The sequence below is a fragment of the Python bivittatus genome, unplaced genomic scaffold, assembly GCF_059951505.1.
Source record: "Python bivittatus isolate LINGU-HERP-01145 unplaced genomic scaffold, Pbiv_v1 ctg000590_np1212, whole genome shotgun sequence".
NCBI lineage: Eukaryota > Metazoa > Chordata > Lepidosauria > Squamata > Pythonidae > Python > Python bivittatus.
In genome coordinates, this window is record NW_028277086.1 from 18,548,434 (window position 1) to 18,620,522 (window position 72,089).

The 72,089-nt window shown below is 37.7% G+C and overlaps 1 protein-coding gene across 1 annotated transcript; it reads left to right on the plus strand.

Moving 5' to 3' along the window:
• The first annotated feature begins 1,042 nt into the window (after positions 1-1,042).
• Positions 1,043-57,028, plus strand: RSPO2 (R-spondin 2). The gene is made up of 4 exons (XM_088148693.1): positions 1,043-1,222; positions 13,841-13,984; positions 16,422-16,610; positions 56,356-57,028. Exons 1-4 carry the CDS (start codon positions 1,141-1,143, stop codon positions 56,469-56,471), a joined length of 531 nt encoding a protein of 176 aa, XP_088004819.1. The 5' UTR covers positions 1,043-1,140; the 3' UTR covers positions 56,472-57,028.
• The last annotated feature ends 15,061 nt before the right edge of the window (positions 57,029-72,089 follow it).

Consider the following 72,089-nt stretch of genomic DNA (forward strand, 5'->3'; position numbering starts at 1 on the left):
ATATCTAATCCCTGCAGTATGGTTTAAATGTTCTGATAGCATTTAGCTTTTATATTTGTATTATATTTAATGGGCTCATTTAAAGATTTTTGCATTTGGACTTATCCTCCCTCTATTTGTACTATTATTTTAATACTTAATCAACTGCAGAATAACCTTATCTCATTTTTTCATTGAAAAACTTTGGTAGTAAATTGTAAAAATGCTTTGTGTGTTTTTCACATACACTCTTGATTGCAGCAAAGGATTTGACAAATATTACATGATATGCTGATTGATAAGCTAGTTAAAAATGGGCTCACTTGCATGTGAAATGTCATAGTGAAGGGTTTTGAACCCTGTACTTTTGAATATTTTTATTAAGGGCTTGAATGAAAAGTGGTGGGAATGGTTATGCAGTCTTTAGATGACACAGTAATAGATATGATAGCTTATAGTCTCGAAATAAAAATAAAATTGAAAAGAAAAATGTGCCGAGGTTTAAGAGAAAGAAATATAACAGTGGGAAGGGCAAAGATCCATACACAGGAACCAGAAATCAAATGCACAGATATAGAATTGGAGCTACCGTACCCAATTTCTGTGCTTGGAAAAAAGACCTTGGAGCAATAGTTGAATACAAACTAAATATAAGACGGAGTGTGGTGTGGCTGCAGAAAAGGCTAATGAAATTTGCGGCTTAACAAATATATCATGGGAAGTAATATTTCTACTGTATTCTGCATGAAGGCTTCAACACAAGAATTCCATCAATCCAATTAGTTGAACAGGGGGTGGGATCTGATGGCCTAAATACCCATTTCCGATTCATTGATTCTACAATATATTACAACAGTGGGAAAAATTTAGATGGGAGAAATTTATAAAATATTTAATCATAAGTATATCCTGTTTGCTCAATGCCTCTTTAGTTGTTTGTTGTAAAAGAAAAATAAATGATGCTGCATGATTATTATTTACATGGTTAATCTTGGATTTTAATATTATCGTTTCTCTTCCCCTCCCCTTCTCTCCCTGAAAAAAAAAATCACAGCAAACTATGGGCCAAATCCAATTTGCAAAGGTTGCTTGTCTTGCTCAAAGGATAATGGATGCATCAGATGTCAACATAAGTTGTTCTTCTTTCTACGAAGAGAAGGAATGAGACAATATGGGGAATGCTTGAATTCCTGCCCGTTGGGGTACTACGGTCTCCGAGCTCCAGACATGAACAGATGTTCAAGTGAGTTTTCTCTACTTAATATTTTGAAGTCTATAATTCACTCCCTTATGACTTCATTTTGAAAATGATTGAGTGGAGTGCATAAAAATAAAACTTCCATAAAATTAGGAATCTTCAGTTATCTCATATGATACAGTGTATGAATTTATTGTATTTATTTATGTATCCCTTCTGGCAGAACCAATCCATTTATTGTTTTTTGTTTTGTTTTGCTCTGTTATTGCATATTTTTTCTTTCTTTCGTTTAGAAACTTTTGCTATTCTGTTTTAGATACTGTTTTGTGTGGATTTTGGTTCTGATTCTGTGTATGTATTCATTTTTGAAATGCCCCTGATCCTCCAGCAGGTGTGCTGCTCCACTCCTTACTTTTGCTCATTTCCCTGGGAAAGTGAGAAATGGGGAAAAGAGGTAAAATCAGAGAGGGGACAACTGAAATACCCAGGATGTGTATTAATACAACTAGTTATATCCTTTCTGTTTCAAGTAAATACCCAAGGCAACTTAACAGCATAAAATAATAAAATAAAAAAGGCAAAGGATATAAAATGCAGATAATAAAACTGTTAGCATTTAAAGCCAGTCTTGTAAAGATTGGGAGCCAAACATTAAGAGAATGATTTCCATTACGTTTGAGCAACATGGGAGAAAGTCCTTTTCTGTGTGCCTGATAAACAGATCTTTGAAAACGGGACTCTTACAAACACTTTACAAGAGTTTCTCCTGCAGTTCTTCCATATATAAACAGCATAATGAGAGAGACGGTCTCTCAGTCCACTGACATAAAAAATTTCTCTTTCTGAAATCTCTTGCTTTAACTTGGAAATCAAAACAAACACTCTTGTTGACTGACAATTGTATTTTCAATTCTGCACAGTTGTATGCATATGAATGTGACTTAAACTTTGTTAACCTTGTTCACTAGGCTAACTTGCAGTCTTGTGCAGTCTTAAAAGTAAATCTCACCATCTCCCAGAGGGTTTAGTCCTTAATTAATAGTTTTAGAATCAATTACTAGGCTTAGCAGTTATTTTTTTTAAAAAAAATACAAGACTTCCACCTGAAATTCCATCTACTACAGTTGTTCTGTAAAATGATGTGAAAACCAACATCTGATAATTGACAATTGGAAATGCTTAAATCTGTGTTATTTTAGAATACAAAGTATTTAACTCTTCTATTCTGTCTCATTAAACAATCATAAAAGTCCTTTTCTGCTAACATATTATAGGCAAATATTTTAGTCATCTTGAGCATAATGCTTCTCAGAAAAGGAAATTGTTATGATTCAATGTTCAGTGACCAGATGATAATTCCACTTTATTTTTATTAGTCACTCCTTCCCTCTCATCTTGAGTATAATCTTCAGTTCTGGGCCCCTCACTATAAAAAGGACTCAGACAAACTGGAAGAGATTCAGAGAAGAGCAACAGGGATGAGCAGAGGACTAGAAACTAGCCCTGTGAAGAGGGACTGAAGGAAACAGAAATGTTTTACCTTGAGAAAATCAACAGCAGTCTTCTAGTACTTGAAAATAAGCCATACAGAAGGAAGTCAACAACAGAGGATCGAAAAATGGATTTCAGTTATAGGAAGACAGAATTGATTAAAAGTTAGGAATTTTTTCCTAGCAGTAAAACTAGTTTAACAGTGGAACCAGGGTTATCGTAGCCCCTTTACCTGGATGTATTAAGTGGGAAAGATGCGTCTCTCAGGATGCTTTACTTGGATTCCTGCAAAGAACAGGGGATAGGGCTTGGTGGCCTAGATGGATCCTTCCAATTCTGTTCAAAGACTAAATAATTGTTTTGATGGTTTGAGACAAATCTAAACTCTCAAGGTTTCTGCCCTTTCCCCACACTCACAACCAAAGTAACTGTGACAGAAGAGGTTAAAAGTTTTGATTTGTTAACTGTAGGGTGCCATTTGAAAGCTTCTACCCACAATAAAAGAATAATTCTAACCCACTTGAAACCTAACAAGCTGTTCTTCTTTTATTACGGGCAATGGCAATAAATCAGTTTCAAAGCACAGTTTTTGAAACTTCATCAAGCATTAGTAAGGTTAAGTGTAGTTTAGGGCACAACTGAAACAATGAGTCTGAAGGCCATCTGACTTATTCTTACAATGTTGACCATTGATTCAGCGTTGCATCCAAGGGCAGACACTATGTCTTGGAATGTGCTCTTCAGCAAATGTAAAAAAAAAAAAAAAAAAGATGTCTTTGTGTAGAGTTGAACTTGTGGTGAATTCAGGGACACCATTCAGTTTTCTTGGCAACCGTACCAAAGTGATGTGCATTGCCTGCTCTTGGAATGGTTTTCAATTTCTCAAGGTAGCCTACAGACCAGAGATTTCCTGATAGTCTCTCAGCTACCCTTGACTCTCTTTAGCTTCTGAGCCAAGTCAGGTGTTAGGTGAGTGCACTGGAACACAACCTGTCCTGAATCTGTGAGCCTAGTTTGACTTTTGTGTTCGGAAGCTGATTGAAAACAAGGGACTGAACTGTTTGTGCTTAGGTTGTCTCTCCAGCACATTCTAATATTTCTGTCTTTTAAATTGTATATTAATTATCTTAACCACTATTATAACAATAGATCCCTTTAATTTACAGTAATTTAATATTAAGCAACAAAGCACTCTGTATTGTTAATGTTGAATAAATGCATTAAAAGCTTTCATTGTGTCCGTGTGAGTTTTCCTGTTTCCTGGCAGATTAATATTGTCAATAAAATGTTTGTTAAATTCTATGAATTCTAACTGATAGAATGTTATTTAATCCTCCTTTTCCTTTTCAAATATTCCATATTTTATTTAGCTTTACCCCATTCTGAACTATCACAGTTCTCAATAGAGGATTATCTTGTATTGCTTGTTAAGAACAAATAATATCTCTATAAATAAAGTTTAGCATATACTTTAAGAACTTAAGAAGAGCTTGACTGTATCTATCCAGTGTCCATTCTAGTCCAGTGGCCAACCAGTTTGATAAAAGGAAGGGAAATACCTCTTCATATCATGCATAGTTGCACAGTGGAATTTGCTGTCAACAGATGTGTGGTGGTCCCCAATGTATACAATTAAAAGAGAACTGTACAAATTTATGGAAGATTGGGCTATCAGTGGCTACTAGACTTTCATTTACTACCTCAGAAATCATGAGTGCCATGTCCTAAAAGCCAGCCATAAATGAGCAATGATGGGAGAGGTCTTTTGCTCTTCTGTCCTTGTTTGCTAACTTCCTGAAGACAACCATCTGTATTTATAGTTACATGGACTGAAAACACCCCACAGGATATACACTGTAAAAGAGAAATATACCCTCCTCCAAGAGGGAGGTGGAAGTCATGCAGATCTCAAAAAAAGGAGTAGAAAAATATGGTTGGAGGTGGGAGAAGCCCAAAATAAAATTAATGCTGATATTGGGTGGAAGAAGAAAGGAACCTTATGGTACTGTTGGAATTTAGGTACATCTGGGAATGTAGGGCTGCAGGATAAGCAGACCAAAAAAAAAAAAAAAGTTGAACACCCTTGTCCTGAATGAGGGTGGGGCAGAATCCCATTCCAAGAGTTTCCTATCCTGAAAGACCCAGGTTAGTCATAGGCATCTGAAGCTTGCAAAAATCAAACTCTGAGTAAGCAATAGGAGTAGGAAGATTCCTCTAAGGTGGGTAAGTCAACTCCATTTTAGTTTTGGTTTTTCTCTTCCTCCTCTGATATAGATCTGGACTGGAGATCAAGGAATTATACAGCAAGCTATTGACTAGTATAGTGAGATGCACAAATATTGATTTGTGTGTGTGTGTGTGTGTGTGTGTGTCTTAGGAACTGCTGACTGCATTTTCCCTTCCAAAAGTTCAGTTCAGTTCACAAGTTCAGTTCTTTTTTTTTTCTTTCATTTCTTCTTTTGATTTCTTGATGGTCTTAGTATTTTACCTTAGTATAACCTCGATATACACAAGGAAGAGTTGCATTCCTAATGGATCAGGGACATGCACTCTGAGTGTTTGGCACATTCTTTCTCACTTGATTAGCAATTGAAGAAAAGGCAGTAAGTTTACCACTTGCCTCCTCCCAGGTAAATTGGGGCAGAGAAGAATTTATTTGGAGTAACATGCTTAGTGGCAGCACCAGTTAATTGTGCTATTATAGAAGCTATAGATGGATGCAGTAGGGTTTTGAGTGGAGGGCTTAGAGACCCCTCATAGGAGCCAAAGGCTCAGTCCATCACATCCTGTGCATGCATGCTCTGTTATACCCTACCTTTGAAAATACAAAATTTAACTGTATTAGAATCTTTATCCATTCTTAGATAAAAGTCACAGATTCCTTGGGAGTTCACAAATGGAAATGGAGAAGAACTAAAAAGTGTTATGCAAAGAAATCCATAGATAATTTTAGTATACTAGGTTATACTAATTTAGTATACAAGGCTGGCCTAGTCCCTAAATTGGATAGTCTAGTGGCAGGTGGAGTGAACCCTCAGGAAGTAATTTCCATGCTTTGATTAAACTAGATCGTGCACTCTTTTATTCTTTGCAGGATTTTAAGAACAAACCTCTGAATGTAATATCAGCATAACTCCCATTGATTTCAGTATGGCTTAACTTCATGTAATGTATTTAGATCTGATGGTTAGTTAGCTTATTTTAGGTTTAGCCTTTTCCTGGGTTCTTGGCCTCCCAACTTCAGTTCACTATTAGGGAAAGTGAAGGTTTAAATGTTAAAGGTCAGTTCATAGGGTTTTTGTTTTTTGTTTTGGTAAGTATCTTAAACCAAGTAATGAGGAACAACTTTTCTAAAGATCTGGGAAGTCCGTATCAATCAAGGTAAGCAGTAAAGGGACCTAAAGGCAGCCTCTTCTGTTCAAGTTGAGAACTGAAAATTCTCTTCATTGATTTCCAGGAATACATGTGAATCCATGAATGACAGATTGCTTTCATGTCTTCTTGATTATATGAGCCCCATCACCATCCCTCCTCTTATACAGGTAGATGTAGGTTGTAGATATGTCTTCCTTGTTGCATCTAAATATTAAATCAGCTACCTATGCTTGTAACTCTCTTACCTTTTCTTGTGGGTTATAGGGTTGTTGGCTAAACTTCTGTTGGTAGGTATATTTCCCTTCCTTCCTTTTTGCTTTTCTTCCCCTCTGGGACATTAAAGCTGATGAATGGCATTGGAGTACACTTGGGCCTCCAACTATAAAAGGAAGATTCCTTCAGCCCTTGAATGTGAGTGCGTATGTGGAGAGGAGTTTGCTATCATGTTGAAGAACCAGAGAAGTAATACTTATAGGTGAGAGAAGATGTTAAGACAAAGTGCACTGTGGAGCAGCAGCCTCAGAAAAGTGGGTGTGAATTCCAACTAGCCGACAGCTGAAAATGTACTTTAATACAATGATCAAAGTATCTGTGCACAAGGCATTGTTAGCATTTTCTGTTCCTGGATGTTTTCTCATTTGCACTAGAAATTGGCTAAAACCTGACAGTGATTTTAAAATATTAGGCCAAAACAACACTGTAAATGATATAAGAGCAGCAGAGAATCAGCAAGGTTCTCTGATTTTCAGCAGTAATGAGGACAACGATAATTATGTACCTATGTCCTTATCTCAGCAGATCAGAGTAGCTAGTGAGAATTAAAACAAAGTTTTAAAAAATCAACACCCCAAAGCTGTAAAATAAATACAACTAGAAAAGTAAAAAAAAAAAAGGTTAACAAAGTTTACGCTTGTCTACTCAGAAGACTTTATCCAGCTGAGACTTCCATCAATGGAGTCATTTCCACTATGATAACAAGGCCTAAGTGTGCATGTACACATGTAATGGCTCCCAACTGTAATCATCAGGATCCTGGTGGTTTTGCTGGATAATAAAAACAAACTTTTAAAATAAAATATCCACAGGACACTCCCTCCCTCCCTCTCTCTCTCTCTCCCTCCCTCCCTCTCTCAATAAACAAAATGATAAACCTATAAACTCATAAAGTCAATTAAATGAATCAGATCTAGGTATCTTACCACTCAGTTCTGAAATAGCTCAGTTTCTGGAAGGCAAAAGGAGTGAGGGTCAACCTAAATTTTAAATTTAAAAAATGTCGTTTAAATAATAATAGAAAAAAAAGATACGTATACATGAATGAACCAGACCAACAATTCAATTGTGAATGACTTTTGAGGGAGAGGAATGATAAATCTTAACTATCTACCTGTTCTTTGCAGTCATTAACTTAGAAATGCCTTCTCTGAAACTCAAGAGATTAGAAAATGCATTCGGTCCAACAAATATTTGCAAATTTGAAACTGAAATAATTTGCTAATAGTACAATTTTTATCATTCAGTTAAAGTGTATTTAATTCAAATTCACAGAAAATGTGCATAGGATTTCAGCCAAAAAACCCCAGTGACCTTATGGCATTTCTCTAACTATATATATTTAAAGACCTAGTTGTAACCATCAATAGTTGAAGGTTTCTTTTTGCTGGATTATGTCAGTAAAATATCCATGAAATCTCTCTGACTTTAATCTCTCTGGATTCAATTTAGATTTAATATAGGACTTTAGGACAATTTTATATTTGTGAAAATGCAAGGTGATACCTACATGCCAAAGGAAGCTTAGGGAATATGTAATATATTGCAGTTTCATTTCCCCTCTACTAATTGCAGAATGTTCCATTTTTAAAAAACCCTTCTTCATAAAGTTGTTCCAGATCTTTGTGTCTTTGTTGCCAACATTCTTGGCTGTATTTTTTTCCCCCTTTTCCTTACATTATGCTTTTGTTTGCTTTTAATCAGTTTCTTTGCTCCTTCAAGCTTCTGTTGTGGCTTGGAACTTATCAAGGAGAAAAGAAAAATCAACAAAGCTTATCCCAATTTTGTTTTCCTTAAAAATCTAAATCCATCTTGTGTTTCTTCTGTTGATATGCCTTTACAGCATAGAGCATAGAGCCATATTTGTGATATTTGTATTTATGAGAATTTGCCTGTAATTAAGGGATTTTCCTTCAGTTTTGATTCAGATATTTGATATATGTGGCTCAATGATGTGGAGTGGAAAAGTTTCCACTGCTTAATTTTTCCATTTTTTGTAAGTCTATTAGTAATAATGAAAAAAATGCAAATCCAGTGTTAGGTAAATTTGGCATTTTTAGAGTTTATCCTTTTTCAGTTTTTACTCTGGCAAGTATATGAATGGAATCATTAATTTCTAAGTGAGATAAGGGAATAAACATGTCAAACATTTAAATTTTGAAATTGTTCACCATAAATGATTAGGGGTTTTGTTTATTTGTTTAGTGCTTATAGATGTCTAAATGTTTATCAATATATTTATTTATAGAACATAGCTTGAGGGGATTGAATGTTTTCCAATGTTAACTCCAAATTTTCCAGTGCAGGTTAGGCAGTGTAAAGTACCCTAATTTACATAGAAAAACATCCGATTCGAGATGTTCTGGAAAGCCCACATGTGAATCTGAATATAGTAACATTGTATGGTGGAAGTGGGCTTCTTATTCTCTATCTTGAATTTACTTCTGCAATTATTGGACTCCTTTAGAAAAGAAAGCTACAGGATAATGCTACGGTTTGAATGACCCATAAAATATTATTATAATTTTAATGTAATAAAATAACATTGCCAAGAGTGGAATATCAGAGCAGTTTACCTCTATGAACTTTTATGAAGCGGCCCCTTATTTGTGAATATGAATACATATGGCTTGCCCTAGTCAACACTCTGCGTACTATATAGAAGTTGTTCAGAGATCTGTCTATGTCAAAAACTTTTACAGTCCTACTTTTTTTTTAAAAAAAAGATCGTCCAACTATGATATGGCAGATTCTAGATTATGTAAGGTTTATGCTCATCCCTAAATTCCTGTGTGTGTCTTTATGAAGCTTGATGGTTTCCTTCTAAGCATATTAGCCTGGTTAGAGATAGCCTGAAGCATGAGGAGCAATGTCTGTCTGTCTGTCTATATAAATATGATGTTAATTGCATAAATGCAACTACATGGTATTTATAGGGGAACCAGGGAGGAAACGCCAAGACAGACACACATTCCACATCCATAGATTGATATGATAGGTTAAGAATCCAGATCACTTTCAAATCAAGCTCAACTCCTGGAGACTTACAGTAAATGGGCACATCCATTTAGTTTTACATGATATTGAAGTACTTTGCCATTGCTTTCTGGCATAGCTTTTGACTTCTCAGTCTAGACTATAGCCTGGACTTCCCAGATGGCCCCCATCCAAGTATTAACCAGAGCCAACCCTGTTTAACTTTCTAGTTCAGGTTAACAAGATGCTGCCTAGGACTCAACAACTGCTACTTAGCTTAGGTTTTCCTTTTTTTTTTTTATTTCCTTCCAACTGGAATGATTAACTGACAGTTCATGCCAGAAGCTAAAAAATTAAATACCTCTTCCTAACCTCAATGCCAAAGCTGCTTACATATACCCCTGCAGGTGCTATTAGATAATAATGGTATTAGGTCACTCACTCTTTCTCACATGAACCTACTTCACAAGGCTTTTGTTATATGAAAGAAAATTGGAGGTGGCAGTGCTATACACACCATCTTTAGCTGTTCCATGAAAAAGTAAGATATAAATAATAAGATCAATTGCTTCCAGTGAGGAATGGTGAACTGACGCTCCTCAAACAGTGGGAGACATTATGGCTGAAAGACAGCTGGATGTTGGATCTGGACTGCTGAAAATTCTCTCCAGAATAAGGAGGGATATTGAGATTACCCATATGTACTCTGGACAGCTGGTTTTTGTTTTTGTTTTTGTGAGTAGACGGTAGGAACTGACTTTTTGTGGTCTCTTGCAAGCAGCCAAGAGTTGCGGGATTCCATTGAGCTGAGAGCCATTAACATAGCCTTTTACAGACTCAGTTCAACCAAACCTCATATTTTTAATCACTTTGGAGTTTATTTTTTTCCTGCCTGTTAAAGATTGAAAACCTTCAGAACCACAAATCTGGTTTTATTCACTGGGTGAGTTCTCCTTCAATCCATTCAGAAAGAAAATTACGAGTTTAAAGTTTGTAAGAATTTTCTTTTTGGAATATATAGCAAAACTGTGATTACGGATAATTACTGTTGGCTTTAGAAAGTTTTAAATGGATTAAGGGCTCAGATGGACTTGATTTAAGACTTTGAAATTAACTGAAAGGATCCTTTCTCATGGGAAAATTCCTTTGTTTATATTTGGAAATTGATAAGATGACTTTGAGGGTTGGACACTAGAGGGTTACTAGAGGGTTACTACCACTAGAAGGTTCAGTTTTTTAGCTATATAGTGGAATCAGAAGATGTTATTGAAGAGGAACAAGCTTCACTGAATAAAACTGAAGCTGACTTACAGGTGGATTTAAAAATCATAGCCTACAAGAACGAGATGGAAATAATGGAATTATAAATGTAACTGGATGAAGATTTAAAAAATAAAGAAGATATACAAATAATAAACCAGAAGAGTGATGTGGATAATTTTCTCATACTGGATTTACAAAAGGGATTTGCTGGAGTTGCCACACTGAAATTACAAAAGGGGCTTGACAAAGATGACAAGAACTGTGAGAGAAGAGACAGAGTATGAGAAAGCAGATGTTAGAACTTTCTTTGAGGAATTTAAAGATCATTGGGAGAAAGAAAAAAGATTACAAAATTGGTTTATTTGATCAAGGTTAAAATAATGAGTTGCTATCTCTGGTGATGTTTAATGTTTTTTCCTAAGTGGGACTGGATGATGATGGTTATTTCTGGTAATTTTTAATTTTTTTTTTCACTGGGTCTGGAATTTGACTATTTGAAGGAAGAAATAGGAGGATCTGTTTAAATAGAAATGGAGATATAAATATAAAAGGTTTTAACTGGATGTAATAGATAACGTTTGTAATACTTACGTTGTTATTTCTGATAACCCTTACTGAACTTTCGCTGATTAATATGGAGAGATGAGGCTTCAGAGGTGGGCTTATAGAGAATGGGGTAAGGTATGGAATGAAGAGGTGTTTGGTTGTATTTTAAGAGATAGTGATAAGTTGTTAATGTTAACTATACTTCCTGGGGATGAAAGGGGAGGCTTATTTATTCTTTCCCTTATTTTTTCTTATTTCTTTTTCTCCACTTTTAAAAATTGTAATTTTTAAATGTATTTCTATATTACATAGTTGTATTAGTTTTATTTGTATAATAAAATTATTGAAAAAAAAAGAATAAATAAGATCATGGCAGTTGCACAGGGCATATCATGTCTAGTTTGAATGTAAATTTCTTTTGTGTAAATTCTGCAAAAATTAGGATCTCTGATCATGTACACTTGAACACACATTCTTTAAAAGTGTAGAGATCAGGACCTAAATCAATCAATGTCTCCCAAATATAGATGTGCTTACATTCATTCCTTGAATGTACATGCAAAGTACAAGATTAGAAACTGATAAATATTTTATTTGATATATGTAGTATCATAATGTCAAAGTTTTTGGATTATTTTGAATGAAATTCCTTAAATACTGAAACAGGTCTTGTGAAAGTTAGCCATTTATGTATTTATATAGATATGTTTTGTAGTCCTCTATCTGTCTACATGGAAATAAGTCCCACTAAACTCAACAAGATTGGACTTTTAGTAGAACTATATAGGATTGTACCAATAAACCATGGTCAATGCAATAGTCTCCTATCAATAAATCATGTTTTTCCCCAAACCAAATAATTACTTGTATGTCTTCCAATGTGTCCCATCAAAATGGAATCTTTTTCTGTTTAAGTCTATCAGTCAAAAAGAAGTACTTTCTTCTGTTATGCAATAGTCTAATTGGAATTTTCTTAAGCACAATTACATCTGTATTATCAATCTTCAGTCTTGTATTAAAACATTGCTGCAAAACTTGCTCTCTTGTCCTGTTTCCTCCTTTTTTAATCCAGAAAGAATGTTGACTCACCAAGTGGATTTCTCTTATCCTGCCACTCAGAAAGTCTCTTTAGCTGTAAATTGATTACATACAAATGTGATTGAGAAAATGAGGCTCTTGAGAACCTTGTGTCCGTATAGGCTGCATCACGGCTGTGAGCTTGATTGAACTCCTTTGACCCCCAGCTGGTCAACTCATGAGTCGACCACAAAAACCTCAGTTCCTGTAGTCTCCTCATGAGGAGTGGCTGTCTGGGGTGCATGTGGGTGATCTCACAATCTCTCCTTGTCCATAGAGTCTGCAGAGAGAATTCACTGTCTGGCTGCTGATCTCTGCCGCAGTGCTATCCCCACTCCTTCAGGGACATCTACTCCCCATAGATCCTTACCCAGAAATTAGATTTTTGTTAAAGGCCAAAATCTTTTATCATTTCCAGTTCTTTCTCTTTTTCCCTTTTAGAATTTATTGTTTTTCAACCACTCACTTTAAAACCATCTTTCCCTCCAATGTTGGTAATGATGCCTAAAATATGACCTCTCTGCCTCTTTCTCAACTTTAAGGCTTAATTATTGACTAATTGACTAATTATACAACTTGACTTAACAATAAATATTAAAATGTCTTTTTAATTAAAAACAAGGTTAACAGAAACAATACCTTTATTTTCTAATAATTGGTTCCAAAATGAAATTAAAGATAAAATAATTTTATATTAAGAGACCAAGGGCTAGATTACAAAATTTTTACAATGGACACTACAGAACAACACTTTCAGATTTACAGTTAGCAATATGCTTCACTTTAAAAGTAAATTCAAAGTGGGATATAGCAACACAGAGCAATAAAACGCTTTCAGATTATAAAAGTTAAAACCACAAAACAGCTTAGGAAAAGGAACAACCTAAATTCACCTATATTTAAGAACTAGTTGCCTGATGCATATTGTGACAACTGCATGCAGGAAAAGGTTAACCCTTCCTCTCAACCCCTTTGTTTATAAATTTCTACACTCTACACATACCCTGCATATGGATGGTTTAAAAAAAAATCTATTGATGTTAATAGATTTTAAAAAACATGGATCCATGAGGGGTGTGCATGACATGTTTATAAAAGACCATTTATGAGAAAGAAATCAAATATTTGCTCCACACATGTGATCCCAAATGTGTGAACCATCTGTGCATTTATTCTAGGGTAAAGTAAATCTGGAAGAGCTGCCACACATATTTAAAAATGATGTAAGCACATATGAGTTGGGCAAACTCCAGTGTTATTCAAGACATTTGGGCAAATTGGGAATTCTGATTGAAGTGTTCAGTCCACCAGTCTTCTCCAATCTGATGTTCTAGATGTGTTAAACTGGGCAACTTTAAGATGTGTGGACTTCAACTCCCAGAATTTGCCAGCCAGCAACTTCCAGAATTCTCTAGTGTGCTGGCTAGGGGATTCTGGGAGTTGAAGTCCACACATCTTAAAGTTACCAAGTTTGAAAAACACTGTTCTAGATGTTTGAGGACTCTTAAGTCCCAGAATTCCCTTTTGCCTTGCTGGCTAGAGATCCTGAGAATTCTACTCTTAGAATTTGAGGGACTACAACTAAGTATCCATGTCTTGCTCCCTTCTGTATTATATTGCTTCCTAAGTACCAAAGTCAAATAAATGTGTTTTTCTTCACAGGATGCAGAATAGAGAACTGTGATTCTTGTTTTAGTCGAGACTTTTGCACCAAGTGCAAACCTGGTTTTTATCTCTACCGAGGCCGTTGCTTTGGAGAATGCCCTGACGGTTTTGCCCGTTTAGAGGAGACTATGGAATGTGTGGGTGAGTGCTTAGATGTTGTTTCCTGTCTATTATCTTTCCTTTCCTTGTTTTGTCTAACCCGGCATCCTACCTTATATTGCAATACCTTTTGAATCTATTATATTTTCTGTATCTGATGAGATTATAGAGTCTGTTTATACGTAACCTGCTTCTATTTACAGATAGTCCTTGTTTAGTGACTGCAATTGGTTCTGGTGAAATGGTCATTAAGTAACACAGTGACTACTAAGCAAACCATATGGCTGAGAGAGAGAAGCACTGCAAAGATCACTCGTTGCTGCTGTTTCATTCAGATAAAGTTCTCTTGTACGGTGTTCTGTGCTGGACCTTTCTTTTTTCCTTTTTTCCTCTTAAGCTGCTTTTCTCCAGAGTACATTGTGTCCCTAAAAAGTGCTAACTGCAGGTTAACAAGTTCAGCTCTGTGATCTTGATTAGTTGATTAGAACCGTGCTGCCTGAAGCTGACCAGACCTTAGTCAGTTTCACACTGAAGGCTTTTGTTGATGTAAACTGGGGCATTGATCCCAAAGTTACTTTTTCATCACCATGGTAATTGTAAATGGTTGCTATCCAAGGCAGTCACTAAATGAGGATTACCTGTACCTGCAAAATGCCAGCGTGTTGTTTTGACCCCAGCTGATATGACCCATTCTTTATAAATCTATTCCACTATATAGCGTGAGAGTGAAGCAGTCTAAAAACAGCCTTCTCTATTGCCAACAAGGCATCTCCACATATGCGCTAGTTCCTGGCTTCCTCTGTAAATGTATTTACATATAATCCCATTCTAGAGGAGTCTTATACCACGTTGTGTGTTTCCTACACAGACCAGGTCATCAGCCATTGATAGGATGCTAGATCATCTTCAGGCAATGGTGGGAAGGATGTCAGAGTAACAAATCCTCTTTCTTTTGCATTCTTTGAATTATTGACAAATACGTTGGCGTGTGTGTGTTTAAGTAAAATTATTATCTTGTTAATAGCCCAAAATCTAACTGGAAGTTGACCTAGGTTTACAAGTTCACACATTACATCACTGCATTAAAATGTTGGCTATTGCTTGGTGTATAAGCAAAATGGAAATGGCTGATGTGCTATAATAAAGTTAAAGCAATGTAATTCATCTGACTGTTAATAAATCTAGAATAATGGGTCCCAGGGAAATATCTGTTTCTGAAACCTGATGGCGTTTCTCCCAATAAATCATAAGGATGCTCTGAAGCACTCCTGTGTTTAGCTACTTTGCAACTGAAGAAATCTTTTGTTCTTTCAAATCAGTTTTGACTCCTGGCAACTGTTTTCTGCAGTTTTCTTGCCAGCATTTTTCAGAAGGGCTTTGCCATTGCCGCCTTCTTGAGACTGCGAAAGGTGACTGGCCAAGGTCACCCAGCTGGATTTGTCACTAAGGTGAAATGACGACTCATCATCTCCTCGTTTCTAGCCTGGAGTCTTTCACCACTACACCAAATTGGCTCACAATTTAAGATAGGTTGCTATAAAAGTGTTTCTCAACCTCAGGAATTTTAAGATGTGTGGACTTCAACTCCCAGAATTCCACAACCAAATTCTGCTATAAAATAATCTTCCTTATTGTTATTAAGACATTATTGTTTGGGGTAAGAATAAACTATATTAAATCTTTATCCGCAGGTCGTCAAGAGATGGCTATAAAAATATTTCATACGTGTTAACACATTCCATATGAATGTTCATTATACTAATTAAATTCTGTCTAGATTTTGTTGGTGATATTGGTTATTAAGTGCCTGTTTTGACTGCAAGTTTTTTTAGAAAATTGGAAAATTATATCTTTATATAATTTAGTACCTTTAGTACCTAACGTTAGCTAGCAAGCCAGGGTGAAATGTAATATTTGCCAAAAGGATATGAACATCTTTAGTATCCAACTTTATTTTTCATTTTCTAAGATTTAAAGTACAAGAATTGTGGAAGATAAATTAGCTTTGCATCACACTATATCCTTCTGCATGTAAGATTCCCTTAAGTTGCATCTAAATTTTCCTGTGATTTCAAGTAAAGGCTTGAAATCAGTTAAACAAAGGATTTCTAGAACTTTCTGCTGTATTTTGAATAGGTGCTTTAAAATATTTCCATAAAGTTTGATGGATAACCAGATGAATTATTTCAGTTAATCTGAATAATTTCAATTATATTTTGGCTATACTGCATGTTTTTTTTAAATAAATAAATGGAAGATTTAGAAGATAGTTGTGTTAGGGCAATGTATTTTAGACCTATCCAGATATTACTAAATATTATATAGGCTTCCAGATTCTCTTGGACTCTTCATCAGGCTAGGGAGTAAACCTAATAAAAAGTTTGCATGTTTTCGTTTTCCTCCTAGGGGCCATATATTCTGAAAGGTGCAAACATTAGAAGACAACAGGCACTAACTAGTGTGTGTTTGGTTTCCTCAGAAGGTTGTGAAGTGGGCCCATGGAGTGAGTGGGCAATTTGCAGCACAAAGAACAAGACCTGCGGATTTAAGTGGGGTTTGGAAACAAGAACGAGGCAAATTGTAAAAAAGCCGGCAAAAGACACGATACCATGTCCAACCATTGCGGAGTCCAGAAGATGCAAAATGGCCTTGAGGCACTGTCCAGGAGGTAACTGCGCTAAATGTCTAAACAAACATCATGAGCACTTATTTCTGACCAAAGCTGGCCTTGTTTAACTATGAGGTACTGAGTATTTTCCTTTGTTTTTGAAAATCAAGTACAGAGGCCCTTTTCTCTTAAAATACATATGCTGAAGTACAGACTGTATCTGAGGGGGTAGAGCAAATGACTGACATTTTGAAACAGCCTACACAGAACTTTGTTCTGCAGTAACGTAAGGCAGGGTTTTGTTAATAAACTGCAAGGAGTTCAAGGAAGAGACAGCCCAATTCTATGCCTGTGTGGTCAGAAGTACCATGAATTCGATGGCACTTGCTTCCATGTACTTGCGTACAGCAACTTTCCCCAAGATGGTGCCCACCAGATGGATTAGATTATAATTCCTAATAGCTTTGTTGGTTTGGAACTGGGGGATCTGTAGGCCAACACATCCGGAGAAATAGGAAAACGTACGGACTGTATTGCAGATCTAATTGGAAAGCTTTTTAATGCAACGGGATATAATAATCAAATAACATACTTGTGCTTTGTAGCCCATTTGTGGTTAGGAGTAGATTGTTCCTATATTTTGCTGCCTTCTATAATGAATTATGATTTAACTCTATGTTGGTTTTTTTAACTTTATCAAATTAACCACCTCCTTCACTCTCTGCTCATTCTTGTTAATTACAGAGGAAATGCTAAGGGAGAGAAAATGGGGTGACTCTAAGAAGGGAAAGTATCTGTTAAAGATGAGTTTTGTTTTGTTTTTTTACTTCCTAACATTTTCAATTCTATAAACTCATAGCAACATGCAGCATAAGTATTAGCTTATGTAACCAAAGGCACTAATAAAGTGGGATGGATTAAACCAAAACCAGGAAATAAAGATATTTTTAGTGGGACGGGGTCAAGCGTGTGTGCTTTCTGACATATGCTTTCTATTTCTGTTTGTTTTGTTTACATTTCATTGGTACACTTTATGTGGTCTGCTTTAACACACTAGGACCCAATTTTTGAGCTCCACACAGGAGGAGTGAGTTTACTTTGATGCTGTAAACTGAGCAATCAGACATTCTTGACTGTGGATTCACATAGTTTATAGTACCTCTTTTGTTTTTATGCATGGTATTATAGTTGCAAGTGCTTTTTTTTTTTCATCTTATTATTCTCTGGAGCATCTTGAAAAATCTGATTTTCTGATTAGCTCGCAGTAAAGACCTCTGCCTTCTTTCCTATTCTTAACCTGGTTTGTCTTTCCTTTGACATTCAAACTGCTTGATAGCTGGGTACAGTCCAATCAGGGAGGAAGGAAATGAGGGTGATATGTGGGACCAACTGTCAAAAACAGGTTGATGGAAATAAAAATAGAAGTGAACAGGCCCTAGAGAAAAAGTGGGGAAGAGAGACAGTTGTCTGGATTTGACTGCTTAGTGGCTTCCACTACATGAGGTTCAGATCTCTTAACTGAGATTCACACATGTCATTTTGAAATATTTGGGGCTTTCTGGAATGATCCTAGTAGTGACACTTTGTCTGATATCTTTTTTTGTGCCAATAAAACTAGACACAAATGGCTCTCTCAGTCTGGGTTTCTCTCAGTTTTAGTTGCAGTTTTGCTTCATATGCTTATTTTTATATCATTTTTTAAAAAAGAAAACCCAGTTTGTATGAAAATTCATACTGATTTTGGGGCCTATTTCTCCTTGTGCTTGGATTTTTATATGGAATTTTGCCTAATGACACTTTTTGGCAGTGGTTTTCTAAAGTAATACTCATTAGCCTTGTTAACTAGTCACCTTAGAATGAATTACTTGGATCAGTAATGAACACAGAGTGCCTACTGGCTAGAATATCTATTGAGGCTGATAAGACAAGGATATGCTGATTAACAGTAAAGTGATCTTACCATAAATGTTGAAATATTTCCCTTGTCTTACATATAATTTGAATTTTCAGTGCTGATAGAATGTAACATTCTCTTTCTCCTCTCTTATTGAATGTGTACTATTTTTCAACATAATTTTTCATAATTTTACTTAACGACTTATGACAGATCTTTTCTCTTCTCTTGGTGGAAGAAATGTTCATGAACATCCCATAACAACATCAAATCACAGTAGAAAAAGTAGTATGCGGCCCATTTTCTACCCAGAACAATATTCCTGATCAATGCCAGAAGACACCTGAATGAGTTGACTCTGGATTACATAAAGAGCTTTTCCCAACTTGGTTGCTTCTGGATGTGTTCAGATTTTAACTTCTAGAGGACATAAGTTGGAGAACACTGCCATAGTCTCCACACTGCCAGTGTTCTCCAAAAAAATGTTATTTTTTCAACTGCTTTTTCAATTAGACGAATTTTAAATATGTCCAGCCTTACATATTTTGGAATGGTACCTAAAAAAATAGACGAAAATATTGTAATTGTAATTAATAAAATTAAATACTACTTGGGGGACAAGTCGTATTTCAAATTGTTACTACAGTCATCAAATACCTCAGGGAACTATTAAAAGTGGTTGATAAAATGAAAAGTGGGTATTACCTAAATGCATTTCAAATTGCTCCAAACTTTTCCACACTGATGATTTTTGGATATCATCCAGAATTGGATTTTTTTGGGAAGGAAAACAGTTTAATGAGATTAATAGTTTAACTTTGTTAATATTTCAGCTTTTACTGTTTTGAAAAATTTCAGCTTCTTTGGTTTAGAGCTAGCGCAAAATTCTGTTTGCTTTTCCAATAGATGATTCTTTATGACTTGGATTGGAGTTCTCTATTTTGCAAGTGTGAAGTATCAAATTGAACATGTTAATAAAACAGCTGAAGAATAATCATCTGTTTTTGGGTAGCCTCTGTAGCAGTGGCCAGTGTATGTAATGCTTCTGCCATCCAAGGATTTTAAACTCTGAATTTTAAGAAGACCCTGAATAGCAATTAGTCTGTTGATTAGAGAAGGTGGTGAGATGGTGAGAGGTGACAAGGAGAAAGCTGAATTGCTTAATTTCCATTTTGCATCTTGCTTTTCACATTTAAAAATATGGCCCAACCTGGCAAAAGTGACACCATGGAGGGTAGAACAGAAGTGCTGGTCAAAATAGGTAAAGAATTGATGAGAGAACATCTGGATGCTTAGGGTACTAAAGAAACTGGTAGATACAATCTAAAAACCACTGACTTTAGTCTTTGAGAACCTCTGGAATACAAGGGAAGTACCAGAACATTAGAGAAAAGCTAATATTGTTTCCATCTTCAAAAAAGGAAAAAAATCTGGGCCCAAGAAATTACAGACTGGTCAGTTTAACGTTGGTACCTGAGAAAATCCTAGAAAAGGTAATTCAGCAGGGAGGTTGCAAGCACTTTGAAAGGAACAAGGTGATTGCTAGAACCCAGCATGGTTTTGTTATAAACAGGTCATTACATCTTTGTGTGTGTGTGTGTGTGTGTGTGTGTGTGTGTGTATAGATAGATAGATAGATAGATAGATAGATAGATAGATAGATAGATAGAAGATCAAAGGAGTTTACTTAGATTTCAAGAACACCTTCTTGAAATCTCCTTGAAAAAGTTGACTATAGTCTTCTCCTTGATAAAGTGGAACAAATTGGGAATGGATGGTCCCACTATTAGATGGATTCACAGCTGATGGAACAACTGTATCCAGCACTTGTTCTTAATAGTTCTGTGTCCACGTGGAGGAAGATATCCTCAGATTGTGTCCTGGATCTAGTGCTCTTCAACATTTTCACAAATGACTTGGATGAGGGGATAGAATAGATGTTCATCAAATTTGCAGATGACACAAAGCTGGGTGGAGGGTGCTAGCACTTAAGAAGACTGGCTCAAGGTTCAAAAAGATTTTGATGGACTTGAATATTGGGCCTTATCCAACAAAATGCAGTTCAGTTGGAGAAATGTAGGCTTCTGTGTTTGGATAGGAAAAATCAGATGCACAGAGACAACGTAGGTGGTACCTGTGATGGAGGTTCAAAGACAGAAGCATTTCCTCAGCCCACAGCCTGAGCCTGGGAAAGCGAAGAGGATGAGACTGGGACCATCCTAAGGAATTCGTAGTGTTTAGTTGCAGACTTTGGGAGTTTAGAGTTAGTCTGGCAAGTTTCTGTCTAGGAGGTGCGAGCTAATAAAGTAACTGAGCTGTTCCAGTACTGTCTCGTGGAGTTACTTGGGCTGAACCTGACAGTACCTGCCATATGAATTAGGCAAAAGACTATTATTTGTTTGTTTGAATTTATTGGCTGCCCAACTCCAGTGGACCTAGTCTTCCCCATATAGTTTGGCCAAAAGAAGCAATCATTTCGTTTATACCCTTAATCTCATACATATTATAAACTTCTCAGGCTTGTACAGATGTAGTTATTTAAAATGTAGATCTGAAATTAGGAATGATTGCATCTGACATTTAGGGTTCCTTTCTGTTTTTCATTTTTGCTCTTAATTGGGTTCAATTTCCACATAAAACCGAAAGATCATTGTTTTAGAAATAACAGTGTGCATGAAAATGTATGCATTTTTTACCACAATTTTGTGTAAAATACACATTGTTACAAGCATTTCCCCAAATGTAAACTTCCTTGCATGTTATTTTCACTACATACTGTATCTGTATATATCTTACACATCTTTATACATTGTTTAAATTGCTTCATGAAACTGGAAGTAATGCAAATTCTAAGCATAACTGTTTGATTTCGCACATTACGTCAAAGCATGAAATTTGAAAGTTTGCATTAAAATGTGAACTAGATGAAATTCTCCCCATCCCCAGAATGAAACCAAGTTATCAGAGTTATCTATGCCGATGAGGGCGTGGGGCTCCATCTTGTTAGGATGGTTTCAATTTATCTGCTCAAGCTGGAAATCAAATCAAATCTCAGTTCTGGTATGCAAATGGTACTGTATAACTGTATCCTAATATAACATTTTCCTGTCAGCAGAGTCAGGTTTCTCTTAGGTTTTGCTTGAGCGTACTCTTACTCAAAAGAAAAAAAATAGTGAATAGTTTGATCTTATCTGCTCTAACAAGAAAATGACAATGGGGGGAATGTGAACTTAAGGCCTCATAATCCTTCACTATCTCTCCATGCTTGCAATCTTCTGTTAACTGGACTATCTGATTTAAGACTATGCAACCACAGATCAAGTATCAACTGCTGCAGGAGTAAGTTCTCAATTATTTATCTACGTTAATTAATAATTTCATGGCATATCATATAGAAGGAGAAAGGCTCTAAGGTATTTTAATAATATGCATGACATTTTCAAGCAAGTACTTGTAATTATTTCATCTTTTTCTGTTTACAAGCTGAAAGAATTTGGTTTAGGCCTCTTGAATTTCAGTAATTTATCTAGAAGATGGAGTATATATTTTTTCTAACTAGGTATTTGCCTGTGAGGAACCACTTGTTTATGAAAAGTTCCACTGAATATTCTTTCCTTTGGAATAGTTGGGTTGAAAGACAGTATGTAAAATATCACAACCAAATAAATAAGTCCTTTCAGTTATGGCTAAACATGGATGAATCTATTTTGGCTTTGTTCAGTTTCTCATTTCACCATTTTGAAGTGTGCTTTAGTCTGTCTCCTCAGCTCAGCTCATCAATGCGGAGGGGAAAAGGCTGAAAAAAAATTCCATATGTGTAATTATGTGATTTTCGTCCTCTTAATAGTTGTATTTTGTTATACATGTTTCCTCATGTACATACTTTGTCCAAGTAATGTTTGTTCAATATACTGCATTTTTGTGCTTGCTTTTCTTTGGTGAACACATTTCCTTAATATGTTCATTTTGGTTCACCAATATTTGAACAGGGACAATTTCAACACATGGATTCCCAAATAGCCTCAGGACATATGAATTGGAAAGTTTTGTATAGAGCATCTAATTGAATGCATTTCTCCTCCACTCCTAATTATGAGGAGATGAGAAATGTGTAAGATTCTTGTATGTTTGCATATAACTTGTTTCAGATAGTCAGGAACTGCTGTCCTGTCCCAATACCCTTGCTGTTCCTCATTATTTCCCCCACAAAACCCTAATTTCTCAGGTTTGACTTTGTTAAGTCACCTCTGCCCAGAAACCAGACAATGAACCAATGAGCAGAAATGTAGGTGAGAATTAGCAGCCAAACCAGGAGGCAAGTTTAAGATATAAGCCAGAATTCAAAAGCAGAGAAAAATCAAGACTTTGAGGGTACACCAAAAATCCTTATTGCTTGAGCAAAGGTCAAATTAAATAATGTGGTGAAAAAAAATCTCACTCTAGGAAAACCAACAGTCATAATATGTGAAACTAGACTATTGCTATTTCTTTCTGAATAACAGCATCACATCTGAGAGGAGAGTTGCAAAATTGGAGGTGGATATTGTTAAAAACTAGGGGGGAGTTGCAAATAATTTCATAGGTTAAGGAGTTATATGGGTAGGCAAAGAACAACTTGAATCATAAGGAAGTGATTTGCCCTGGTAACAAAAGAGGATAAATTACGTTGCATTATCAATTGTGCTTTGCTGTTACCCATTTTTTGGGGGGAAATGTTTCTTCCATCAGGAAGCCAAGCTTCTTCCATTTATTCAGTTATTAGAAAACATAGCTGGCATGTGATCTTTTGTGAATTACACTGAAGCAGGTCGATGCAAAAAGTTGATGATAATGCCATCCAGTCAACAATTAAAAAAAACAGACTTCATTATGAACTTTTTCTGAGAATATATATTTATTTAAAAACATAAACTCTTACCACAGTGGAGACCAGAAATGAAGTCCCACTCCTCCTGCATCTCCATTCCTAAATCAGCTCCAGATGGCTGGGAGACCTATAGCAGATTTAAAGCATATGCAAAAGCTGGAGGGGGGAACAAGGGGGAACCCCACTGACTGGGTGGAAGTCTGTAGCATTGGCTGTAGCCTTAGGTTTCATCCTGCATGTGCCCTGATTTTCCATTGTGTGTTTGTATGTCTTTTATTCTTGCTCTCATTGTCTTTTTATTAACGTTATATCAACCAACCCAAGAAACTTGTTATTATGTAGGATAAACTTATAAATAAAAAAGAAATGAATGAGAGTCTCCAACAAATATTTCTTCCAAATGTCAGCATCTTTTTTACCCAAGAAGGAGCCATTTTCATAGAATCAAATAATTAGAAGGGGCTTATTTAAGCTTCTAGGCAGTACAGAAATCCAGATTAAAAGCTTCCTCACGGATGGTCGTTCAGCCCCTGTTTTAACATATCTATTGAAGGGTACAGGTAGTCCTCACTTAACAACCACTCATTGAGTGAGCATTTGAACCTACGACAGCGCTGAATGAGTGGTATTTATTACCGGTCCTCATATTTGTGGTGGTTGCAGCATCCCCATGGTCATGCAATTGCGATCTGGGCACTTGGTAACCAGCTCATAATTGCGACATTGCAATATCCCCATGGTTGTGTGATTGGCATTTGCAACCTTTCCCGATGGCTTCCGACAAGCAAAGTCAATGGGGAAGCCAGCAGGGGGATGCAAATTGTGAACACATGATATCACACTTAAGAACCCATGGCGATTCGCTTAACGATGGCAATTGGAATTTCCAGAACTGCCATTGCGGGGCTGTGTGGTCATGTGACATCATGCTTTATGACCGCACCACTTAGCGATGGAAATTCCGGTCCCACTTACCGGAAGTGGGAATTCTGGTCCCACTCACCATTAAGCAAGGACTACCTGTAGTTCACTACCTCCCTTTCTTATGGGTTTCATTATGCCTTCCCTTAAGATTTTCTTCAACAGCCCCTTCTTATAATTTAAGAATATTATTCCTTGCCCTGCCCTTCAGGTTGATAGTAAGTTTTAGCCTCTTTCTGTGTAAACTTCTTTCAGGTCCTTAGTGCTGTATTCCCTCTTGGTCATCTGTTCTCAAAGTTGAACATACCCAGTTTTCTTGGTTTGTAAGTCTTACTTTCCAGTCACCTGAACATGTTTTTCTTAGCTGTATGTATTTCAGTTCTCTTAATCTTTCTTAAAGCACTGTGTCCAGATCTGAAGGCTGGATCTAATCAATGCAGAATATAGTGGAATTATTCTTGTGACTTGGAACTAATACTTGTATTGATGCCGCTGCATTTTTAGTAGCATTATGTTACCAGTTAGGCAACATCATTTTTAGAGTGTTGCTGGGTTAAAACAAAGAGCAAATTCAGCCAAGCATGAGTAAGAACCTTTCCTGAAGATTGTTTTGTGGCAACGAGAGTAACAAAACATTGCAGTGTGGCTTTTGCAACTGTGGTGTAATGCAGGGAAACTGTGAAGTGCGCAGAACTGAGCAGGCCTCCGCATTCTGGACTAGTTGTAGTTTCTAAGTGAGTTTCAAGGGCCAGACCTTTGACTGAAAAGGGTCCAGATAATCTGCTTCATCCAGGGTCCTCCAAAGCTGACAGCCTACAACCCTCTTAACAACCTTCCCTAAAAAGGGAAGGTTGGAATCTGGAGTAAAGTTGTCCAACACTGTTGGGTCCAAGGATGGCCTCTTGAGGAAGTGACACTCCAGAACCTCCTTCAAGGCACTCTGGGCCACCCAAATGATGTTGTCAAAGTTCTTATCCAGTGTCTGGAGACTGTGTGTGTGTGGTGGGGGGACGGGGGTCTGGATGGGGAAAAACAGGCTTTAGCTCAATCCTAGCAAAACTGAGTAGCTGTGGGTTTTGTACCCCCTGGATCTGGACATTTTTTCATCTTTGACTCTGAATGAGGTTGCACTCACCCTATTGGCAGTTTTGGGGTCCTCTTGGACTCATAGCTCCTGCATAAAGATCAGGTGGCAGTTGTGGCTAAGAGGACTTTGACATAAATCCATGTTGTAAACATCTGCAAACATTGCAGACCAGGAAGCCTTGCTCATGGTCAATCACTGCTAAGTCTTGACTGGAATTTTGCAATGGCCGTCTACATGGGGCTGCCCTTCAAGAGCATTTGGAAGCTGCAGCTAATCCAGAATGCAGTGGCATAAGTAATTTTGGGTACACCATTGTACATCCATGTAACACCACTGCTCTGTGAGCTGCACTCATTCCCAGCAGGCTTCTTGGTACAAAGCAGCTTTTGGTTATCATCTATAAAGCCCTACATGGTAAAGGACCAGATTATTTGAGGGGTCACCTTTCTCCAGTTGTGTCTGCTTGTTCCTCTAGATCAGTGTTGTCCAAACTTGGCCACTTTAAGATGAGTGGACTTCAACTGCTGGCTGGGGAATTCTGGGAGTTGAAGTCCACTCATCTTAAAGTGGCCAAGTTTGGACAACACTGATCTAGATCTAACATGCTCCAGGTCCCCTCTGTGAAGCAGTGTCATCTAATGGGTCCTAAAGATGTGCCTTTTCTGTCATGGTTCTGTCATGTCTAGAACAGCATTCACACTGAGATTTGGATGTCCCCAGTCCTGTTGGCTTTTAGGAAGGGCTGTAATCCCAGGAGCTGGGGATAGGATAGTGAGCCCGACTTGTACAGTGTAAATGAGAAATGTTGTTTTTCATCAGTTCTGGTGCACTGTATATTCTATATTGCTTTGCTGGTTTTTTAAAATATGGTTAGCCACCCCAAGTAATGAAATGAGATGGGCAGCCATATGAACTGTTTACATAAATATATAGTTCAAATAAATAAACAAATATTTTTATTTGATCTCATAAACTAAAGATTGCAACAATATAGGTAACTAAAAAGTAAGCTAATCACTGAATGTTGGGCTATGCAAGCACGCTTTTCTCTCTCTCCTTCTCTTATGTATTTGGATGTATGTTATGCTATAGACTATCATTGCCTTTTCAAGTATCATTCAGAAGAGCCCAAATATCACCCTTGTGTTGTTGCTGGAGTTACCTACTTCTATTTTTATTTTCATTTCTTAATGAAAAATCCTTGCAGAGGTCCAGAGCAAAAGTTAGAGCTGTCTCTGGGCAATTATAGATTCGAAGATCATGGTAAAAAGCAGACGGTTGCTAATCCACAGTGACACCCTCCTACTTAACAGATTTATAGTTGACATGGTGAATACACTTCTATCTATCAGTAATAGATTTTTCAGTGTATGTGATCTGCTTAGGCATATTCATACCTTCAGTTTTCTTTACCACACAGTATTAGCACAATGTCCAGCAGGAACACAAAGGCTTAGGACAGGATGATTATCAGTTTTCACCTTTGCAACATTTACTTGACAATGACATCATCCCTAGAATCATACATTTTCCAAGCAAAATCACCAAGAAGCCTTGGGTATCTGTAAGACTGTTTACTACATAATCTGCTGTCTGATGCATCACCGAATCAGCCTGATTTCTTAAATGCAGTTACGTTAGCAAAGGTGCACCCTTCTAGTGATCTTAAGACTCTTGGTTTAAAGATTCACCCATGACATGAAAACAAAGGAGCAATGAAACACAAAGTATACGATCATGCACATGCTAGCTAAATAAACAGATGCAGTAACCGTTCTGGATTTATAAAATGTAGGGTTTGTGCCACTTTTGTTTAATTAATGAATTTATTTATTCAATTTATATAGCTGCCCATCTCAGACCAGTGACTCTGGGCAGCTAACAATAATAAAAAAAAAATCAAACAAGTAAAACAATACAAAAAATATATAAATGCAGCCAGTGGTAGGCTATGCGTATAATTAATGGTAGGCTAGGTGCATAAACTAAAATACCATGGAATCTCTTTACCATAAGAATATATCTTCTTCCTTTGCTTTTTCCCATGAATAGCTGCAAATAAAAAGCTGAATCTGTCATATTTAAAAACATTCCCACTGACTAAATAGACCATTGATTTCAGTGGTTCTGCTAAGAGCAAGGCCTGGTCTGCACTTAGCCCTAGACTTTAAAATTGTTGGGCAACAATGATCAGAAGATACAGCTTTTATGAAACGTCCACTTTTCCTTCCAATAAGTGGCAGAAGCACAATAATCTACTCAAATGAAAGGTATCAAATTTGTATTTGTTTGGCGCAAACAAAGTGTTTTTACCCCCCTAAATAATACAGATTGTGCTTCTTAATATGCTTTACTTTCTGTTATATTGGTAAGCTGTCATTTGGCAGCTTGAAGGCAAAGATCCATTTCGTATATTTTACTGGAATGGCTGGAAGTTCTTTCAATTTGTAAACTCCAAAAACAGAAAAGAAAAGAATAAAAAAAAGAAAAGAAAGAGTCTGAATTTGGTTCTTTCCATTAATATAATCACAATTAGTGTTCCATGTAAAATATCTTTGTAGAAGAAGCTATGCTCTTTTCACAGTGATTGCAATACATTGCTTTTTTTGATAAGTTAGAATTATGTATTGAACTCTCCAGGGTGAGGGGAATCTAAGATGGAATTTCTGAGAACCCGGTATGGAGTCAGGCTCACTGGGGCAGCAGAAAAGTGTTGAGGTATCCAGTTGCAAAGTTTTGGCTGGTATAGCAGTAGGGCGCTAATGGAAGTGGTTACTTTATGGAGTGTCAGATTTATTATGAACTTGCTTGAAGGAGTTCAGGCTAGGGGCATGACTTCCAGACCCTCATGTTGGAGGAACTTTGCCAAATAGACTCACAATGTCTAATGTTTCCATGCAAATCAATGACCAGATTCATGGTGGCTATTAGCTCAAAGAGAACACAGTTCGTCATCATAACTGATAACTCTTTAAAAGTGCATATCTAGGAAAAAAGCATTAAAAAAAATAAAAATAAATATTTGCTGTTAAAAGCAGTGGTCATACTGTTCAGCATTGCTTGGTAGAGAGAGAAGAAGGGCTGATCAATTTTTCTCTTGAGTACTTGCCTGTCATTGCAGTTTGAACAGCTGCCAATTAACTGATGAGTTTAAGCCAGATTCTTTTTCAGTATTCTAGCTCAGTTTGAATCTTAGGTGTTAGTAAATACTGTTTGGATTTTTACTTTTTAAATGATTGCTACTTAAGGGATGTATGCAGTGAAAAATAGCCTGTGCAGTGAAACTCAGCCACATAAAAGCAAAGCATAAATGCCCAGCAATTTATTGATTAGACTGGATTCAGGCTAAATGTATGAGTTAATTGGGAATAAATTTAGTTCTTTTTTATTTCAGTGGGTTTACTAGGTCAGGATCCCAGTTAATATTTATTTTACAAAAAGTGGAAAAAGTGTATAATTCAATGGAAGAACATATGCTGTGCACATAGAAAGCCACACATTCAGTTGCTGTTAAAATGGCCAGTAAGGTGAACGTTGAGGAGATACTTAGGAGATGCTTCAACCCAAGAAAACCATATCCAATCAGAATGGATATCACTGTTTCAGCTGAAGAAGTAGTCTGAATTTCTATAAGGGCTCATTCTGTAGTCTGAGACCAAGATCAAGAAGGTGTTGATTGTTTTGTTAAGACTATGAAATTACTCCAAACATTTTGATATCAGTGGAAAGGTTCTACATCTATAGAAAAAGCATAGAATATATCATTCAGGAAATCTACACTTTTCTTTTTACATCAAATATATATTCAGGAGATGAACTTAAACAACACATTCTCTTTCAGGATCCGTGTATATCTCTTTATGGGATAATAAACACTCCTCTGCCTTTCTTTACATCAGTAAGAAAACATCAGAAACATTTTGGATCAGTCTAAACAAGAGTGCTAGAATAAGAGCAAGTACTTTTGGTTTTTTACCATCTACATACACCATCTACATAGCCAAAAACAAAAGTACACGAAGAGTACACGATGCACCAGAGTGAGTCATATCATGTGAGTCACATCATGCAAGAAGCATGGAACATGGCAGTAATAAATGAATACAAGTGATGATGTTCAATAAGTTAAATGGGGTTTTAGGAGCATTTCACGATGAATGAATTCTATCACCACCATTTTTTCCTCAGTGGGGAAGAATGCAATGGAATGGTAGAAAAAGGAGTTCATTCTCTGTGTGTGTCATTTTGCTGCCTGTTCTTCATAGTGCCACACTTTCTTCTCTTTTGAGCAAGTGTAAGGCAACCCAAAACTGGAGAAAGAAGAGAGGAAATTTACAAAGCCAGATTGAGTATGCAAGAGATGAGCGCTGAGGCTAACATTTTAGGGGTCTGTCACGTTGATAGTGCTGTTATATGGATCAAACTAGTGGAGTTTGGTTACAAACTGAAGAAGAAGAGATGCTGTCTTTGATCACCACTGCCTGTGGAGAGGCTTTCAAGCCAAGTGGTATGAGCTTCCTAGGAAAGATATACAAGGCAAGACAGCACATCAGGTATCAAAGAGATTTTCCTGGCCTAAATAGCGAAAAATGATGATTGAAGTAGGGTTTGAGTAGGGTCAGAAAGTCTAGTAGTGGAGAGAACTAACAGAAAAAACATTTCAAAGAACTCATAAAGGGAAGCTATGGGGCCTGAAGTAGAAGCCCACTGGAAAAAGGTAACAACAACCTGATATCATGTGGCAGAGCAATCATGTCAATAAAAAAACCTAACACATTCCATTCTTTTTTGCTATTTACTTCAAACTCTAGGATTCAGATAATGCCTAAACTCTTTGATTTAAGCATTAAGCTAAGCTGCTTGGGAAATGAACAAAAAGTATTGCAAAAATTCTGGCTCAGTGTTGGTCTGTTAGATTGTTAGATGGAATAGTAGTCTACAATGGTTGGTTGATAATTTATTAATGGGAGTTAAATGGTTAAAAGACAGTGGGATCTACTTTCTCTTTTCCAAGGAGATATTCAGTCCCAACCCCCATAAGTGATAGCCTTCAGCTAAAGGAAGAAGTAGCTTCAGCTATTGGGTAAGGAAAAAAAATTGCTGTGGTTTTCTCCAAGAGCAAAAGTGAAATAGAGTCCAGTTCCAAACAGATGAGTGACAATCTTCTTCCCCTCAAAATATACACAAGACAATGCATATTTTAAAAATGTATGTCCTCCAAAGCCTGTACCTTTGGGAAAATTATTCACAAAAGAAGTGTAAGGATAGCTGAATATTTTTAAAAAAATTATAGTGCAGTAGTTGTGTATGAAAGCCAGTGTGGTGTAGTGGTTGAGCCATCAGACTAGTATCTGGGAGACCGTGAATTCTAGTCCTGCCTTAGGCACAAAGCTGGCTGGGTGATCTTGGGCCAGTCACACTCTCTCAGCCCATTGAAGCAGGCAATGGCAATCCACTTCCAAAATCTTGCCAAGAAAACTGCAGGGACTTGTTCAGGCAGTCACCAGGAGTCAACACTGACTCAAAGGCACCCCCCCCCCCAAAAAATGTGTATGAAAGTGCATTTCATAAGCCAGAATCTCTTCCAGTGCTCACCAAAGCCAAAAGATGCTTCTTTGTAGGCCTCTTCTAATTTCTGCAAGCAACAGAGGTTAGAGGACTTGAGGAAATTTCAAGGCAGTACAAAGTTGTTGTTTTATTTTGAAGATGGGGTTGCTCTTGAAGATCACTTGGAAGCTACAGGTGGTCCAAAATGCAGCAGTGCAAGCTGTGATGGGCATGCCTCATTATGCCCATGTGACCCATTGCTCCATAAGCTGCCCTGGCTGCCACTTGGCTTCCAGGTGCCATTCAAGATGCTATTTATCAGCTGTTCAGAGCCTAGGGACTGTTCTTTGTGGGACCTCCTGTCTCCAGTTTTTTCTGCTCAACCAGTGAGATCAGGCAGAGTGGGCACACTTTGGGCCCCTTCAATCAAGTATTGTCACCTTGCAAGAGCCAGGGTCCCATTGATCAAGCAGCGTTATCTTGTGGGACAGAGGAAGTGTGCCTTCTCTGTCACGTACCTGGCCTCTGGAATTATATCCCCCCAGAGAATCAGGAGGTTCCCACCCTGTTGACATTCATGAAGCTAGTAAAGACCTGACTGTTCCCAGAGTTTGGGTAGGGTGAAGGTTCGGCCCCTGCTGGATGGATTTTTTTGTTTTTGTTTTGGTTATATATTGTCTTTGGACCATTTATGATCCCCTTTTAGTCTACTGCAATTTTTTTAAAAAACGTTTTAAACTGTAAGTTGTCTAGAGTCATTGGGAGTTTGTTATCCTATGAATTGGATGGATGGATGGATGGATGGATGGATGGATGGATGGATGGATGGATGGATGGAAGAAAAGAGAAAAGAAAAGAAAAGAAATTGCGTGGCCAGAACTTTTTGTCAAAGAAACTGAAGTCATCTTTTACTGTCTGGTTTTGTCTTCAAAAGTGCAAGTGTGGTAAGAAATTGTAATCTGACTATAATTGAAGTTCTGAGGGACCTTCAGATAAGAAACAATGAAAAATTACCTACTTTATTACTAATAATGTTATAGTACTAACTTAGCAATTAGCAATCCCATCAACTAAGCAAAAAAGAATATGATTTTGTAGAATATTATTCTATTATTTATTCATATGGTAACCCAGAGAATATTGCAATTACTAATTATTTAGAAAACTCGAATCTCATTGCATTAAATAATGAATATAGAGACTATATTAAAGAAAGGATGGGTTATGTAATATCTTAATTTTTTTTTTAATGCAAAACTCCAGGTATAGCTATCAGGTATCAATCGTATCTATTAATAGTCCAATGCTATCTAGATAATGAAGTTCTTATTTTTATTTTTTTGAAAATAGGTTTCTGATTAACCTAAAATGAAATGTTCCCAACCAATATCATCTTATGTCCATTGCAGTCTTAGGGCAAAATGAAAAATATGCATTGCTTTACTAGCCAATAACTGAATCAAGATACATCTCTTGATAAATTTGTATTTGTCATTCATCCATATCTAAGTATGGATGAAAGGAAATGTGGTGCTGTAGTTAGGGTGCTGAACTAGGAGCAGGAAGACCTAGGCTGTAGTCCTCTCTTACACATGGAACCTGGCTATAGTACATGACTTTGGGCCAGAGGCTGAGAAGTTGAAAGAAATCTATCTACCAACCAGCACTGGCCCAGAGTGATGGGTTACGTTCCATAATTTTCAGTGAAGGCCTTCATCACGCAGTGGATTGACTCAGGCTGATGATCCTTCCTTCCTTCCTTCCTTCCTTCCTTCCTTCCTTCCTTCCTTCCTTCCTTCCTTCCTTCCTTCCATCCAACCATCCATCCAACCATCCATCCATCCATCCATCCATCCATCCATCCATCCATCCATCCATCCATTTTTTATGCTGCCACTCACTGAATAGACTCTTGATGTTTGATGTTTTTAAGGTGTTTAATAGAGTGGAATGCAAACTCAAAAGTGAGTTTGGAAGTGGGATTCACAACTAATTTATTGCTCTAAAAATCACTGATATTTTCCAGCACAAGCAGTTGCTAGAATTAGTGAAATGAAATAGAAAGGCATTAAAGAAGGATGTCCACTTTTCCATACAGTATTTTGTTTAAGATTATTATGGATGTGCTAGCAGAGAGTATGATGGAGAATAAGAATATGATTTGTAGATGCCTGCTACAAAGTACTTTTACTGACATAGCAGCCTCATGCATGTTTATTCAGAAGTGACTCCCACTGGGTTGAGGGCTCTGTTCCTTGTAAATTCTTTTATGATTACAGTCTAGCAAACAAAAGATGTAAATTCCAGCCTTGCAATTTAATACATTGTTTCGGCAAATTTCACATTAGGACATTTGCTCTATAGTCTTTTGTTGAGTTCATGGGGCCATTTAGACACCAAAATATTCCTTTGGGGAGACAAACATTTCATAATTGTTCAATAAGGAAAGTTGCATGGCTTAAGGAGTGGGTAGTTTAAGGTTTCTGAACTGCTCAAGAGAAAATGAAGTGATCACATTTACTGCTAGCGATCATATGATCCAATGTCTTTTTAAAATGTATGCCTGTTTTGGATGAAGATAAAACAGTCAGGTTTTATAAATGATATTTGTTTTTCTGCTAACATGCTTCCTTTTAAAAACAAGAACGAGAAAATATGAGAAAAATATAGTATAACTTCAGCCTTTTACTTGGACTTTTTATCATTCTTCCATGCCAGGATTCTCCTTGGAAAAAAGCCCTGTAATTATTAGATCTGGATTGATCCCCCTTTAAGCAATATTTATAACTCATGTGTGTGGGGGTGGGGTGGGGGTGAAATGCTGGAAACGAAGTTTTTAATTATGCATATAATTCTCAGATTTGGAAATGATTCAGTTTGAATTACAGTCATTCATTGGTATCAACTTTGGATTTTTATAGTGCTGTACACATTGAGTTCAAGTATCATGATGGGAAATTTTTAACATTAAAAGGACTGCAAAAGACATTGCTGACAAGCATCGTTTTTTTAGTTGCTGTCACATTGGCATCGCTTTTTAGCCTGTATCTAAATCTGTCACGATCTTTATCAGATTACAGTATGTGAGAAAATAATTATTGTACTCTGCATTGAAACCACTGAAGCAGTGTGGTGCCGTTTTGGATGTCCATTCCTAGTGAATGTATATTTTTGCACAGCTACTCGTGGTTTTTAAATTCCAGCGTTCCAGATGAAACTGATAGTACTTAGCTCCTTGGAGACTTTTTTCACTAAAGCTTCCAACGATTGCAGGATCATCCCCAAATAGGGAAGGAAGGGTACTTCAGAAGCTTTCCTATGAACATTCTTGTCATTCTGCTAAAGTTTTTACTTTCATTAAATTAATGAAGTGTTAAATTAAATTAAGTGTTCATATTTGAGTAATGTGCTGTCTCCTGTCCCCTACCCCATCTCTAATGCTAAAGAACCCCCTGATGTGTCTGTAGGAAGTCTGTCACTGGGTTCATGGAGGACATGAACCCAATGACAGAAGCACAGATTTAGTTCTCTGAAATGGGACATTGCAAATTATTTTGGATTCACTGGATCCAACCAGTTATTTTCCTATGAGAGGGTCCTACCAGCCTGTAGCTCTTCATACTGTACCTAAAAGTTGGGAACAAGAATTTTCTACCAGTATCCATTCAATGTGATGAATTTGGATTTGCAATTTCTTTTAAAGTAGAAAATGGTGAAATTAATGTCTGCGGAGTATTGTATTCTTGCACTTAGTTATGAGATGGCTAAGCTGGTGTCTGTAAATATTTTCTCTTTCATAGTACAATGATCTCTTCCAAAGCCATGGCTTCTCTGGCTTTCCATGCTTCAATTAAAGCCAAAGGGAAGACATTAGGAAGGAATTCCTTTCATTGGCCTTTTCAGATTGGAAAGTGCAGGCAGCCAGGGAAGCTGCAGAGTAATGGAAAGATGTGGAAAATTACACCAGAATTTAGGCATTGTCTGCCATAGCCAGTGAAACTTAAAAAGACCATCACAATAAATGCTCAAGCACTGAAAAAAATATAGAAGAACAGGAGCATATCTAGCAGGAGAACAACAGTTTTTGGAGAAATTACAAGGGAGATTTTAGCACAGTAGTAAGTAATTCTCTGTTCCCATTACTTTAAATAGAAGTAAATTTAAATTCAAGAGATCTGCCTTAGCTCAAAAGCCCCAGCAAAACCACTCTTCACCTGCTACCATGTCTTTCTATATTCCAAAAAAAAAAAAAAACTTATTGGGTTTACATGGTCCCAGCGATATTCTTGGAAGCAAAGTAGATGCCCTGGCTGGTGCTTTCCTTCATAGCATATCAGTTCCCCTCTTTAATAAAAAGAAACTAAACACGTTAAGTTGGGTAGGAACATGTGAGATGGCAAAGAAGTGGCCAGTGGTTATATTAATGTCCATAGGAACACTTTTGCTTCATCCTGCAATCACAATTTCTCTCCAATGGCAAACGAAATCTTCAGAGATTATTGTCTTTAAAACTACTGGGAGAAAGTATGAATTTGCTATGGAGTCCTTGGTGCTCTCTGAGCTTGGTTGTTTGCTTGCAGATGTTTCATTACCCAACTAGGTAATATCAGTGTGAGTAAGTGTGGGGTTTGCTCCCTGCTTATATGCTCTAGCTTGCCCTGCCAGTGTTGGCGAGGATATGGTTTTCTTCTTCATAGTTCCTTGATTAGGCTATTGTTTTCTGCTTGATTGTTTGCCTGGTGTTAATCCCTGCTTATCTGGGTGTCTACTGCTAGAAAGGATGTGTTCTAGTCTTTTTGTTTCCTTCTTAGATTTTTTATTGTATCTTTTCAATGGTGTGTAAATGTGGTTTATTTCTATGTGTCTATTGATGGCTGATTTGTCTGAATGCCAAGCTTCCAGGAATTCCCTAGCATTTTTGGATTTAGATTGGTCTAGGATGCTCACAGTTTCCCAGTTGAAACTATAGTTGAGTCTGTTCATGTATTTTGAGATTAAGGAGTTTTTAAAATGTCTTCTGACTCTAGATGGCGTTCATGGATGTACTCTGCTAGCCTTCTGCCTGTCTGTCCTACATAGTGGCTGTTACAGTCCCTATACGGTATGTTGTAGATGACTCCTGTTTTTTCTTCTTGGGCTACTGGGTCTATTTGGTTTACTTAAGATATTTTGGAGGGTTTTAGTTGGTTTGCATGCTGTGGTAATGCCGTATGGCTGTAATAGTCTGTTGGTAGTTTCTGAGATGTTTCTGAGGTATGGCAGTGTTATCCTTTTCATAGCTTTGTTGGTTGTGTTGTAGTGGGTTGAGCAGTCAGGCACTTTTTGATAAAGTTGCATGGATATCCATTTTGTTGGAAGATGTTGTATAGGTGATCTGTTTCCTTTTTTTGCTGTTTTGTGTTGCAGCAGTGCGTTCGTGCTCATCTGAATAAAGTTCTTACACAGCTCCTCTTGTGGGAGGTTGGGTTGTTACTTTGGTAATGGAGCACTTGGTTAGTGTGGGTTTTTTTCAATAGACTTGTGTTTCTAATTTGCTGTCATTTCCTCTGCTGATGAAGATATCAGTAAGAGTAGTGTGTTCTTGTTTTCTTCTTCTCTTGTGAATTTTATTCCTTTGAAGATGTAGTTGATAGTTTCATGTGTCTTCTCTGGTTGTTCCTTTTTTATTGTGACAAAGGTGTCGTCTACAAGGAACTACATGGTTTTAAGGAACTACCAAGGAGAAAATCACACCCCCACCATTACTGGCAAGGCAAGCTACTGTATATAAACAGGGAGAAAACTCCACAGTCACTTGTGCTAATGATGTTACCTAGTCAGGTGATGAAACGTCTGCAAGCAAACAACCAAGCTCAGAGAGCACCAAGGACTCCATAGGTCAACCCTGAGCTACAGATGTTCTCTTCTCCCCAGCATTGCGCTGTATGTAGAAGACACTATGTGCAGTTACTTATTGAATTTTATGTGCAGCTTGGTCTTTTGCCAGATGTATTGCTTATCAGAACTCTGCACTTTGAATTAATTGTGATACTTTTAGGTTTTGTTGAAAGAGTGATCTAAAAAAGAAAAGATAGTATATGTAACTTTTGAATTCCTTTAATATTCTGTCATCTTCACTGTCTGTCCTGCTGTATCTCTATCTTCCCTCTATAATCCAACTACTTCCCTGTGACTGGACTGTTAAAGCCTCACAAGAATATTTAATAATGTGTTTTTTTCTTTAAAATACTGCCCCCCTTTCATGTTAGGCTTCATATGGTAAGTAGCAAATTACAATAACGTAAAACCTTGTTAGCAAATGCAAACAATCAACACAACCTAAAATAGGGGTTCATAACTTTTAGGGGGCCAAGGGTCACACTTGAGTTAGGAGAACATTCAAGAGACTGCTAGTGGACCAACACAAAACAGCATATTTTGTGTTCATATATTTTGAGTTCATTTAATTGAAACTTTAATTAAAATTTAAATGGAATAATTCAGTGCAATTATTAACTATTCCAATGCATTTTATAGATTCTCTGCTGTGCCACATTACAACAGCAACAAAAAATCTGGCAGCATCTTCTGAAATGGCCACTCCAAGATCTGAAGCCACATGTATCCACATGCCTCAGATTGTACACCTCGAGTCTAAAATAATGTAGGAAAGCTTGAGAAACCTTCTCCTGAATGAGATCATTGGTTTGTACAACTCAGATTTGTCTGCTGTGATAGACATCAGTTCTCCAAAGTTTCAAGAAGGTTTTGCATCCTATTTCTATCTGCAGATAGATTTCATTAGTTTTAAAAAGAATGATATGCCCTAGGGAGTTGTTATAACATTCATGGAGTTCAGATCCCAAATCATCTTTCCTACATTTATGAGATTCCCTTGTTATTAAACAAAATAGACATATACCATTCCTGAAGTATTGTTAATGGCCTTATTTGATGAAACCTAGATATTTTATAAAGAAATGATTGAACTTACCTTCTTGAAACCATGTTAGAACTCGGGACCAGTCCTTTTGAAAAATATCTCCAGCAATAAAGGGGTTTCCACCAATAGTTCATAGGTTGCTATTGGATCCACAGTTGTTTAGCTAAACTGGGCTCATAGTACAGATGCAAGATAATTTTGAAAAAATAACATAGGCTAGACTAAATGCAGCTGCATTTTTATTTCTAATTGGCAAAATCTCCTTTCCTGGGCTCCCTTTGATTTTAGGGATAGCTTTTCAGTGTAGCCACAGCAATTGTGTAGCTGGAAGTCATCCCGCCTAGGGAAAATTCATGGTAATGTATTTCATAATGGCTCCATCATGGTCATTTTTGGAAGTGCTTTTTTGAATGCAAGAGCCAGTTCCCATTTTTTTTCCCCAAACTATTCTATATTTGGATTTTCTGGGCTCAGAAGATTATAAAAGTAGATTTCCATGCTATATAACCTAGATTTCTGTTATAGTAAAATTGATAAAGAGTCCCTTGACATCTGCTTTCAAAGACAGGGTCTTTGTGCAGTGAACTTTATTGAAGGTGCAGGCATTTGCCTTCAAAAGCTGGTGTCTATATATATGATATCATGAGAGTCCATTTAGTTTTTAAAAATTGACAATCCAGATTTACTGCTTGGAGTAGTTTCTGAATAAACAATCTCCTTTGTGCACTGAAAGATACATAGCTGTCACCATCAAAGCATCTCTGAGTTCTGACTCTTCATAATTTGCAATATTATGATGCTGGTACAACTCTTTCCCTGCATCTCATTCCTTGTCTTGATATGGAGTGGAGAAATGCAAAATCAGATGAAATTACCTGGTTATAGAGCCTGGTTATCTGAGCGACCACTGACCTCCAATAGTTACTGACTGTCCAGTTAGATCAGGCGAGGTGGGTGCAGTCTAGGTCCCCTCAATCTTCTCTGTCACAGTACCTGCCCTCTGGAATAGCAGCCCCTCAGAGATCCATGTGGTTCCCATCCTGATGATGTTTCAGAAGTCTTTGAAAATCTGGTGATTCTCCAGGCTTTGGGATAGGGTAGTTGTGAGTCCTTGTAAGGGCTCTTTTTTGCTTGATGTGTATGTTTCTCTCCCCTTTCTTGTCATACATGATCTATTTTTCTCTTCTGTAGTTTTGTCTTAAAATGTAAACTGCCCAGAGTCATCTGGAGATAGGTGCCCTCTAAATTGTATAAATAAATAAGATGTTATTTAACACCCAAAATGTTACAGACCCAATGGAATAAACACATTGCTGCCATATAGATAACTTATACTATAAATATATTATAACAATAGTGGTATGGTTTCTCTTTCATCCCACATTTTGTAATCCTTTGATAAACTATCAGGGGTGTTCCCTAATTTTAGTATTTGATGCCAAGTATACTCACTTACAGATATGCCATTTCAGCAGTAGCCCTGTGGTTTTCTTACAAGAAAATTACAAGAAGCATTTAAAAAAAAATGAAGATACAATCATATACAACATTATCTGTTTAGCAATGCATAACCATTGAAGCAAAATTCACACAGAGTCACATTAATCAGGTTTCATACCAGGAAAAAAAAAAAGGTTAAGATGCAGAATCTTGGAAACTGAGTAAGTTAAACTCTGGCCCTCTTTTATTAGAGAATACATTAAGATGTCAGTTGTTTAAACTTCTTTCTCCTTGATTCCTTAAGTGATGAAGGACTAATGTCTCTTTTAAGAGATAAAACCAAAATATCCTTGGTTCTTTATCCACTATGTGTTGAAATACTCCCTTTCCATTCACAGACTCCATGACTTGTCTTATAAAAAAAACACTTTGGAATTCAGTGGGACTAATATCTAGTAATGCCATGAATGTGCTTATAATAGGGCTGCCATGAAAGGACTTACCTAGTTATAAAATGACTGCCATGGTAGGAGCACTGAGGATTAGTTATACCAAGGTCAAAAGCAAACTGATTAATCTGTTACTGTAAAGGGGTTGGTGAAAATTGTCTTTTGTACAGAAAAAAAAGAGAAACCTCAGGCCCATTGTACCCCACAGGGTAAGAAAAAAAGGTGCAAGAATTTGGGCCTTGATTTCACTGTAAATAGGGCTTGCATTTGATACATAGCAATGAATGGAATTCTTCCATAACAGCTTCATTAGTTTTTACAAACCTCCTTATCAGAGATCTGCATCCTTAGGTGCCTGCTTAAGCCTATTTCTAATTCTAGTGTTCCCTGAAATAAGTCTGACAGGATTCCTCGTTTATAAAACAAGCAAAGAAGGAAATTGTGATCTGGTGGTCATCTGGATACTTGCAGCTCAAATGGAAAGCAAATTGAGGATGTTTCTCTCTGTGTCTTCAGGTTCTTAGATACTCTTTATCAGTCCAAGTCACTATTGTCATTTTTTGGGCAGTGAGGCATACTTCCAAGTAAAGCATGGGGTTGCAGTTCAAACAACTGACATCTTAATGAATTCTCTAATAAAAGAGGACTGAAGTTTTACTTACTCAATTTCCAAGTTTCTGCAGTTTTTATTTTCCACCAGTGCTCATGGAGTCTAAATGGATCCCATTAGCTTCCAGTGAATAGAGAATTCTGGCTGTTGGTATTGCTCTGGAGTATACTAACTTCCCATTTCATTTTTCTTTTATCAAAAGAAAAAAGTTATTTGATGGCCTTACAGAGGCGTCCATGGGCATTGCCTATTCCTAATCCAACCATAGGATTGTACAGATTACATATTTTCCAGTGTTTATGCTTGGGTAGGATTCATGCAGCTAGTGGCCTTGATAAGAAGAATGGCTACAATCGTAACTTCCTGTTAGTGTTTGCTGCCTCTATATCACAATCATCTATTTTAAATTCTTGGCATGATTGGTGTCCATTGTCTTGTATCATTGCTATTTCTGGACAATTGATCAGCTAAAGGATCTTTGCTCTTTTTAAAACAATGTTTGAATAATTTACATGAGCTGAGCACTTCTTTAAAAGAAATAAGAAAACCCACAGATGCATTTTTGAGAGCCTAAAACCATGTACAACAACTGTTAGTGCAGATGATTTTGTAAAAAATGTGGATTTTAGAAGAAAAATGCAGGAACTTGAAAGGAAATAGAAAAGGGTTCCTCTGTACATTTTATTAAACATATCTAATGTTATACTTTGGACAAAGTTTGGATGCTGACTGATTGAAACTCCAAAATATAGGAAAGATTCTTATGCTAAAATATAAATATATTGTATACTGTAAATATTGTGGTAAAAGCTGACTGTGTCTAGGTACACTTATGGGAATTGGTCCACAGGACCATGTTTTGGAACGTATTAGCCAAAAGTGAAATGATGGCCACCAATTTGGATGTCCTTTAAAGGAGGGAACTTGATATAATTTTCCACGGCTACTGGTCATGATGGCTTTCTTGCATTTAGTATCAGTGCCTATGAGGCCTGTACAGATAATTAAATATCCTTCTCTAGATCCATTCCATGAAGTTATGAAGCAGATGGAGCCACGCCAAGGCTTGGTCCCACTGCTTTATGGCTCCTTCGAGGTCTTCTAGGTATGCACATCCATGTCCAGAAACACTTCCACCAAGATAGCTAACAAAGCAAACAGTCTGCGCAGACCTACCATCTGTGTCAGCGGTGGGCAACCCACAGGCTCTATGCAGCACCCAACCCCTTATTTCTGGAGCCCCCAAAACCTCTTGTGACTGTGGCAAACCAAAAATCAGTAGTTTTGTTTTCCACTGCATTTATGTGGGAAAGAAAATAAAAGTTCCATTTAAGTCTTATAATAGGCTTGTAACATTAAAGTAAGCTTCCAAAAAAGCAAACAGAAAACAATTACCCCCAATGAGGCGGGGGTGGGGAGCAGAAAATCCTGGCTCTGCCTTCTCCAGAAGGCATTCATACCCACTGAGCTTCAGGGCATCACCCACTGGAGGCCTCAGTTACAACAACAAGAGTTTCCGAACATGTAGCCTCTGTTCTAAACAATGCTTGACTTTTCTTCTGGATTCTATTTTTGAATGGCTGATACAGTGAGCTGTTATATTAACTTTTGGACTCCCCATGGGAGAGTTCAAATCTTCATATTTCATGTACAAAATAGTTTTTCTTGGCTGTCAGATGTGGGTGCTGAAATGATTAATTTACTTTGTTACAGCTGGAGCCATTCTTGCAGCCAGGAACTCCTATGATTGGATCCACTCTACAGCTTTTGGCTCAGGTTGTGGAACAGCTGCCTGCTTGCATCTTATTCCTTTTTTGCTTTTAAACAGTGTTTGGGGGTCATATACAGAGCTTAGATCTGTGGCAAAGAATTTCAGAGTGATCGACAGTCGAACGTCTATATAACTTCCTTAGCAGTAAACAGTGCGTTTGTGGGGGAATAGATCAATTTTCTAAAACTGGCAACAAATTGCAATTGCCAAATGGAAGTTCAGAGCAAAGGTTCAAGGGGGAAATTGCTTTGGGGGAAAAATCAAATGCAAAGAGGGAAGGGCTAGATTTTGTTATTATGTAATTCCCAGATTACTATGTACCTTCCAGATAAATCAATGTTGTTCGTAGAATATTTTCATAGTCGCATTGTTTTTTTAAAAAAAGTTTTAAAAGTTTTAAAGCTTTCCCCCAACCTGATGGCTCCCCATATATGGATCAAGTCTTGGAATTCCCTAGCTGGCAGTCTTCTGAGAATTTCAGGAGATAAATCCCCATATATGGAGTGGTGCCCAGGTTGGGGAAAATTGACCCAAAATCATTTTGCAAAAAATAATTAAAATCCCTAAATTTTCCCCCATATGTAACTGGAGTACCTCAGCCACAATCAAGTATTATTACTGTTGCTATTTGTAAATATAATTTTGCAAGCTATTGAATATATTTATATCCAATTTAAAAGTTCAGCCATGTGATGGGTCTCCCATATTTGGAGTGTTGGTAATGGAAGGAGGAAGAGACTATTACTACTGTCATGAGTGTCAGCTATTAGCTTTTCTCTTTTGATACTGTTTGCCTCATAGTTATATCTTACAGTGTTTAAAAATGATGTTCGGTCAGCTCTAGTGTCCTTAAAAAAGACTGCACCACAGCTTCAAACAAAGATGGATCCCCCACCTCCTGGCCACTCAACTTGAAAGCCATTTGCAGAAGTCTCCATGATTAGCTTTCAAGGAACGGGCGTCCAGAAACCATATGAGGCAATTTCCTTGCTTCCTCCTTAATTTGGAGCAAGTTGGGTAGCCAGTGCTTGCTGCCAGTCACCAATCCAGATGCAGTGCCATCTCTCCTCTCACGGAGATATTATTAAGCTGCCATTGTCCCCACCGGAAGTTCCAGAAGCTATGATGAATGTTTCATGTTGACCTGTCCCAGCGTGACCTAAACCTCTGTCGGCAGGATTTGTGGCAGATATAGTTAGAGACTTGTAATAAAGTTCTAGATTTAGGACATATGGGATAAGGATGGATTTTTAAAGTTAAATAAATAATAATACAAATAGCTGCTGCGTGTACAAATAATTTTGTTTTTCCTGTTCACTTTGTAAATTGCTGAGGAAATTCATACCTAGTGATTAGGAAGCCTGCAAGCTTAGAAACTGAGCTCTTTTGTTAACTGTAGATATTGTAGGAAAAAGGGGGCAGGACTATAACTCAATGATAGTCTTCCTTTATATGCAAAAGACTTAAATTTGTCTCATACTAATCAGTTTTTCAAATTTTAAGTCTGGAAAAGTTGGTGCGAAACATTGTACAGTTGTCTGATGCCAAAAAAAGTCGAGACAGATTTAGAAAAATGGTTGGGCTCAGTTTAGGGCTGTGTGTTCATTTCATATAAATTTATAAATTAGAAATGAACAAATTCCTATGTACACATGGGAAAACTGATATAGATTAGATTAAGGAGTTTGGGGTTTTGTTTGATTTGTTAGTTGGGATTTCAGTCAGTAATTTAAACCAACGTTCTGCTTCATCCTGCTTCCATACATATTTATTTGATTTATTCCATGCCTTTTTATTTCAGTGAGCACTCAAGGTGGTTAACAAAGTTTTAGAAATAAAATGGACAGAACTGAAATGCTAAACAATGTGAAATTAAGATTAAAATTAATAATTTGAAGCCTGGCAAAAGAGATGAAGCTTTACAGGTTTTTCAAACGTGGAGAGAATGGGAAGCAAGCACAGCTCTTAAGGGGATTTCAGATTTGCAAGATTGACTTTATTGTAAGGTTATATTAACAGAATATTGCAAGTCTGAAAGTACAACTTTTCCCCCTCACCTATACAGTCCAAGAAACTAGGGATGGTCCCTTCTGAGACATTTGCCACAGCCCCATTCCTTCAGTGAGCTCAGCTGCCTCTTATCTGACTGTTGCTCTTGCTCCTGTCTCCCAAGGTCTTTCCCACCTACTCTACAGGGGAGGAATTCCATAGCCTGAAAACAGTGCAGGAGAAGGCTGGCTCCTGGGTGCAAGAGTGTCAGCTTCCTAACAGTGAAGGCATCTTTAAAACGGCTCTCCTGCAGATTGTAACAACCCTATAGATTCATAATGGGAGAGGCAGTTCTCTTATACATGTAGGCCCTAAACTGATAGGCTGGCATGGGTGATTAAGCAATATATTTTAAATATTAGTCCTCTGGGTCTGTTCAAAATTTGGAATAGAGACATTTTCTTCTCTGTTTTGAAATAAAAAAATTGGAAGATGTGCTTTCTTCTTATTTTGGTTCATTAAATATATGGTTGATGTTCTCTGTTTATGACCAAACATAGTGATGTGGCATATATTATTGATTTCTTACATTTATTTCCTATCTTTCCTCCAGGGGCTTTAGATTTCATTTCCTGTTTTGTCTTCACAGACAATAACTCTGTGGAACAGATTGGATTGTGATTCAGAGACATTCAGTGAAGTTTGTGGTTGTAAACCTGATCCTCTCCAACCGCACATCAACACTGTAGACATTATTCTATATTTCTTCCTCTGTGCACTCAGGTTCTTGTGACAAGAGCCCTTGGTTCCTATATCTGGGTATAGCACTAATTCTTTATTCCCAGACTTCCGAAATCCAGCACCCTTCAAATATGTTCTGATTGTAATTCCCCAAATGCTTCACTTTTGTGACCTTTCAGTCCCAGCAGATCCAGAAGAGTCAGATTGGAAAAATCTATGTACTCTGGAGGCCAGTCCAGTAATTCATTTATTCACATATATTTCCAGTGCCTGCAAATACTGTCAGTGATGATGAATTGGTTCCAACTCTCCTAAGGATCTAAATATCTCTGATTATTATGGTGCTTGTCACGGTCTACTTTTACATAGAAAATACCAGCAGAGAGACAGTCTAATCCAGTGTTTCTCAACCTTGGCAACTTTAAGATGTGTGGACTTCTTAAAAGTGCTGGCTGGGGAATTCTGGGAGTTGAAGTCCACACATCTTAAAATTGCTGAGAAACTTTGGTCTAGTCTATCCCACAGAATTATTGTTGGCAGGGACAAAATAGGAACTAAGAATTACTTATGAGCTCCTGGAGGAAAGGCAGGGAATAAATATAAGAAATCAATGATATATGCTACATCACCATGTTTAGCTGTAAACAGATATATTTCTTTACATAGGAAATGCCAGCAGACTTTAAAGTAAGGGTTGGCAATATGCCAGCAGACACCTCTCATTACATCCTCAGTATACTTTGGGATCCATTAAAAAAAATTAGGCTCCAAAGTTGGAACTCTGCCTGCCCCTTCTTAAAATATATCTAAATCATGTCAGCAACATGCATGGCAGTCACTGATATGGAACATTTCCCATTAAGAGGAAAGTTTAAAAGTTGTTCTCTATAGGTGTAGAATTAAGTGATTTTATTTTTAATCTGTGGAGAAAGTTGAAGAAAAACTTCCCAAGTTTCCTATGAATAGCTCTCTGCAAATGAAAAATTGGCTACAAGCAAGCACCTTCCCAACATTTTGATGTTCTATAGAAGAGGCCCTTAATGGAGCGTAATCTGATTCACATTGTGGAAATTAAATTTTACAGGCGCCACAATTATTGGAGTTTTTCTTTGCTTCGTTGAGAAAAATCCACAACTGTCTGATAAAAGAAGCAAATACGCTGTTGAAATGTCTGAACTGGCACACTGTTTTGAACATTTAACATTTCTGAAGTTTTGACTAAAAACCTGGACTATCTGCTGTGACTTGCTTTTAATTTAGTGGTCTGCTGCAAAGAATGAACATTTTCACAGCTGTTAAATAGTAGTTACTTTGGTTTCAAAGAAGCCCCCTGAAGGTCTGCATGGTAATCACAAAGCATTGGTGGTCATTGTCTTGTGTTTGAACAACCCACTTATTCACCACAGTAGTTTTCTAGAGGTAATGATCCAAAATGGACTAATAAACCCTTTCATGGTGTGACAGCTCTTTCATCTTCATCCTCTACTTTATTGATCTTCACTGAAGTACTGTATGACTTTGTAGTATAATTGCACTTAAGGAACTATGTATGATCTACGGTTTGGTGGGAGTATCAGTTTAACACATAGGAACTAAAAGCAATGGTTTAAAGTTAGGCAATTAGGTAAGTGTGGGAATTTCAAACATAGAAAACATTTAGTGATCCTTTGAAAATAGGATATCTCTGAAGATTTCTTTAAGATCTCTAAGGAAGTTTTCTTCTGCATAGTTTTAACTTATACCATAAGCACACATTCTCCAACCTAGTGTCCTCCAAATTAGTTGAATTACTGTTTCCATCATCTTATGGCCAGCAGCCATATTTGAACTCCAGCACATCCGGAGCAATCCAGGGTGGTAAAGCCTAGCCTAAGTTCATTAAGAAGCATCTCACTCCAAAACTGTTCCCTTCAGACTAAGTTTACTTCTAGGAGCAAATATTTATCTTCTGTATCTCTTGACTTAGAGAAATATTGAGGTAGAGAACAGGATAAGATTTCTTTTGTTTGGCAAGATACTGTTAGCAAATCACTGCCAGTTCGGGGTCTTACCACGCTAAGTCCTTATTATGTGATTCTGAAATTTGACTGTTTATGTTGCATTATGATCTTATTGTTGAATGACATTGTACTTTCTTATTTTATCATGCAGCATTCTGGGAGTGCATATGTTTATGCCTGTCTTTAGCTTATAATAGCTTATAATTACAATAGTGTATTATTATTGTAATAGTTATTATAATAGCTTATTATTCATTCACTTTTAAAAAGAATAGGACACATTATATTTATCACGGTATTAATTTTCCAACCACAGTTTTTAATTAAGAGTCAGTATATTCTATAGTAGTACAGAGTCAGTATGTTGTAATAAGCAGACAAATTCATCAAATAAATAAATAAATAAACAAATAGTCCATTTCTGAAGATGCCCTAGCAAACACCCGTTCCAGTAACAATGGGCCAGACATTTAGAAGCACATACTGTATCGATCACTAGAGTAGATGAAATATGTCCTTGTTCTCTGCCCATGCATCCTGTGTGTGGATTGGGGTTCTTGATTAAAGCTGGGCACATATGGCTTTTCAAAATTCTTCCTCAAATCTGTGGACAGAGAATGTGGTTGAACAGCTTATTTGAATGTATCCATGTGAAATCTTTGTTCTCCAACAAGATATCAAAGGCACCGAGGGTCAGATATTGGATTTATTGAAATTAGAAATGGCTCTACTCCTCATCGTGCTCCTCATGATTGGTTGATTCAGAAATGAGTTATTTCCAAAATCATTATATCTGATTGCTTTATATCCCAAGAAAACCCAGTATTTGCAAAATTAATCCCCCTTCTTCTCTAGTCCTGTAAACACTCCCTCTTTCCCCCGTAAATATGCGTCAGACCCAAATGGCAAAACAGTAATGGCACTCAAGGAAGGGAATGACAGAATCCTGTTCTAATCCTGTTCTAAGCATCTCCTGTTTCAGGATGCATTCATCCAGCGGTTCTCAAATGTGAAACTCTTGGTCTTCTAACAGATGTATGTAACGTACTGCTAAAATAGGCTGATTAGCCAAGGATTCCGGGGATATCAAGAAAATTATAGGCCAGTTAACTTAGCAGCTGTTCTGGAAAAACGGGTGGAAAAGGTTATTATAGTGAACTCGAGCAAATCTTCCTGAAGAAGGATCAATACGGTTTCTGCAAATATAAGACTTGTCTCACTGACCTTTGAAGATTATCAGCCAGCACAGGTAACGCATTCTAGTAGTCATTCATCTGGGCTTTCAGAGGCTTTTGACATAGTCCTGAACACATTGAGCAGTCATGGAATAAGAGGGGAAGAAATAGTTGATTGGTAATTGATAGGTAAGCATTATTGAAAATTGGATAGAAAATTGTTCTGTGTGTTTGCCATCTGTGTATAAGATGGTCTGATTTTTGTTGAAGGGAAAAAGAAAACGGGAAAGGCATGAGAGCTTAAAAAAGAGGAGACTCCACTGAACGTGAAACACAAATGGTCTAATAACAGTATGGTGGGGCACAGTCAAGATAGGCTAATTTCCATGGTAGATTTAAAAATGTCCTTTCATTTCTTCTGCTAACTCAAAATGTTCCAAAAAGTCAGTACTCAAATTTGGCTCAATTATTTTTGATCTAGCAGAAAACAGCTTGCATAGCAACTGTCCACATGATGCAGAAAGCCAAACAATTTCTATTAAAAATGAGATAAATGCTATTAGATCGATTCTTCGCATACATAGGCAGATGTATTTTCCCGATTTTCTAAAATGAAATGAATGTGAATATATAGTGCCCTCCTGTGGCTAAAAGGTATATTCTGCCCTATGAAATTGCAGTTGCCAAACCACAGTGCAATTATAGATCACTTAACACAATTCTAACAGGCTTTCTCATATTGGACGACACCAGTTCAGCCTATGCAGAACACCCTTATGTCTGCTTAAGAGGGGACCGCTTGGGTTGAAACATTATCCATTATGCATTTAGGGGAATTAATGTAAAACGTCTGAAGTTTTCTTTTTACTATTATATTAATCTATGTATAAGAAGTCTAACCTGGTCCTTTGATTCTCTTCAGGAGATCAGTTGTATCTGCAGGAATGGAATGCCTCTGGGTATTATGGGTAGTCCTCAGTTAATGACGGTAATTAGGACCAGAATTTCCATTGCTAAGCAATGCAGTCGTAAAGAGAAATGTCATGTGACCATATCACTTAGTGATGGCTATCCCAGCACTCCCCATTGCTGTTGTTAAGCAAGGATTGCTGGTCGTTAAGCGAGGCCCAGGCGGCTCGCAAGCAGGCCAGAAGGCAGGTAAGTGGCTGCTGTCAGGGGAGGGTGCACAGGTGTCCCATGAGGCATGGCATAAGTGTGGCAGGGCTGGGGTGGCTGCTGCTGGGTGGGGAAGAGTTCAAGCAACTTACTGGAGCAACGTGCAATCTTCCCTGCCAGCTTCCCCATTGACTTTGCTTGTGGGAAGCTGGCAGAGTAGGCCACAAATGGTGATAATGTGACTGCGGGATGCTGCAATCATCGTAAGTGAGAGCTGGTTGCCAAGCACCCAAATCGTGATCATGTGACCACAGGGGTGCCGGGATGGCTGGAACTTTGAGGTTCGGTCATAAGTACCACTCATTCAGCACCATCATAACTTCAAACAGTCGCTGAACGCGTGGTCATTAAATGAGGATTACCTGTATTGTCCCTGGTGAGAAAATGCCAGTCCTAGTTGAACTCCCATCACCTTACTGGGCTTCTGAAGACAACAGCATCACCACTTAGAGCAGCAGCTAGAGATTGCTTTGCTTTTGTTTTTGTTTCTGATTTCCAAGCAGGAAAGAAAAAGAAAAGAATTAAACCTTAAGCAGATCTTAAACCTTATATTAACAAACAAAAAACAAAAATAAAATTCATCCTGCAAGAACCCTTTAAGTGGAGTGAAAGAAAACCTCCAGACTTAGAAGCTGGGTCTGACCTGTCACTAACTAAAACCAGTTTTGCAGTATTTATCTGAACGGAAGACTAATTTTTTTTTTTTTTCAAATCAATTTACCCTTAACATAGGACAGTTATCCTAGATTTGCTGGGAATATAGAGGCAAATAATTTTTAATCCAACTAGCATTCCCCTGGAGAGACGAAGGTTATCTTAACTTCAGTGTAACTTTCCTTGTGGGTAAATTTAGAACTCTGTTCTGAAATGTACAGCATTTTAAGAGGTTATATTTGTGGGGACAATTTTTTCTTTTCTCAGTGAGGGAGAGAAATTTTTAGAAGTCCTCCATACCTACCTGTTCAGTTTGCAACTTGTAGTTATCTGCTCCAACAGGGGTAGCTTTAATGTACAGCAAGCTTTCAAACAGAGTTACAATAATATAGTAACAATTGAAAGCAAGCGCTGATAAAAGACAATAATGGAAAACAAGCTCTGATAATAGTTTGAATAGAGGAGGATTTTTTTTTTAATTGCATGCCAGGCATTAAGTGTGGATCACCTGCTTTGGGAGTTGACTCTTTGGAGAACTCTTTTTCACAGGGAATAATGTATTTTGGAACACCGATCCTGTAGGCTAAAATCAATCCGTTATGATGCACACTAATTTAGGGATGGGCCGAATGTTCCCCCACCCATTTTCATTTGAAGGTCCCATATGAAAGTGGAGGTAGCCAGTTTAGCTACATTCAGCTGCTTCCAGCAATAACTATTGAAGTTAGTGCTGGGAAAATAAGTCCTTCTGCATCTTTATCTACCATTCTTATGGATAGACTGTGATACTCTTGCATTTATCTAATAATGAGGGAGTTAGGGAGTATGTATGAATGTTCTGTCTTTTTTTTTATTGTACAATCATTTCTGCAGAAGATTGCAGCCTTCCTGTCTTCCCATTGTTCAATTAATTCTTAAGTGAAGATATTGGGAACTTCTCCCATTGGACTTTTTCATAGAAATGCTACTTTCACCATTAAGGGAGTGCTGGAGAATTTCTCCTTCTCGTGGAGAAACAATGCACTAGTTTCTCTATCTGTAAACTTGATGAAACATTTCAAAAAAACATTGGTCCCCATCTATATTTGGAGTTCTCTCTTCTGGTTAGTTGATGGTTGTTATCTTCTACTATACCACCAAGAAATTCAAGAGACATTCTGGAAAAATAATGTTGACTACTAAGGAAAAGAGGAAAGCTACTCATTTTGGGGGGCACACAATATATAAAAGGTTTTAATTTCAGCTCTCATTTTGTTCCCACAATGAGCTCCTTCAAGACAGGGCATTTTGGAGAGAATGATGGCAATTATTTAGATCTGTAAAGGAGATTTGAAGAAGGACAGCTCAGCACTGAAAATCCAGAAAAAGGGAAGCTAGTTTGGTGAGAACCTGTTATGTGGGGGACCACCTTCTCCTGTATTCATCTACCAGTCCAACCAGATCAAATAGGGTCAACTCCAGGTCTCATTTTTCCAGGATTGTCACCTGATGGGCTGAATTGTCATCTGTGGTCAGCCCCATTCCTTAAAGTTCCTCCCAGTAGGTATTTGCTGTGTCATCCCTTCAGAAAAATGTGAAGACCTACCTGTTCTGTCTTGCACAGGAAAAGGGTGATCTCTGATTGGAAAGTGCAGTTGCAGGCAGATTGTATGGGAGATATTTTATCTGCTTATACTGTTAGCCACCTAGATGGCATATAAGCATTAAATCCTACCTTAAATCACTCCATCCATGTGCAGTTCTCCTCTACCATTGAGTCTACAACAGTGAGTTGAGTAGCAAAGTCTCAGGGCAGTTCTGTACATGGATCCTGATCCCGCAACACGCTGGAGGAAATAACCTTTAGTAGATTAAACTTTAATCTAAGTTTAATTTTAATTTAGTAGATTAAACTTAATCCAGGACAGACCCTGGCTTAAGTCATTGATTATTGATTATGTGCAATCAAGTCAGTGTCAACTCTTAGTGACCATGTAGATTTTCTCCATGATGATCTGAGCCTTCAGTCATGCCATGCATACTCCTAATCCAAGTCAATCAACCATTTTGCATACCTAGTTCTCAGAAACAGAGAGGGAGAGAAAGGCGGGGGGGGGGGGGGAGGGAGGGAGGAAGGAAGGATCTAAAATGCAGAGCTTATCTCCCAAACACAGACTGGCTACAGCAGTAAACTATTCTGGTTCTTTCCGAGCCAAAGGGGAAGGAGATAGAGATGTAACAAAGCTTTACCAGTAATCTCCTGTTGTACCAGGAATTTCTAGGAGAAAATGAATGGGAACTACAGTATGTATTTTCCCAAACTGTGATTTTTTCCTTGTCTAGGGTGGTTGTGTGCTGGCCAGAACCACTAATAAGGAGGTCTGACTGGGCTAGTGAATAATTGGGCTAAGTATGTTGCAAGACAAGGTCTGCTTCTCATGTTTATGTAGTCCTATGGACCACTGCTGCTTATGTGCATTTATATATCCAGTTTGGATTTAAAAGATGGTTTCAGTTTGTTGCTAGAATGATTAGTGATTCAGAATCCCTTAAGTCATTACATTTCATTGTTCTTAGAGTAGGGATGCTGGACAATTTGATCTAATTTTCACACAGATAAGGTGAAAATGACATTATAATGCTTCTAACTGCATATGGTGGAGTACCTAGGTTTGAATTTCCTGTTTTATTAGTTTAAGAGGCTGCAATAAAAAAGAGAGTTCCCCAGTGAGACTCTATCATTGCACTGGATATTTTGTAGAGGAAAACATTTTTTTTTCTGCGCATAAAATTCTGGAAGAGCCGAGCAGTCTTAAATCAAATCCCTGTCTCTAGGCCCTTCCTTCTGTTGCCTTTATTGCTACACATTTTCATCTTCCCCCCAAAACTAAACAGAATAAGAGAAATGAAAAGGAAATAAAGTCATACCAAACTAGATGGATAGGAAATATATACTACAATGTAGCAAAAGAAGGCAATTAATTTTGTTGGTTAGAATAGCCTATTTATCCCAACAGATCGTTCAAAAGAGGAACAAACCAATGGAGGCTGCTGGTTGCATTCCTCCTGCCATTTTATGCTTTTTAAAGGATAGTTTAGGATTTTGTCAACACAAAATGCAATTGTTCTTAGAAGACAACAACAGTGTGGCTATGCATACTGTATATTTTAATATAAACTTTAATTCTCTTATTTATTTATTTAATCTTGTTTCAGGATATAGGCAGTTTATAGATTTAACTTGTGTTGAATAATGTGGAATGTTATGTGGAATATCCCATGGAGTGATATAAAATACCTTCTGTGTAACCAACTCTTTGCTGTCTGGACTCTGACTATCTCTGTCTGACTCTTTGGAACCCAAGCTAAGGGCTTTGGTAGCTCCTTCTGCTATCCTACTTTCTGTACAAGGAATTTCTTGTCATAATTAAAATTATGGAACCTGAATTTTCAAACTAGTTGGGACAGGTGGGTGGAGATTGCTAAACCTTACAATATCATGCAGTGCTTTCCTGAAAAGAAGGTGGGTAAAATCAGTGGCCAACACATGGACTTACACACACACGCACACACAGAGTATTGGAGGAAAAATGGAAACAAACACAAGACTTAGGTAAGTAACAAAATCTGAGAGGATGGAGTCCAGTAATCAGTTGACATACAATACTTTGAAACATCTCCAGCTGCAGAGGCTAAATTGAAGAATTTATTTATTTTTTGGGTCAGCTGTTGAATAACTATCAAATAGCAGCTATAAAAATTCAGTATCTCTTCTCTGGGCCAGTAAAACTCTGCAGTACCACAAAAGGTTGAGTGTTAGTTACAGTGGTACCTCGGGTTACGAATGCCTCTGTTAACGAACTTTTCAGGTTATGACCAGCTCCGGCCGCAAAAATTTACCTCGGTTTGCGAACTCCGCCTCGGGTTACAAGCAGGATACGTGGCCATTTTCCCTCCCGTGACACGGTCCGCGGCCATTTTTCCACCCCTGACACATGGTCCGTGGCCATTTTCCGCCCCTGACACGTGGTCCATGGCCATTTTCCACCCCTGACACGTGGTCCGCGGCCATTTTTCCGCCCCTGACACGTGGTCCGCAGCCATTTTTCCGCCCCTGACACGTGGTCCGTGGCCATTTTCCACCCCTGACACGTGGTCGTAGGGAGGGGGACTCTCCCTCCAAGCAATAGCCGCCTCCCTGTCCTCCACGCCAGAATGGATTAACGGTAATTACATTGAACTTTGGGGAAATTTCCTTCGGGTTGTGACCAATTCGGGTTGTGGCCAGAGTCATGGAACGAATTAAGTTCGTAAACCGAGGTTCCACTGTACTTTGTAAGTGGCTACATGTACAGGGAACATAACAGAGTAAAAAACTGTGAGTCTTTTTAAATAAATTAGATATAGATAACTCTGCCAGTTTAGTGGAAAAGACAAAAAAAAAAAAAAAGCATGTGTGTTTCACCAATAGTTGTTAAAAATTGTTGCCAATCCTTTAGCTGTATCTTGTCCTATATATTAATTGGGGAGGGTGTATCTGTCATCTACAAATGTCCTGTAAATGAGAGTGTGTAATTGCAGTGATTTATGCCATTTGCACAATGGCATCGTGATGCAGATGATATAAATTGACACAAGTAACATAATTTGCATCCTCCTACAATGAAGCCAATTGCATCTTTGCATAAGTTGCATAATGATGTCACTACACTTATTATGTCATTGTAGTGAAAGTTTTGTCAGTCGCCGCAAAGTCCGTGGCCCTGAGGTAAATCAGGGTTTTCCTGTACTCTGCTGAAAACTGCCTTGCAATTTCTCAGCAGCTTTCATCCCTGCTGGAGGAGCCTCCGGTTTTCAAACTTTTTTTCAGTCTGCTTGAGAATTTATTTCAAATTTATCCTGGTATTATTTTGTGCTTACTTCACTTCTGGAGTGTGTTCTCATTAAAGGTGTTTCCTGTTATCCATCTTTCCCTCACTCTAAAGCCATCCTGGCTGTTCACACTTCTTAATCTGAAAAAGTCAGATAGGAGGAGCTTTTTCACTTCCCTTAGGAAGTGTGAGATACAGGGAACCCAAAGGCTGCTGGAGACAAGTTCATATCATGAAAATGTGACATTCACCCATACCCTTGTACACCTTATTTTAAGTACAAGCACTTCATACTCTCCACCCAAGAGTTTCAACAAATCCTCTTCTCCAAAGGAAATTGCAACATTTCTATTTCATCAAATTGAATGAGACTGGATGAGAAAAGGCAGAATGTTTCTGGACAACATGAATTAAAAGTATAGAAAATAATTTCCCTGTAAATGACTTTGGTAAATCCTATAATTTCCCTTCCCCACTTCAACCAAGCTGATTGGACGTGATGGGAACTCCGCTCTACTCCATTACAACAAGAGCTGTGAGTTCTTTAAAATTCTACTCTTCCATATTCCTTGTAACCACCAAAAGGAATGTGGAGAACCTCCATTTATAAGTGAACTCCATTCATTCCCGAACTCACTGCCGTTCAGACATACTGGATTTCAGGTCACCTAATGTTATGGCCAATAGCCATGCTGACTGGAGGACCTCAGTTCAGAAACACTTCATTAGTACAACAGGAATCACATGTGGTAAGGAATCCATTGTTAGTGGCAGTTCTGAGATACTATAAACTCCAGACACTGATTGCGTTGTTATGGACTATTGACTGGTGGTGAGGTACATTATCTGTTGTTGTTAATTTTCTCATTTTACCTGGGATATAATCCAGAACAAAAAACATGTAGGTCTTTATGCTCCTTACCAAACAGACATTGGGTTTTTCATTTCTCTTTAAAGCGTAGGAACCTTTAATTTCCCCACCCTTTACTGAAGATAACGGATGGGAAAAATAAAATTGATTAAATGACTATTTCTCAATAAAATAAAAATGAAATATTTGTGCATATAGAATATTATAATGTCAAGGAGCAAGGGTTCTAGGTTGGCTATAACATCATTTTCTACATAACAGGAATCTTCATTTTTGTGTTTGAACAATTATGCAAGAGACTGAAGTGTTAAAATTTCTGGTTAAATGTCACGCTCAATACATCAACTGAATTTGTGCTTTGATTTTTATTTTATTAATTCATAGGTAATTCTAGATGGGATTGAAGAATTGTGGGTTAATTAGTTTTTTCTTACAATTTAATCCCAATGAAAATTGCTCTTCATGGTTATCATTGGTGATGGTGGAAATATCTGTCATTGGCGCTAATGTGAGATTTCCTCCTGAAATGAATAGAAGATATGGGGAGGACAGATTTTGGTGAAGGCCATTGCACGGAAAGAAAGAGTTAAACTTCCTTTCTCATGTTCCATCATCAATCAAAAATACACACACACACACTTGTATCAAAGATACAACTTCAGCTGACGCATCCAAGTTTAGCTACAGGATTTTTGTATTTTGTATCTTATTCAAGTCTTTCTTCAACACCCTTCTTCTGTAGATTTCATATTTCACTCATCATCATCATCATCATCATCATCATTTGACTTCACTGTTTGCTTTTGAGTGTGTGATTACCTTTTTTTTTTTTTTTTTTTAGGAAAGAGGACACCGAAAAAAAAGGATAAGAAGAAGAAGAAGAAGAAAAAGAATTTAGTGGAACGAGCTCAGAATCAGCATAGTTTCTTCCTAGCTACAGACCAAGCGGGTCAATAGAGACTTTTGTCCTGGGCCTGTTGCTACATGTGGGTTGTTTTTTAGTTTATATTTTGTTTTTGTTTGTTTTGCAAAATACACAGAAGCTGCTATTTGCTCCTGCATGAGGAAGTACTGCGATTCAGCTGCTTTGACAGCGTTTGGACCTGGGGAAAGAGAGGAGAACGTCCATAAGCTTGTTTGTGTGTGTTATTTATACTTTTATGATTAATGTGGTTCTTATTGTTCTCATTGTTCCCCAAACCTGGTCTCTCCAGGACTGAAGAAAAGCACTGAGTTCAATCAGTGGAAGTGTGTCAAAAATGTCTTTTGAAGGTTTCTTCCCCCCCCCCCCTTTTGTTTAAATTTGGTGCCTGCAAGAAGGAAGCAGATGACATCTTGGCACAGGACTTTGGAGACAAGAGCATCAGAATTGCATGGCACCATGGGGCTATGGGATGAGTACATATTTATACAAGGCAAAGAAATTGGGAAGTTAGAATTGCATATTGTTTCTCATACAGTACATTTTCAAGAGTGAAGGACACCAAGCAGATATCTGTAGGTAACATACTTGGTCCCCAGCACACCTGCTATACTGGAACAGCTGTATAGTTAAACTGCTCTTGACTGATATATGGAGTTATGGCTTAGTATTTCAGGAGCATAGTGGTTCCCATGTGTACATATCATGCTGTCTACATATAAATAAACCTATTTACATTAAAGGTTGTGTCTGTTTTCCATGTGTGCAGTTCATCATTTGAACACATGAAGATTAATGCTGAAAATGAAACATAATACTACCCTTTATACAAATCTGTCTGAGCCGGCTTTGACTGATGACAGCCTGACAATATATCTTGCTCTTATGGAGTTTAGTCTTTTCCTGGAAGTGCTAAACTATGACTAAGAAATCCTTCCTTCAAAGACTATCTGCTGGTTATGATCAGGTGATGGCATTCCATTAAAAAACAAAACCACTTTCTAGAGCTGAATGCAGCCACATTTCTCACCAAAAGAAATCCTGGCATTTTTTTTTTTTTTTTAAATACCTGTTTCTTTTCTTCCAAAGGAAATAGACTTCAAGAAAAAAGAATTAAAATGTAAATAAAATAAGTTCAAGGGCATCAATCCTGAATGAACTTGCAGAAACTGTAAGCAGAGGTCCCTTCCAAATGATGTTGGGCTACAAATCTCTACTGTAATTACTGTCCCTGTTGGCTGAGTCATATGGGAATTGGAATCTAATAACTTTGGAAAGTTTCCTACCTCTTCTGTAAGATCAGTAAGAGGCAACATGTGGAACAGTAGAAAGAAAAAGAGAAGCATCTTTCAAAATCCATCCATTCCAGTTGATTCCCACTGGTGAGTGAATGCCTACATACTGCCCTTTTCCATATTGAAACAATGGCTCCTTATAAGAAGGAGTGTTGTTTTATCTGATCTGATCCACAAGGCTAATTAAAAGAGCAATTTTAAACAATCCATTCCTCACCCACTCCCACCGCCACTTCCAGTCATGTCCTTAAAATTTTGAAAGTGCAGCCTAGGCGGCTAGGGATTGGCGCCTTATTCTGAAACTTCTGTTACTCATTTGTGAGAATCAAAGTAGAGAAAATGGATAACTATGGAATGTGCCTTCTATTTAACTCATCAATATCAAGGACCCATTCTAATTAGCCAGAGTGGCTTGTGGCAATTGGCATGCCTTGTCATTAAACTTCCAGGAATGTGATTCAAAGATCTCCCATTTGGAAGTGTTAGGCAACCACCACCAGCATTCTTCCATGGAGTTAATACCAAAAGCAAGACATTAAAATACCTTAACTGAAAGAGAAAATATTGTATTTCAGATGGCAATCTATGTAATTAGATTATGGCATTAACTAACTTTCTAACTTTGAAGAAAGAGATTGCTGGTAGGTAGATACTCCAAGAATTCCCAGCCCAAAACATCTTGGAACCAATTTTTTTTAAATTAAAATATTTACAACCCATCCTATATTGTTCACTGACACACAGGATAAACTCAGCATAAATAGTGCAATAACCTCATAATACTTAATTACTCAAACCATGGTTGTAGAACAAGCCAAAATGCCTCTAGCACCTTGCACAATAACTCATAAGATTTTAACACTGTTTATAGATTAAGTGATGTTTAATATTGGCATATAGATTAAAATGTAATTAGTAAAAGTAAGTATGACTTTTATTTCTTGCTCAACTCTGAATAAATTTAGGCTATGGAAATTGCTTCTTCAACAAACACACGCATACATACTGGAAGTAAATATTGATGCTCCTCAGAAAAATACCTGTCACACATTTTGCTGGTAAATACACACACAGGCAAAACATATACACAGAGGCAAGAAAAAAGTAGTAAAAATATCCTAGATTGATTCTCAATGCCATCCCAACCCCCTAAAATATTTTCCATGAATGAAACTAGATTTTTATTTAGAGACAGTATAGCAATGCATTCCAACTGGTTCTTCTTTTAAAATAAACCAAGTGCTTTAGTATTAGCAAAGCAGTAATAGAATAAATGCTATACCTGGTGTGTACCAGCTCAATAGAAAATAATTGGTTAATGTACAATACATCACACAGAATCATGGAGCCATTTTAGCTACTGTGCAGAAAATCAGATTAAATCATCCATAACAGATGGTTATCTAGATTCTGTTGAACAGAATCTGGTGCAATGGTCTCCACTAATTCCTTGAGTCATTGATTCCAATGCCAAACTGTCTTACTCATAGGAAAAATTTCTTAACATTTAATCTGTCTTGCTGTACTATATATCCAATAAGGGACGATGGGGAACAGGTCTTGACATCTCTTCAGGTTCTTGAAGAATGTTATCACATCCCTCCTCAGTTTTCTTTTCTCAAAGCTAAATATATCCAGTTCCATCAATATCTCCTTGTAGGACATCCTTAGTCCTTTGATCATTTTCACTGACCTTCTTTGATCTGTTCTTAATCCATCTTCAAATGTGATGCCCCAAACTGGACAGCATACTCAAGGCAAGGTCTTGCCAATACAGAATGGAATGGAATGATTTTCTCCCGTAATTTTGAAACGATATTTTTATTCTGATAAAATAAAAGATTATAAATGGACGTTTAGGTTACAATTATCTCTATAATCATTCTTTCAACCTTGGATTATTCATACATTTTAATTTGCACACCTTTCTCCCTAGCTTGACACATTTTTATTTAACAAGTCATTTGTTCAAGTGAGTGAATCAGTACTGTGAAAGCTTATGATTCCTACCTGCCAAACAGAAGAAAGATCTGTCAGCCAGTGAACATTTTTTAACTGAAAAAAACCAAGGACCCTAGTTCATAGCAATAGAATGGGTTGGAATCTGAATACTTTTAGAGTATGAAACATAAAGATTAGTATAAATATTTCAGCAATACAAAAATGTAACTTTTTTTGAGAGCGAGCTGTCATATCTGGGTCTTCTAAAATGCTTTATCTCCTTCCCAGTCTACACACACCTAAAATGTTAGCATATTCTGATTGCTTCTGTAATTTAGTGGGATTTTAAAATAAATTATCACAAGGTTAATTAGGCTAGTAGTTCTTGAGGTTTCTAAGAGGAGTTACCCAACAATTTGGAAACAAATTTTGAATAGAAAACTAACAATCCATACACAGAAAGGTAAAATACATTCAGTCTGAACACACACTTCTTCATCCAATCATAGGAGCGGTGTAGGAATCAATTTTTCTTTATAGTCATTGAAGTGGTAGAAATATTAGCTAGTGAATTTAGTATGGAGACAGTATCAGACAGGAATGGAAAAGGAAAAGTCTGCAGAATCCATTTAAAGCTTACTGAGTGCTCTCTGATTCTACTGAAATCATACGCGCAATTAAGATGGCACTCCTATGCGCATTTAGTGGAGAGGAACCAACAATAGGATTGACTTCTGACTGTTTTCCTTAGACGTTAATAAATATAACAATTATTCTATGATCACTAGCCAGATAAATACATCCAAGACATACCTTTGCTATCATCGCTGAACTACTTTTTCCTTAAAATGGAAGATTATCTTATAATTTTTATGGCCTGCTGCCTGCTATGGCAGTACTTAAGGACTTGCTGGCTGTAGCTGGTGGTGGTCAGGTGAGAAGAGTACCACTTCCTGATTAAGAGAAGCCCCCTCTGTAATTAGGGGCTCTAGTTGGTTTGGGGTTTGAAGCCAGCTGGGTTGTTGAAGTATGCAAACTTAGTGTCCTTTCAAAGGCGCCAACCGTGGTTTGAACAAGATGGCTATTCCTTTATCTCCCAGAGCTCTAAGCCTGCTAGAGACCACTATCATGCAGTCTCCTCATGAGAAGCAGATGTCTGGAGCACTTGTGGGCAATCTCAAGTCCTCTCCTTGTCTGGAGAGGTATTATCGAAGAGCTGGTCTACTTGCTGGCTCTTCATTCCGCTGCAGCCGTTGGCTCTGCTTTTTGCAGACCCATCTTCAGTCCTCCATTTCTTCCTCTGGAAATTCCACTTGGGGCTCAGTGCAGTTGATGGTGTTGATTTGTATCTGTAAGTGTGTGTGTGTATGTGTGTGTATGCAAGTGTGTGTGTGTCTGAGTATATTTGTGTGTGTGTGCATGCAAGTGTGTGTCTGAGTGTTTATTTAGGGTAACCTTCTCCAATTCAAGCCTGGTCCAGATGTGTGGACCTTAAGTTTCATGGCTATTGCTGAGAATTCTGGGCATTGGTCCACACATTTAATAGACACGGGTTGTATGAAGAAATCATTTTCATGTCACAAGGGGGAATATTGCATAGCAAAGGTTTAAAAACACAACCTGCCCAGTTTTAAGAGTTGCTATCTCCATCAGATGTTGTAAACCAGGACCATGAACTTCAATGCAAAATAGCTATGATTTTACCCCCTGCCCTCCTCAATCAAATTGTGCTACCAAATTTAGCCTGTTTGGTGGCTAAGTCACAGCAACATGTTTCAAATTACAATAGGGAATGCTTAAAACACATATTTGTTGGAAAAATCCAACACGGTGACAGAGTAAAACTTTGTCAAAGCTTATGAAAATGTCTTGGTACCCATCCCTATAAAATGTAGTACCATGGCCACACTGATCCCATGGAAGCATACCAAATTACATCACCATTAAATAAAATTGATCCATTGTAGATGATTGTTGAGTTAACATGATAAAATCAGAAAATGCAAGGATATGAACACTGAAACCAAGGCCATCCTTTCAATGTGGCCTAGTGGCACTAGGGAGACCCAGGTTCAGGTCCATCCACAGCCATGGAAACTTACTGGGTGACTTTGGGCAAGTCACACTCTCTCAGTCCAACCTACCCCCTAATGTTTTTTCTTGTGGGGAAAAATAGGAAGAGGAACACCATGCACATCACTTTAAGCTCCTGAAAGGTAGGAAAGATAGGATATAAATTTAGTATATCCATCCATACTTAATCTCTTCTGACGGAATATCAAAATAAGCAAACAGCAAGCATCTATATGTTCAAAAGGAATGGACTTGTAAATATCAACATTTGCAGAAATGTTTCCTCCTGAATTAAAACTACTTTAACCCAGGAATCCCAACGTTTGCCAGATGGAAACCAACCATGCTCAGGGGCCGCAAAACACTGTCAAAAGGATTGGAACGCAATCTCCTGGAAAGGGGTATGGTGGCATTTTGTTGCATATTCCATTTTGTGTTCTTCCTATGCCTTTTTTTTCTTTTTTTTAAGAAATAAAACAAGCTGGACTCTGTGCAAATGTTGACTATATAATCTGGAGTGAAGAGAAGCTGGCACTGATTCTAGGCTAACATTCGATTCTGCAATCTTGGCTGAGACTCTTCCAAGCGCTTCCCCAGTACTATTAGAAATGTGGAAAGTTACTGTCTATCAGAGTTATACAATTTTGTTGTTAATGGATCCAGTCCAGGCTAGAATTCATGCTTTCTCTGTCCCTTCTTACTGGCAAGCTGATGGGTTCAGCCTCAAATCCAGCCTTTCTAAAACCCAAAACTCCTCAGGAAGGTTGCAGAGAAAAATAATGTTGGATTCTTTAACAGTCCAGGGTATAGCCATAATTCAGGCTGAGTTGAAAATTCTTCTGATTGGATTTGGATTTGTGCTTGAAATGGGAATTAGTTTGGGCTGGATCAAATACAGGGAAAACTTTAATTCCCTTGTGTGGTGCCTTTATTTTTTCTTCTCTCCTTCTCCTTGTCGAGATTTGTAAATCTTCAATAAAAGAAAAATAAAGTGAGAAGGGGATATGTATCAAGCCAACTTAACTGTGTGACTCAGTAAAAGACAGTCTGTCACCAGAAACATCTGAGAAGTCCCTTTTTTTTTAAAAGTTTCTCATCCACATCTACAGGTTAATGTACCTGTATCCATTAGGCTACAAAATTGTGAAAAGTGAAAAATGGATCGTAGTACACAGCGTGTACTAACTACGATATAGTTAACTTACTTAAACATCCATGTAACTATATATTTGAGGTATGTAAATAATATGTAAATAATTTTAATATTGTAAAAATATATATTTTAAAAAAGTTATTTATTGATAAGATTCTATCCTGGTTTCTTCCAGGAGCTCAAGATGACATGCATAAAACCCCCTTCTCCAGTTTCCCCACAAGAAACATCTTGTGAAGTAGATTGGACAGAGACAGAGTGACTGCCTGGTGCTGAGGATTCACTTTAACTTGGGTTTCTCCAGCCTTAATCCATCATCTTAACCAGCACAGCATAATGGCTACAAACTCAAATGGTTTCTTTAAAGGACAATTCATATTGAATGGAATGGAAATTATGTGGAAATTTTTAAACAGAATATAGGCCAGAAATGGACAAATTTCCCATCCCAATTTTCACCATTAGTCATAAAAGATGTATTTTTAAAAAATTTCTTCTAAAGAAACCATATATTGCATAAACAATCAGCTACAACCTGTTCAGCAGTCAGTATTATGGTAATCTGGAGACTTTGGGGGGCATTTGGAGGCAGAGTTAAGGGTGGAAAAGGGAGATGTTTGCCTTCAAGAGGAATGCTGAGTTGAAAAACTCTTGCCTTGTGTCTTCTGGTGCTATCAGATGACTTCTTCTGGACTCCCAGATGGTCAGGAAGTTGATTTCTGATCCTGACCTCTCTAACATTGCACACCCGTTTTCAGATATAGCATGGTTTTGTTTTTTTTAAAATCCTTTCTTTTTCAATAATCTGGATTTAATTTTGACATTAAAGTAACATAGAGCCTTTAATCTGGAGTACTTTGACAGCTGAATTTAATTTTTATGTGTATATACAGAAGCAAATGAAAAAATGTGCACATTTGCTTTGGTTCTTGCATTAGCAAAGAATAATGAAGCCCGGGTTGCCTTGTGTGTCAACCACTCCAATTAAGATGTCAAATGCTACCCGCAGGACTTAAAACAAAACGGAGCTTTTCCTCAGCTTTTCATTATGCTAATAGTAAAAAACTCAATTCCATATGTCAGCCTTTTCCAATTTGGGAACCCACCAGATGAGAAGATGCCAATTCCCAGAATTCCCCTGCCAGGATGGAAGTTGCTGAGAATTCTGGAGTTAGTCCACTCATGTAGAAGGTTGGAGAAGGCTGTGTAATGCCCACAGATGAAGCAGTTAACCTCATAACACAATGTAAATTTCAACCCTTTTAACCACATGTTTTCCCACTGGTCCATCTGTATATTATAACCAAAATTCTTAGCCCACTTTATCATACATTCTTTAACCTGTTCTTCCTCTGTTTCAGACTTCAACAAAAGTGTATACATTTTAGCAATCTCATGTTCATCATCAGTGCACACTTGTACCTCAAATTCTGTCTTACTTTGCTCCATACCATAAATCTTTTTGTCCATTTTGAATATTTCTAATAACTGTAAATGGGAAAACCATTGACAACTAATCCTTCTGCTATGAATTGCTCTCTTGACTTAATTTTAAATTCCCCTTGATGGTTTTCCAATAATTACGGATATGTCAATCATCTGTCCTTGTCTGGTGTTTCTCTTCTATGATATGCTTCTTGAGCTGAGGTCCGTAAGGGTGTTTTCAGGCACAACCTGGGTTTATTCCATATTCTCAATATGGCACGTCTAATAAAATGACCTTGCTCATCTTCCATTGTCTTGTTCCGGCTGCATTCCCCATGGTTACCTCCTTGACAGCAGGTCTCCCGTGGCTTCCCAGAAGGCATCCTCGGCATTATTCAATTTTTGTTTAAGACATCCCCCTGATCTTTTAATGTTTAACTTAATTTTCAATGTTATAATATTTAATACTGCCTCTGGTTCTTTTGCTAATCATATCCCTACTGTTAGCTTCTGTTGTTTGGCAGCTCTTTCAATGGTGATGCTTTAACTATTATATTAAGAATGTTATTATTGTACTATTTTATTTGTACCTTTTGTTAGCCATTTCATTTGTTTGATGTTAGGATTCATTTTAGTTTTGGAAATTCTCTCTTTTTTTAAGATGTAGGTTTTACAAAGTTATTCCAAGACATTTTTAGAAATAATGTACTGTGAAAGGTATCATACATTCATAAACAAAGAATAAATACTTGTCCTTTCTGAATAAGTGAGTAGGGCTTGAATAATGATGTTCTCATGGCAATAAGGCTACAGCTTGTCACAGGACTCCATCTTGTAACCCAAGCTGTTGTGATATTGGTGAGATTTGGAGTGCAGTGTCTTCTGTATGCTAAAATCCTCTATAGGATGCATTTTGACATTTAAGTTACAGTTCTCTATTGCTTAAGAGGGAGAACAAAAATGTAAGGGCTCCAGCCCACTTAGGCCCTACTGGGCTAAACTCCATGAGTTGTGACTCCACATAAAACAGGTTACCTACTGTAGAAACGTAACCCGAGGTTGTTGGTAAGCCCAGGGCACTGGAAAACATAATGGAAGAGGTAAGTAAGTAAGAACATCTCAGCTCTGCCCTCTTTACCTGAATAACATCTGAAGGCAAATGACTGGAAGTATGGAAAAGCCTTAAATTTGAAATGTTCTGACCTTGAGACACCTGGTTCTGAATGCAAAACATGGTCTCAAGTTCAAAACAACTTGGTCTAATATTATTGGAAGTGTTCTGACCCTGTCCTGGCCGACCCAGAAGTATTTGAAATGTCCCTATCTGAACATGAAATAAGTATTTCTACTTCAAAATGGGCTTCTTTAAGCTTGAGAAGCTTTCATTGAAAGCATTTTGTTTACTTCTATGAATGATTAAAAAAAACTGTAGAGTGATTAAAAAAGACTTTCTATGAAAGACTTTAAAAAGACTAGAGGATTCCAGTCAAAAAATGGGAACATCAAACTGGTGATTGGAACTAGCGGAGGACAGCAAAACTTTTTGCCAGACCTCATCTGTTTTCTAATGTTTAGGAATTCTAAGGGCTTTGCCCACCCCAGCTGGAGCATTGGTGAAAGAGAGCAACTCCTAAGCAGGCTGAGGGAGGATTGGCAACATCAGTTTCTGCCAGTTTTGCTGATACTGCACCTGGATGCACTTAGAGAGGGAGGAGAAGAAGGAGGTGGAAAGCAGCTGTGGAAGAAGGTACGGTAAACTTGAAGAATGGTGAAAGTGGCATTGGGGCATCTTGCTACAAGCTCCGCTCTTTTGAGTGTGCATATGACATTGCAACGCTATGAAAAGAGGCAGGGTTTATGTTGCAATGCTGGATGTCTCACTCGGACCCCCTTGCAGCCCTGCAAATGCTGCTGGGGTCTTGGCTGATGTTCCATAGGCTGGTTCAGGACTGGCCATGGAAGGTCTACATCCTTCCAGTACAAGCTATACAGTACATCTGCAAATTTGCTCATCCAGTCCTTTGGTGCTCCCATGTGATTCCTCCACTCTGAAAACAAAAAAGTGGTTCTTGTTTTTAGCACAAACAAGCAAGGATAACTTGTATGTAGTTTTCTGAAAAGCACAGAAAAGATCACCAGGTCAAAATGCTTAACAGTACATCTCCAAACTGTTATTTCCAGAGGATGTTGGGTTTGGAAGATTTTCAAATATTTGATGGCATGTAATTTGGACAGAAGCATTTGAAGAAAGGATGTTGGTTGATTGTTGAGCACATGGCTGTGTTCACACAGCAGTGATTATCCCAGGGAAATGCTCTCATGCATTGTCAAGACATAAACACATGAGGAAAAGTTGCCTTTATTGGCTTCCTAGCTGCTACAAAGGTGGTTAGAAGACTGACTTTTTCTGCCAAAATTTCAGAAAATTTTCCCAAGACCCTATTTTTCCCCTGATAGCAGAAAACTTTGTTAAGATATTGTCTGTCTGTTGTGGTTTTTATTATTGTTATTACAGCTATTAGCTGCCCAGAGGTATGAAAGTATAATGGGTGGTTATATAAATAATTTAAACAAACAAATATTTAAAAATTGTGCTTGGCCATATTGAAGTCAGCACCATCTTGTTAAGAATTGGGGAAAGCTTCCATTTCCACCCCTTTCTGCCTCCCCCCCACACCCCTCTTACCCCTTCAAGTGACTGTGGGGAGTAAAAAGAGATGGAAACTGGATTCCCAGAGAAGTTTCATTTTTTATAAAAAATCACTCTAGGACCTATGCCAGTAGTAGGATAAGCCAGGGAACTCTTCTTTAAACTTCTCGCCCCTGTTCTTATGACATAGCTGATCCTGGGCTTTTTTGGACTAAAGAAAACAAAAAGCCGTACTAATCCCATCAATGACACGGTTATGGTGCCTGTAAAATATAGTATATTATCTCTAGCCAAGACCCATTTAAGAGTGCTGTGTGAACAGAGCTCATAAAGTTCATATGGAAGATCACAGATTCAGTCCTTGACACCTCCAGCTAGATTACGGGGAAGACTGCTCTCTGAATATTCAAATACTTTCTTCCAATTAATGTAATCAGTACTAGGTTGGACCAAGTATAATGCAGCTTTTAATGTTCTTGATTTTTTTTTTTTTTTGAAAAAAAAAATAGATCCTATTCCAGGCAAATTACTTGAGGCCAAAAATCTGTATTGTAGTTTTATATTCAAAAATGTATATTTAAATGCAGTTCCTTTTAATTCTTTATTTCATTTTTGTGGCAGTTGTTAAGACAGGATTGTAGAGAAAAAAGCAGAAGTATTTTTTGCTCGAGCCATCTGAATGCTGTATGTGATTGTCTATCTCCACCTTGTGGTTACCTGTGGAAATAGCATGCATAAAAATGTTGGGAAAGCCTGTGGTGAGTTAGAAAATTGCATGCCATCAAATCTGACTTCAGGTAACTACATGGACAAATGCTGGTCAGGGTAATCTGTCCACAGTAAACCCTTTGACCATGAACTCAGTACAGTCTTGGTGTACCAAAATCTATAACTTAAACCAATTAGGGGACGTGGTGGTGTAGGGGCCTAATGACGCTGGTGTTGCTGGCCAGAAATGGTCAACACTCCAGTGGTCCGAGCCCAGCTCCACGTGACTGGGTGAGCTCCTGTCACTTGTCCCTCGCTCCTGCCAACCTAGCAGTTCAAAAGCAGACCATCCATGAGTAGATAAATAGATACTCCCATTTTGGTGGGAGGAAACGCTGGCGGCGCTTTGCGTGGGGAGGCTGGAACCTGATAGGCTGAAAAATGCTGGACGCTGGCCACAACTGACGTGAGGGGTGGAGAAAGATCATCGGTGAAGAAAGCCCGGATGAGCTAACTCCCTTGCGACCGCTGCTGGCCACAACAGAGTAGGGCCGTAATTGTAATAGAGTAGGATTGTAATTGTAACTGTAATTGTTAGATATTGTACTATGTGAACCGCCCAGAGTCCCCATGAGGGGAGATGGGTCTCCCATCTCCCATAAATCCAATGTAGTAGTAGTAGTAATAGTAGTAGTAGTAGTAGTAGTAATAATAATAATAATAATAATAATAATAATAATAATAATAATAATTTAAAACTAAGCACCAGTCTGTTGTATGTTCCTCAGAAACAGACCAAAATCCAGTGACATATCTTCCTCATAACCATTCCTAGTCAAGATCTGGCACTTCTGTTCTGAACTACCACAGTTTCTGAACAATCTTCAATTGCAGACTTATGCTCTGCACTGTGTATTTCTGTAGTCAAGCCTGGCAGTTACTGGTTACTGGCACATCCCAGCTTTAAAAAGTGCCAGGGAAAAAGGCAAGAACAGTACCGTTCCCCTGTGAGAATTTCACCCCAAATATTCTTCTCCTTTAGAAGAAACATTGAAAGCAATGCCTCTTTCAATATACTAAATTTGTTCTGGTAGCAAAAAAAAAAAAAAGTTTTGCATTTGGGATAGTCTACAAATTAGAAAGGTAGCTAGCTAGATGATAGATAGATAGATGATGATAGATAGATAGATAGATAGATAGATAGATAGATAGATAGATAGATGATGGATGGATGGATGGATGGATGGATGGATGGATGGATGGATAGATAGATAGATAGATAGATAGATAGATAGATAGATAGATAAAGAGAGAGAGAAAGATGCTAGACAGCCAAACAGCAGAAGCTTTTGCCAGCACCATACTAACAGATATTCAGCACAGGAAGTTGTTTAGTTATGAATTGTTCCATTTTTATAAGTAAGTTACTAGCTTTTAATACTGCAAAAAAATTCAAAAGTAACAAAGCAGCCAAAGTATAATAATAAAAGAACATTCCCCTCCCCCATGTATAAGTCCAGAACAAGCCAATGGAGCTGTGCCTGCTTCAAGTGTGTTTTGGACTGAAGTTTGATTACGTTCTTCCATTTTCTTGGCCACTGTCCACCATCTTGGTCTAAGCATTTCCAGAAACTCAGTGAATTCTTGTTAAGGTCAACCTGTTAGCTGGGTCATGTGTATCTTCCAAATGGAATGGTGCTTTTCATTTTTAATTCCTTGTTGCTATGATACATACTGCAAATAGAGAAATAACTTTCTGACAATCCAGCAATGTTCTCACAGTAAAGAGTTTATTGACAGGCAACCAAAATCAGTTTGAAAAACTCTCTCTTTTTTTTTTTTTGGTAGTTATTCCTTCTCTCTCTTAGATGGATCCAGAAAGTTAGTTGCATTTACTTCCTGCTGGAATCAGTGGGACTTAAATGCTCACCAACTGCCTCACTCATTTCACCGAGATCCGAATTCAGCTAATTGGTTAGAGTTTGGGAGAAATGAGTGCTCTGACTTTTTGAGAAGTGTGTTGCTGGCAAGAGAGCAACAAGGTAGGAACAGATGGCAGCAGTATTTACCTTCTTTATTAACCCAGATTCTTCCTGGGAAGGATAAGATTTAAGCCAATTCTTGAGCTGATCTAAATGTATGATTTGTTTGGGAGCATATGTCAGCCTTCTCAGGTAGACCAGCCAGGAAACATGACCAGCTAATTCTACTTTATCGTAAGGCTACATTAACAGAATCTTGCAAGTCTGAATATACAAATCTCCCACCGTCTCTTTTTACAGCCTGATAAGTTAGGGAGGATCCTTTCTGAGTTTCTTTCTGTGCCCATTATGCAGCTGCGGGCTCCCCAACTTTTATCTGATCGTTCCCTAGGCAGCATCGCTCCCCCTGTCTCCCAAGGTAATTCTCATGTACCATTACAGCATAATAGGCCAGAACAGCAGAAGACTCTGGCAGAAGGCCAGAGTCTTATACACACAACCCTGAGGCTGCAATCCTGTATTTTCTTGGGAAGGCACCCCTTTGAATTTAACTGGGCTTACTTCAGAACAGACAGGTACCATATTATGTTGTAAAGCTGGATCTAACATATTTGATCAAAGGTTACAACAGCTATACTCTGATTAAATTCCATATAGCAGAAACTATATAGAATAATCAAATTATGCCAATATACAACAGGCAAAAATCTACCAGGTTGGATGTGAGGGCAATCTGACTGTGACATCTGTCACCCCACTGATTGCCAGGGTTGATTCGGCTGATCTGGCTGGCTAGGCAGATGTCCACTTCCTCCCTTACCGCTCCATGTACATCCGTCCCAAAGCTGCACACTTGGTGTAAGGGTACGACCATCCCAGAAGGAAGGACTAGAAGTGTACTGATCTTTGGTCAAGGGTATACCAGCTTTGCACTGGTCCTCCAGATTATCCTTGAAGTGGGAATTATCCATTCAAGAAATGCAACTTCTCAACCCAAGTGATTAGGATGCCCTGCTAAAATTTAATCCATTGAATTTCAACCTGAAGTTATTTATTAAATCAAATTTTGTGGGAGCACTACACCTTTTATGGATGCATTGGGTATTGATGATGATGATGATAATGGTGATGATGATGATGATGATATGATGTTTACAATCCTTCTTTCACTTAGAAGACCACCAAGATGACTCACATGAAAATCTCCCTCATTAAACCCCAGAAGAATAACTCTGCAATGGGCCGAGCAATAGTGATCTCTATGGCTGAGAGGGGATTTCAACTACAGTCTTCCAATTCCCAATATAAAACATTAGCTATAACCACTATACCAGCTCTATTTTCCTCCTTCTGATGCCAGAAATAGTTATGCCTGTTGGACTCGGCTAGTACAGATGGGTGAGAATTTCATTTAATTCTTAAAAAAGAAAAAAAAGTACCAAAAATGTCTTTTTTAAAAAAAAGACTTGGAAAGAGCTGGTGATTTAAATTTTTAAAAATTATTTAATTTTAAAATTAAAAATTGTGGAAAAAATGAAATGGGCAGGCTTATCTTCTTTTCAATATATTGATAAGAATTTGACTCTTTGTGTTTATCCAGTGCTAACTTTCTGGTGAAATAGGGTCAATATTTTCTATTCTCTGCAGTTGCTTCTTGGCCTTTGGGCTAAGATTAAGTGTGGTGAATGCTCTGTATTGAACAGTGGAGGGCAGTCTTAGTGCGATTAATGGTAAAGAAGATTCTTCTTGAAAAATGCACATTACTCTTTGGAGCTAGGTCAGTGCAGAAAGTGAAAGAAATGTGTTTCCAGATGCGGAAAACTCTTGCTAGTTCTGCAGCCTGTGAGCAACTTATGAGAAAGTTGCTGCTAATCTTAACATCTTCTGCTTTTCATGCTGTTTACAATACTTACTGCTAATACCGAATCACATGCCACCTCTCTTTTGACCCCAATAAGTCCTTACTCTTCTCCTGATCTTATCAGGATAAAAACAACTAAGCAGGTCTTTGTTGCCTTCCAGATAGGAATGGTGAAACCCAGCAGAAATTCCTCCATCCTTCTATTGGCCCCTCTATTTGTGTGTGTGTGGGGGGGGGCTTGTGGGGCTTGAACCAATAGTGCCATAGCCTTTAAGTAGCACAAATGACCAAAATCAGCAAAGTGATGGTTTCCTATCATAGTGAGGTAGGAGAAACAGAACATGCAAGCAGAAGGAGGGGAGGGAAATTAAGACAATAACAATCTTGAAAGATTAGTTTCCATATTGGGAGGTTCATTTTGGACAGTTAAAAGTGGAAGATGAAGGGCTGGACATTTGTATGCACTGACATTCTCTCTTCTCTCTGGATTTTGCAGCAGGATGCTTTTTCATAGCTAATTGCTCTAGGTACAAGGCATCTTTCCATGTGTGGGTATATGAATGTG

Coding starts and splice junctions, on each gene's coding strand:
- RSPO2 (XM_088148693.1), top strand. CDS start 1,141: ATGAGACAATATGGGGAATGCTTGAATTCCTGCCCGTTGGGGTACTAC. Junction 1,223..13,840: donor AGACATGAACAGATGTTCAA/GTGAGTTTTCTC, acceptor TTTTCTTCACAG/GATGCAGAATAGAGAACTGT. Junction 13,985..16,421: donor GGAGACTATGGAATGTGTGG/GTGAGTGCTTAG, acceptor TGGTTTCCTCAG/AAGGTTGTGAAGTGGGCCCA.